The 72,089-nt window shown below is 36.9% G+C and overlaps 2 protein-coding genes across 3 annotated transcripts; both read right to left on the bottom strand.

Annotated features, from left to right (window-relative positions):
• Window positions 1–41,161: 41,161 nt before the first annotated feature.
• Window positions 41,162–48,443, bottom strand: LOC110940077 (abscisic acid 8'-hydroxylase 2). 2 transcript variants are annotated; one of them, XM_022181633.2, is made up of 7 exons: window positions 48,183–48,443; window positions 45,625–45,946; window positions 45,404–45,553; window positions 42,725–42,976; window positions 42,368–42,643; window positions 41,713–41,831; window positions 41,162–41,625 (listed from the first exon to the last, which is right to left on the bottom strand). In XM_022181633.2, exons 1-7 carry the CDS (start codon window positions 48,386–48,388, stop codon window positions 41,529–41,531), a joined length of 1,422 nt encoding a protein of 473 aa, XP_022037325.1. In that variant the 5' UTR covers window positions 48,389–48,443; the 3' UTR covers window positions 41,162–41,528. The 2 variants fall into 2 exon arrangements, with proteins under 2 accessions (XP_022037325.1, XP_022037326.1); XM_022181634.2 differs by having other exon boundaries at window positions 48,244–48,377.
• A 14,841-nt stretch (window positions 48,444–63,284) lies between these two features.
• LOC110942745 (neurofilament medium polypeptide-like) lies at window positions 63,285–64,382 on the bottom strand. Its single transcript, XM_022184510.1, has one exon. The coding sequence runs from the start codon at window positions 64,380–64,382 to the stop codon at window positions 63,285–63,287; it is 1,098 nt and encodes a 365-aa protein (XP_022040202.1).
• Between the last annotated feature and the right edge of the window lie 7,707 nt (window positions 64,383–72,089).

A 72,089-nucleotide genomic window follows, 5' to 3' on the forward strand; every position in this document is an offset into this window, starting at 1 on the left:
TAACTGGAGGTGGCCACGCTTTCAAGCGTATCATTTTCTTTTCAAAATTCAATCAACAATTTATCAACCATCAATATACAAAATTTAAACATCAAACATGACAAAATAAGTCTAAATCGCAAACTCGTGAACTTGTAAGTTGTGTAAAAATATGTAGTAACTTTCCAACATATTTAGTAGATCTTTCCATCTTTAAAAATAACATTAGTTTCTTGAAAACTTTATTTTTAAAGAATATGTAATCTCACAATCTTCTAGTCAATATTTACGAAAATATTTCTTTGTTAAATCTTTCGCCACACAAGTGTTTACACACTTGCTTTTTCACTAAAAAGCTTGGAAGTTTATGTAAGATCCGGGTGTAGGATCGTTGTTGAACCCGAATGAGTCAATCAGAAGAGTTGTTTCTCCAATTCAAAGGCGGAATCAATGAATTAGACGCTCAAACTAATTATAATGCTTCTTTGATTGATTTTAACAATGTTTACAACCTGAAAGCAAATCGGCAGCACTTCGTTACACTTTCAGAACCGTCGTACCGAATAAGCGAAACAGTGCACTATATATAGGATGAGAGGTTTCGCTTATATGGACACGTCCATATAAGCGGAACTACTTGCTTAACTTCTAACAATTTCATCTCGAACCTCGTGCACTGTATATTCTAACCTATCCTATTCTATTACATGATGCAAGACGAAGTCAATAGACGTAATGCACTAACAGACTCCCCCTCGGATATTGACGAAGTCTTTAGTGACCATTCTCTGTTATGCCACCTCTTCAGTCTTGATCATTTTGCCATCTCAATCAGATTGTAACAACGTAAGCATCCATCATTCTTTCTCTTTGAACAGCTTCTAACTTTGACTCTTTTACCAGGATCTCATCACTAGCTCTATCATCAATAGCTTTATCATCAGCATCTTCATTATCAGTAGGCTTCCCCTCTCATTAAGCTTCCGAGCTTTTTAGGGATCGACACCTAGCTTTTCAACTACAAGCTCTTCCTAACTTCCAGCTTGTCTTCAGACTCCCCCTCAGACTTTGCTTCCGGGATCGTAATCTAGTATCTTTCTTATCCTGCAATCAATCAAACACTATATAAGTAACAACATTTTAAAAACCATCAATCAAATTCCCTAATCCACTCCCCCTGTCAACAAACTTTATAGATATGGCAACATTAAAGAATCCAACTCCCTCACTGTTTATCATCCAAGTTCAAGTTAATGACCTTAGAGATATCACAAACTGTTTTTGAATTTTTGATTTTCAATATCAAGTTTCAAATTAACGAACTTGTTTTATTTTCAGAAACACAATCAGCTTACTTAGATTTTGAAACTCGGCATTTCAGATATCGGTTGTCGAAAATAAAGCAGAAATCAAAATTTTTTGTATTTTCTGAAAATATAAAGCAGTAAAGAAATATATACAAACATATTTACAAACAATATTTTTGTTTGAGTATGCGTCAGAGGATCATATCAGTTTTTGACAGGTCACAAGTACCGTTGAGCTTAGTTACACATTAAGAATTAAACAATTCACTTAGATTATCGATATACTGATCCACTTAAATTTTCATACAAATTTCAACTGATTCAGGATACGAATTAGATGTTTAAGACTTAAACTCATTCATGTGTCCCACCTCTTGAATATACTCCCGTATCCAAAATCCCAGATATTCAGTCTTACAGGTGAGTATACCACAAATGATATCTGTCAAGGGTTAATTGCGAGGGCCGTGAGAGCTCAGGTCGATACTTCCGTATACGCAGAGAGATGACGGCTTCGACTTTTTGGTGTGTCCCCTTTAGAGGATCTTTTAATTACAACAGCAGCGACTATCAATTTTATTGTTTCATCAGCTTGCTGAGGGCGATGCGGTGTTTCAAGCATTTGCGGAAAGTATTATTAGGGGACTAGGTCAGTACTTCCATACAGCAGAAGTCCCGGAATAATACTCCAGATATCACTGAGTATAAAGACCTAGTATCTCAGAATATGGGACCTTTCAAACGAGATTTCAGGGGTTACCTATATATCCAAGTAGTGTTCCCCACAAAATAAGCAAGTTTGAATTTAGGTTTATATCCCGAAAAAGTTTACTAAATGTATAAAAACCTATCGAGATATCATCAGTGAGACTGTTTAACGCTTATTAATTTAATACAAATCTTTACCATACCGTAACTGTCTACTGATGTACTATCATTTCCTCTTTTTACGCAAAACTCAAATTTTTGAATTTTATCATGTTTTTGGCTTTTTCAAATTTTCTAATGTTTTTGTATTTTCTGACAATTTTTCTCCCCCTAAAATGCAAAACCATTAAAAGAAATTTGACAACACGATACTGATAGCTTTGTCTCACCATCCATGTTCTGCTAATCATGCACTGAATTATACTAAAAGCAGTAATTACCCCCATGATTTACAACACATTGATTTTTACAGTTTGAAAACCATTTTTCAATCTGATGAATGTAATCATGTTTGTTCAGCCGTGCGGCGTATTCAATCAATATTTATTCAAACAAAACTAAAACAAACATATTTTTGGTTTTTAATTTTTCAAGTTTTTAGGGTTTTGAAAATATTGTTTATTTATGTACAAACAACACTCAAATTAAACTCCCTGTTCAACCTAACCAGGGTCCTGCAACCTCTTCCTGTGCCAGGCTGCTCCAACTATCATTCTCACAATCTTCAGCTTCGTTGAGCACCTGCACATTTCAACAATTTGATTATTTGAACAATTTGGCCCAGGTCTGTTGGACCTTAGGCATTTTAACACAATAATTTTCATTCAATTTTGGAAATTCTTTGTCATTTAAAACTTTTTCAGCTTTGATTTCAACTGTTTCATCTTTTACTGACAACACTTGTTTCTTAGCACTCCACACTTGACCTTTAGGAGTACCTCTTTTGTAAAAATTTTCTTCTTTTTGAACCTTTTGATTTTGAACAACATTTTTAGGTTTCCAAAACTCTTGAGGTTTTGTCATATCAACAGATATTCTCCAACTCTGTGTCGTTCTCAATCTGGGTGTGTGAGAATTCCAGGCCTGTATTGAAACGAACCTGTTCGGGTTTGATTTCCATTTTTGATTGGAAGCAAACTTGTTCGTATTGTATCTCCAAGTTTGTTTCGTATCAAATCTGGTTGACCTTGGTGTCACATTCTCAGATTTCTGTTTTTCAACATCAACAGGCTTTGGATTTGGACATTTTCGTGCAACATGTCCAATTTGGTCACACTTAAAACACACTTTCTTTGAAACATCCTTGGCCTGTTGTTGTTTCTTTTTCATAGCATCAAACTCCTCATTAGACTGTTGTCCAAATTTGAGTTTTTCCTCTTCTTTCAAGCTTTTCCCTTGAACAAAATTCATCTTTTGTTGCAAATTTTGTTGTTTACTTTGATTCCAATTTTGTTTCCTTTTATAACCCAAACCAGCCTTCATGTTTTTCTTCTTAGAACCAGGTTTGTTATAAAAAGATTTATGACCTTTACCAGCAAACTTTGGAATCTCAGACTTTTCAATCTCAACCATTTTGAAAATTTATCTACCTTTTCTGAAATCACATTCTGAATCGGGAATACAACATCTAAGAATAATTTGTCCGATCCAATCATGGTATAAACCAATCCCTTTGAATCATCATTCAATTTTTTCTTGGATTTTGTGTTTTTCAGATAACCATCATAAAGATTTCTTTCATCTTCATCCTGTGATTCAGACTTACCTTTTGTAGACTCATCTTTCAAAACACTATCAACCACCTTACTTACCACCTCTGAATCATCAGCATCATCAGATTTGGTGTAAGTCACATCGATACTTTCAGGTAATTGGTCAGCTATGTTCAAACCCTTTGCCACCTTTTCCTCATCATAAAAAGTATAATTGTTTCGCAATGGTGGTGGTACCTGATGAAATTCTGAACCAATACCCTTTTTGCAATTATTAGTATCTTTGTCATCTGGTGTGATGTTGAAAATGCGTTCGAGAATGTACGAAGAGTTATGATAACTTTGAACTTTTGTAACAATCTTTTCTTTTTCAGCCAAGACTTGTTTAAGATTAGCAATTTCATCAACACACTTGTTCAATTCAATTTGCTTTTCTTTAAACTTTCTTTCATACATTTCTTTGGTTGTTAAAGTTTCAGACAGTCTTTGATCAAAACTTTTGACTTGGCTCTTCAAAGTATCATAAGCTTCTTGTACTCTCTGACTCGACCATTTTAAAGAATCATATTGTTTTTGTAACTCTAGAAACTTAGATTCTTTCTCAACACAACCAACACATTTTGCGGAACATTTTTCTTTCAAAATCTTATTTTCTTCTTCAAGATCATGACATTTCTGTGTTAACTTCTCAACTTTTAATTTTAAACTTTCTTCTATTTCAATTCTTTCTTTACATTTAATTTTTAAAACATTTTCAAGTTTATTCATTTCATTATCTTTTGTTTTTATCAGTTCATCTTTATCAATATAAGCTCTACATGTTTCCATGCATTTCTTGCATTGTTCAATTGATTTTAAGATTTTAGAATCAGAATTTACCTCAGTGATTGACACCTCGGCGTGCTCAGCTGCCTCTGTCTGTTTCATCTCTTGTATCTTCTCGTTATCAGCACCATCATCACTGACAATCTTCACCTTCTCAATCTTTTCTACAATCTCTTTCAGCACCAATCCTTCTTTCTTCTTCTGTTCTTTCTCAACTTTTTGATCCTCTTCAACAGCAATCTTTGCGACAGTCTTCACTTCTTCAATCATCTTTTTCAATTCTTCTTCTTTTCTCTTCTTCATTTCTACCACCTTCGGTAGACTTGCTTCAAAAACCTCCTTTAACTTGTTCATCAAATCTGGCAGATAACCTTTATCAGAAAGCCTTCTTGTGTTAAAAGTACGCTCACTTGGAAACAAATTGGTTACAACATCAAAATCCACTTTTGACGGATCAACTACTGGATTACCCTGTGGATCCATGTAACACTCCAACTCTTCATTCCATCTATTGGCTCTTTGTGCTTCTTGAAGTGGTTCATTCAACTTGCTAATCTCCCATCTCGCACTGTCTCTTCGCCACCAGCTATCATGATCATCATTTGCAATAAATGCATATCCAACTGCATCTTTTTCTGGTAGAACCTCTTTGCTCCAATCATATCCTTCATCATCATATATAACTGCAAGAGCCCTTGATTTTTCTTCCGGCTGTTTCAATCTTGGTGGCTCAGACTTGTTCTGATGGTAAATCGCTTTCTTGTAGTAATCTTCGTTGAACGGGTTCTCAGAATCATCGGCAGCATACGCATTTCTGCACTCGCGCTTGAAGTGACATTTTTGTTTGCATTTGAAGCATGTCACTTTGGATTTATCAAATCCCAGTTTGGTAGTTGGTCCACCAATTGACTTTCTCCCTGTGATCTCCATGAACCTCTGTGCTCGACGAACCGCACTGGCCATACACCATCTTATGTCCATTAATTACATCTCCTCGGGGTCTAATTGATCATAATCTTCTTTCGTCAAATTGGTATTGCCAATCTTCCCTGCAACGAGGCATTCATACGATTCAAGTACAGATGCTAAGAAAACCATCTGTTGTTTCGCCGATTCTTCGCTGAAGTTCTGCCCATTCTTCAAATCAACTGCGATATTACACTGGAATAGATTCTTTGAAGCAGATTGGTCTGAGGTGTTTGAAGAAGATCCACTGTGAAAACCACTGTGAAGACTTTCATTGTTCACTGAGCTTGAACTTTCTGCAGAAAACGCTGTTTTTGGAGACCCAGCCTGCGGTATATTTCCTCTGTAGTAAAGCTCCACATTCTGCTGATAAGCTGGACTGTTGACTTTGGATCTTTTTAACTCCAATTCATGGCTTTCAAGCCTTTCAATTAGCAAATCCACTTTTAAATCATCTGGCTTTATTGTATTTTTCAGCACTAGAGCGAAGTATTTCCACTCTTGATCATTGGGCAATGAATCAAACAATTTATCCACCATCTCTTCTTCAGAGTATTTAATTTCATATCTGGCCAGCTCCATTTTCAGATGTCCAAATCTCTCGATCATTTTACAAACATATTCATTTTTCATACAACTGAATACATCAAATTCTTTACGCAACAATTTCTTTTTATTTTTGACAATTTCATTACTACCAACACACTTTTCTCTAACGCTTCCCACAATCTCTTTGAAGTTTTTTCTTGTTCAAGTAACGAGATAATATCCTCTCTCACTGACTGTTTGATCAACGTTATCATTTTATATTCAGCCACAACATTTTTTATATCTTTTTCAGTAAAATCTTTTTCATCTATTAACTCTCCTCCTTCTTTCTCTGGTGCTTTATATTCACTCACTAATTTTAACCAGCTTTCATGAGCGAAAGCTTTTACCCAACCTTCAAATCTGTTTTTCCACCAGTTATAATCTTCAACTTTCATTAGCTTTGGTGGCTTCTGCTGACTTCCGTACGTGTTTTCAAACTTCAAATTTTCCGAAATCTCTCTTGAATATTCTTTCAACTCAGATCTTCTATCTGTCGATTCGGAAGTGAAAGCGTTGTAGAATGTGTTGTAGAACTCTTCACCGTTGTTCGACATCTTTAATCACCTGAAAGCAAACAAACAAACTTAATCAGTTTAAACAATATCAAGTAATCTGAAATACACTGACACTTGATTGTCGTGAAATAATCTTGACGCGAAAATGTTCACTTTTAAGCGAAATATGACACACGGGTGCACTCAGATCGAACGTATAAGCGAAACCCAAAATGACTAATAAGCGAAACCCGCTGATGTCCAGATAAGCGAAAGCATGTAGTGAAAAATAAGCAGAACTGATTGGATCAATAAGCAAACACTGTTTTTGATCGAATAAGCGAAACTAGACTTGTTCGTATAAGCGAAAGTGTCACAATAAGCGAAACCAACAAGTCCGGATAAGCGAAACTATTAGTGACGTATAAGCAGAACTATCAATTATTCGTTCAAGCGAAAGTAAATTGTCCGTTCAAGCGGAACCTATGAGCGGAACTATGTAATTTCAAGCGGAACTATGTGTCTTTCAAGCGAAACCCTTTGAGATTTTGTTCACTGGAGCGGAACTATATGGATCTATAAGCGAAACCATACAAAGTCCAAATAAGCGGAACCATATCCGAAGGTCATTTTGTCCATTTTTAATCCAAATTTCAGCTTCAAACTTTCAAGGGTTTGTTATTATCCACTGATACACATCCTGTGAAAAATTTGGCCGATTTTAACCGTGGAAACTTGTTCAGATCGAAAAAGAAGGTGTAGAAGGCAGAAAACAGATCAAATTGAGCTAAACTCTTCCTTCTTAGCTCTGATACCACTTGTAGGATCGTTGTTGAACCCGAATGAGTCAATCAGAAGAGTTGTTTCTCCAATTCAAAGGCGGAATCAATGAATCAGACGCTCAAACTAATTATAATGCTTCTTTGATTGATTTTAACAATGTTTACAACCTGAAAGCAAATTGGCAGCACTTCGTTACACTTTCAGAACCGTCGTACCGAATAAGCGAAACAGTGCACTATATATAGGATGAGAGGTTTCGCTTATATGGTCAGTGTTCATATAAGCGGAACTACTTGCTTAACTTCTAACAATTTCATCTCGAACCTCGTGCACTGGATATCCTAACCTATCCTATTCTATTACATGATGCAAGACGAAGTCAATAGACGTAATGCACTAACACCGGGTTAAAAACAAGGCTTGCCTCTTACACTTGGTTCTTCGAAAATACCACTTGTACATCTTTAGATCTACTAGTTTAAAACCTTATTTTTACAAGAAAAATCACTTTTACACAAGTACATGTTTTGTTAGTGGAAGAGTTCATCATCTTGTAACTTTCACACTTAACAAACTACTAGTTCATGTTCCATGAACATGATCTAGCATGGTTAGATGATGATCTATCCCACTACTAGCATCAAACAATATAAAATAATCACAACTAAACAAGTTTCATAAGATTTACACCACTAGTTACTCTTTAACCAACTTATTTATCATTCTTTCAAGACTTCACGTTTTGATCTTGTGTGTTCTTGGATTTTAACCGTTAAATCTCTTATTAACCACTTTAAACAAGAACAAGAAGATGTTGGGAAGCACTTACTACTAGCTCGTGGCTAGGGAAGAATCAAAGCGTAAACAAGGTGGATAAAAGCAATGTAGAGAGGTTCTTGAGATTCCGAAAGCACCGGGTCTCCTTGTATGATCTCTAGCACCTTGGTGTGTATGTGAAATAGCAAGAACCAAACTTGATGATGGTGAGATGGTGGGTGTTGGTTTCGGCCGAACTCAAGGCAAGAGGGAGGGAGGGAGCAAATTTGTGAAGTGTGGAAATGTATGAGAATTCTTATCCCTTAGGCTTATTTATGGACCATCATTTACTAATAACCCTTAGGTAATGTGTAATCTTGATACTAGACAAGTTCAAATAAAATAATCAAGATGTAAGGAGTGTGCCCCCACATGGGGAACCGATCAATTGTGGGGGGGGGTTATAGTTGGATTTCAAATGTATGGTTAAGGATTAGTTATGTTTAGTTAGAGATTTAAATAGGTTATTGGTGTGTTATGTAATATAACGGGTGTTAGGGTGTTCGGGGACCCTAACTAGCTCAGAAAAGTGTAAACAATGTCATTGACAATATTTTTATGTTCCGGGTAAAGTCCGGTTGTTCGGTTGGATATTGATCCATTAAAGTGTCAAACAAAGCTTTAAGGTGCCTTTTATAGTGTTTTTAGTAACACAATCAATTCCCGTCACTTTGGAAAGTGTCTAGTATTATTTTCCCATGTTTTTGCACTTTACTAGTTAAATTAAATGCTGAATTTTGTAACAAAGTGCAGAATTTTGTAATTAAAGCATGTTTTAGGCACATCCGGTCACTATAACTATCACCTAGTGACGCAGTTTTACAATCATCACCTCCCTACACTCCCTACTAGTGTAGTAATCTATTCCCGGCTCATACTGGCCTCAGAGACAATGTCTGTCAGCATGTTTACTGGGTTATCCGTTCACTGTGCTAACTGCGCTTTGGTGCATCAAGTTTGTCACTATAGTTTTGTGTGTAATAAATGGAGTGACAATAATAATGTATGATGCATGTGTAGGTATGTAACAGAAATCAAGAAGTAGTTTAATCATAATGGCAAGCAAGCACAGTAATTAAGCATTAATTAAATATTAATTAACTTGTACGGATACCTGTTTTGGTGAGGGTTGTCACATTCTCCCCCCGTTAAGAAAATTTCATCCTCGAAATTTGTACTACCTTAACTCCTTATGGTTACGTCACACATGTATATATACGAATAATATCAAGGTAGATAATCTTCAAACCGAATCAATCCTTACCCACATGAGGTGAGTTCAAGAACATGTAATAACTTGAACCCTATGGTTAAAAAGTATGTGCTTTTAGCATTAGTTGTCAAGGTACAAGACGTACTTGTCGTATAGTCTAGTGCAAACCAGCTAGTAGGGGGTCCACAAAAGAGGAGTTTTGACTAATAAGATCCTCAAACTGTCGATCGCAATATGTAAACGAGTTTTCACAAACCATAGCATCCGCTATATGAATTCAAAACCAACAACTCAAATGAAATACTAAAATGATCTGTCAACTCCCGAGTAGATGAACGGTAAGTTTAGTGTGTTAAAAATTTTGAATTGCGAGAATACGCCGAGTGAAGAACAAGCGAATCTGGTGTATCCTTGCCTTAATTAGTAGTTGCATCAGAAATGTCTGAATGATGAGTCAAGCAAAAGTATATGTAGTCCTGTGTGAAACGGTTGACCCTGATTAGCACAAGCTACAAGTTTGTAATGACATCACAAGGTGTCGCAATGACATAATTCCATATTAGCGGTGACTGAACAAGTTCCTAAATTCAAGCGATTTTCCCTCTCTCTCTCCAAACCCATCTTGGAAACTCCAATCCCTACCAAAAATAACTACAATCACGGAAGAAGGTAACTTTAGAAATGATGGAGAGCACCGGATCAAATTAAAACACTTCTCCATCTCCACCATCTCTGAGTTCCTCATCACCATTCAAATATTGTTCTTATCATCTTCGTTTTCTTAACGATGTGTTTTAACAGCAAGCAAATTAATACAGTTGTGTTTTAGCAGCAAGCAGATTCATACAGTTGTGGTTTAGCATCCAGATTCATACATATGTGTTTTAACAGCAAGCAGATTCATACAGTTGTGTTTTAGCATTCAGATTCATACAGATGTGTTTTAACAGCAAACAGATTCATACAGATGTGTTTTAACAGCAAGCAGATTCATACAGATGTGTTTTAACAACAAGCAGATTCATACAGATGTGTTTTAACATCCAGATTCATACAGATGTGTTTTAACAGCAAGCAGATTCATACAAATGTGTTTTAACATCCAGATTCACACAGATGTGTTTTAACAGCAAGCAGATTCATACAGATGTGTTTTAACATCCAGATTCATACAGATGTGTTTTAACAGCAAGCAGATTCATACAGTTGTGTTTTAGCATTCAGATTCATACAGTTGTGTTTTAACAGCAAACAGATTCATACAGTTGTGTTTTAACAGCAAGCAGATTCATACACTTGTGTTTTAGCATTCAGATTCATACAGTTGTGTTTTAACAGCAATCAGATTCATACCCTGTGTTTTACCATCTTTATATTGTGGGATCTATAAAAAATATTGACTTTAGCCCTGTAAACTGTTAAAACACAGCACCAAGAACATGCTGATAAATTCCAGTAATCTTCTAAACAATGGAATATGCGATGTAATGTGACATAGAATTTTAGTTAATGAACACATTGAGTTCCAGATTTGAATTGGAAAATAATAAAAATTCCGAAAATCATGGAATTTTAGTTAATGAAGATACATTCCAAAAATAAAATTAAAAAGTGAAATTACATGATTGCCCTTCTACTTAAAATCCCTCAATGACACATGTCCAATTCTTATTCCTTCCTAGACTTTCTAGGAAAAATAGACTTTCCACCCAACTCCTACTCTAGATTATATATATATATATATATATATATATATATATATATATATATATATATATATATATATAGGGGAAGGTTCATTTGAGAAGAAATTTAATGTGAGAAGAAAAAGAAGAAAGGGTATAATGGTAAAACATTAAATAGTTTATAACTCCTCCCATTAATTATGTTATCTCTAATTAATAAAGCAAAAAACATTTTATCCTACACATTTTAAAATTTATCCTACATATATCTTACATTTACCGAAATTTACCCTACGCATATCTAAATTATCATACACATTTAAGAATTTATCCTACACATATACTAAAATTTATCCTACACATGTCGAAAATTGTCATTTACCCTAAATTATTTTATCTTGAAAGAGTATATTTAAAAGTGAGTTACAACTTTAATTAGTTAGCTAATTAATTACAATTAGAAATTTACCTATATGCCCTTATTAATAATATTAAATACACATATTAAATGAAGTAAAATTGAGCATTTCTATTGGTTCAAAACTTATTCTTTTTATTCTTACAAAATTTTTGTTCTCATTTGAACCCTCCACTATATATATATATATATATATATATATATTAACAAGGTACCATAAATGTGAAAGATATCGTGTCAACGTGAAGGACAACGTACCATACAAAACATGTTACCAAACATTTTTGACCATCCATATAATTTAAGTATATCAAATTATGCTTTTGTATAAATTTAGTAAAAGTAAACTAATTCATAAACATTTATTTTACCCATGACATATTTATTGATAAATGAGTTGTAAATATCAAATGTAATATCATGCCTCATGTGTTTGATTTATTAAAGAAATACTTTAATCGTTTTAATTAACAAAAGTATGACCATCCATAAGGGACATGGTACCAACGTAAATGACATAATACCAACATGAAGAACATAGTACCATAGGGAATGTGATAGCAACTGAAAGACATAGTATCAACGTAAAGGACAACGTACCATACAAAATATGGTTTGAACATTTTTTACCATCCATGTAATTTGAGTATACCGAATCAAGCTTTTGTATAAATTTAGTAAAAGTAAATTAATTCATAAACATTTATTCTACCACGACATATTTATTGATAAATGAGCTATAAATTTCAGATGTAATATTATGTATATTGTGTTTAGTTTATTAAGGGAATACTTTAATCGTTTTAAAAGTATACAACAAATAAATATAAAAGAGAAAATCACCTAAATAGCTATTAAATTTCAGATTTGAGAAAACATACATTTATGATTACAGCCAATTACCGTCCGCCAAATAAATTTCATTGGTTGTGACAGCTAAGGCTTAGCTCACGCATTTGGTGGCTTATCCCTCACTTTTGACAGCTCAGTTCGCACTTTTAGATGTCGGCTAAAGCATAACCCATACTTTTGCTACTATTTAAATTCAATGACTATTTTAAAAAATAAATGATTTATTTTACCATTTTGATATTGTTTTTCTTTTATTCTAGGTGAAATTACCTTATCACCCCATCCAAAACCCTAAACATATTTCAACATTCGCCTATAAAAACTAAACCTACAATCAGATTTGTAAATACCTCAACCCCAATAATTTTACTTTGTTCCTGCCGTTCTGGAGTTTTTGTTGAAAGATAGTGGGATAGAGGGATAAGGAGACAAGGTTCGGGGAAGGTGATGGAATGTGTGTCTTCGAACAAAATAATATATCGTTATTTTTTGTTTTGTTTCGAGACCACCCGTTCCAACATGTTCCTCTAACTATCTCCCCATCCCTTCTTGTCCTTAGACAACTGGTGCTAGTTTGTTGAAGAAGAAAACGGTGATTGATTTTATTGTTTAACAGATAATCACATAGAATACGATGAGTTATGTTTTTTTTCCTTTTTATTGTTTGATTTTAATTTCTTTGTATTAGTGTTTAATATTTTTTTTAGGTTCCATGAAAGGTAGTTCTCAACCATTATCTCTGACCTGTTTAGAATCCGGCGGACATCTGGTTGAGCTCCGGCAAGCCTCTGGCTGAAAGATATGATTATATGAACGATCATATATTTTGTGGGGCGTAGGTCATAAAATCGTGTTAGGTAGTAAGCAAACAACAACCAAAACCGGGAATATCGTAAAACAAAAGTGCGAATTTATACCGTCATGTTACGTCAAATGTAGGCTAAGAAAAAAATGCCATGGGATGACGTAAAACGTAGACAAACTTTAGTTGCATTTATAGTGAAAAACATTAATTCAAAGACAAAGCTTACACAACAAAAAAATGAAACATAGAAATAGTAATATGATGGACTAATAATGCAAACCACATTAAAGAAAAATCACTACAAGATTTTTTTTTATCGTTAATTGAATTTCATTCCAATCACCAAGGCAAGTTACATAAGGATAGCAGGTAGACGAGCAACAAACTGTGCTGCCATCCCTTCTGAATACAAAACCCTAATCTACTAAAAACAGAGCTTCGCCCCTGAAGGGTCGAAAAGTTGTTGTGGACCACATGCTGAACTCTAGCCAAGAACCGAACTGCCAGTCGATTCTCTATGTAAAAACTAAAAAACTCAAGGAAAAGAAGTAAAATCTTACGGATGACATTATAGTATTAAGTCATAAAAACGGTATATTTATGTATTGTAGCCAAGAACTACACAAAATGTTATATATAGTAATGTGTGTTTTTTGTATTATATATGGCTAATTTACAAGTTTATATGATTTTTAAAATACGTAAAGTCTGCCGTTTTTGCGTTTTACAACTCCGTTTTAGAATTTGTCGCTTTTGTGCGCCTCACGCTTTATTAAATCTAGCTTAAACCCTCACCACTTTGGTGGGAATAAACACCTTGTTCAACTTGACAAAGAAGCCATCGGCTCAGATAATGGTAGTTTTTTTAGAATGACAAAACACACCTCTCTAAAATTTACTCCTACAATCTACTTTATGCCTACTTTATAGGACTTGAACCCGTACCACTTTGATGAAAATAAACCAATGCCACCAAGCCAAGAGAACTTGGGCTCTAAATCTGGTAGCTAGGAATCATTTATGTCGGTATAAATTTGGGTATGGATCCATCCATTTAGGTTTTGGGTTTGGGCCTTAAAGTCGCATATTATTGAAGATCTTATCAGTTAATACTGAAAGCTATTGGAAAGTGTAGTATTAAACTTCAGGAACAGCATTTTAGATGTAAATGCAAGTTTTAACTTATAGTTATAAGAGGCACAACGTTTATTAAAATAGTGTGTTTCTAGATTCTTTTGTGTTATAGGAAATTAGCAGCTTATAATTGAAAATAAATTACTAAATAAACACGTAAATTAATCAAATCCATAATTCACTCGATTCTTTCAAATAAATAAAATAGAATCAATCAATGACCAAATTTAGGGAAAAAGTCGGTCAAAATCGGGCCTCGAGACAAGGGGATTTGGGTTCAAAAGTCTGGCAAACAGGATATAGACTTTGTAACAATGTGCGGCCTTTACGGGGCTGTAATTTCAAACAAATTAAAAGTTATACTCGTTTTAAGTTGTGATCTTTTATAGCCTAGTTTCGTTTATCCAAATGCTTCAAATTAGAAATATGTCAACCCTGGATAAGCTTCTTATCAATACCACTAAATTTCTACATTCAAGTATGTTGATATACACAGATATTTAGGATATTGATGTGACAATATTATTGGCTTATTTTTCCTGCTGACCATAAATTATTGTCTGGCCTACTGAATTACAGCATTAGAAGATGCTTTTCACACTTGATATTCGATCTTCTGGCTCTAGTCATCTAGTTTCGAATCATGGCTCGTGACTCTTGGGTCATGACAACTTACTTGACGCATTTCGCTTTGTAGGGACCGACATTTTTAAGATTTTATGCTGAATTGTGTAAATCCCTTTCAGTGTAACACCAAGCCCACGTAATTAAGTTTTACAAGTCATATAAGGCGACTCAAGTCGTTTTTAACATATTTTAACGTTTTGACTCTCTATCGCTATATTGTGTGTTTAACGAAAAAAACCTCATCGGCACGATTTATACGTCGATACAGTTCCCAAGTCTCTCTTTGTAGTTCACATGTTTGTTTTTGTGATGTTTTGGTAAGATGTTTCATAATTGAACCGGTTCTTGTATCCAACTATGCTTAATGAGTGTGGACCATGGGTGACCCCCTAATAGGAGGCAATGGATTCCCTACTGAGTTAGGTGAGGACCCAGTTTATGGACCAATCAGTTTCATCCATGTATAATTGGTGTCACTTCTTAATTTGTTTTTAATCACCCCTACATTGCTTGACCCCACATCCAACTCGATATCGGTTCATAAGGGCACTATTCTTAGAACCAGACCGCTCAGTCGAGTCGAACCGGGAACCACCTAACAGTCAACACCTTTCTTTAATTTGGCCAGATTGGTTGAACAGGCAAACCTATTGGACTGGACTTGAACCTCTCATCTTATTTACTAATTTATTTATTAGATCAAATCAAACTCCATAATTTGTTTATGTATATTTTGCTAACATTGCAAATCCACACAGACACTAAAGTTATTCATGAGTCGTTCGATTTTTATAAATAAGCCCGATTAGTGTGACAAGTCACCAGTGAACTTGTAAGGCAACTAATTCAATAGTCGGTTCAGTAAACAATGCTGAAGGGATGAGTTAGAGCTAAGGGTGTTCTTCGGGTTTTTTAATCGGGTTTCGGGTTTTCCGGGTCGGGTTTTCTGGGGTTTCAAAGCTAAATATTTAACCCGATAACTGAACCATTCTATGTTCGGGTTCTTCGGTGTTCGGATTAAATGCTTCGAGTTTAGAACGGGGCGGGTTAGATCGGGCTTCGGGTTAGAAAATGAACTAGTTAAACAGAAAAGCACAACCTTAATTAGTTATTACAAACACTATAATTTTGTAAAACAACTCTTGTATGTCGCTGAAAATGTAGGATATCGAAGATATAGAATGTATTATGTATGCTATGATTTAAAACTTTTAGACTTTAGAAATATGGATGAACTTCGTGATTTAAAATTTTTAGAAGAGAGTAATGTAAAATTTTTAGAAGATATGGTTGGCTACATCATGGAATAGGAGAGGATTATTAGGTCCTTTATAAGATATGACTATATCTATAAAATATACTAATTGTTATGAATCAGATATACATACATGATACACCTTAGGGGTTTTTCTCCCAATAACCGTTTTGGCTTCCCAATAACTGTTTGGCAGTTATATTGATTGTAAATATATATGTACTCTTTATTTAAATGTTGAATGAGATATACAGAGAATAAGAAATACATACTCAAAAGAGATTACATAGAATTTCGATTGTTTTCTATTACGTTATCAGCACCTTTGCTCACTTCTCTTGCACGAGAATCCACTTTGATATCCAACAATTTTTCTACAATTTCGATAATTGTCGTTCATCAAATCCGGAAGAAATATGTATATTACCTCCAGTAGAGCTATTATTGGTGATGAATGTCTGGTAAATAGCGGTAGTACTAACACTATTCTCAAAGATATTGAATTTTTCTCAGAGTTGTCTCCGGCAGAGACACCGATTGGTACTATATCTAGTGTCAGTAACTATAACAACCCTCCTAAAACATACTTGGACACCCCTAAATGTTAATGCACTTTAGGTGATAAGTGCATGTCTCCCATTTACTAGGGTCTTTATTGTACATTTGTTGAAAGATAGTCCCAAGTTTATCCTTGGACATTTTGTCCAAGTTTTAGCATAGGCCTTTGTCTGAGTTTTGTATAGGTCTAAGGTCAGAGTTTTGTTTCTGTAGCCTTTTGTCAGAGTTTTGTTTAGGACAAAAGGTCTGAGCTTTGTGTAGTTTGTATTGTCCGGGCTTTCTAGTTTGTCTTGAAAGTCCGGGTTTTGCCTATATATACCTTTATGTGGAATAGACAAGGCGGCGATTCTGTGTGAAATTCTGTGCACCTAACCCTAATCATTGTGTGTGTTTTTGTCTGGCGGCTGCTTTGTGTGAGTGACGTCATTCATCTTCCTCATCAAGAATACTCAGTGTATTCTTGATTTCTCTCACAAATCTTGCATACTAGTGTTTCATCTGCAGTGGTTAATCATCAGGTGGATTCCGCACACCTGTTGGTGGCTTTAGCTGAGTGAGATCTTGGATTAGGAGGCCTTACAAGTGGTATCAGAGCTATCTTCCAATCCAAATCTTTTGAGAATCTCATGGACATACTTTGTCTGATGCACGTACGTCCCGGTTTTTCCTTGACTCACTTGAAGACCTAAAAAGAATGATAACTTGCCCATCGCACTCATTTCAAATTTTGACTTCATCACCGCCTCAAACTCATGACACAATTCTTCATTTGAAGAACCAAAAATTATGTCATCAACGTAAATTTGCACAATCAGAAAATCTCCCCCTTTCTTCAAAATGAACAGTGTGGAGTCAATCGCACCACGCGAGAACCCATGCTCCAATAGATGCTTTGACAACGTCTCGTACCATGCTCGAGGGGCCTGATGGAGACCGTAGAGAGCCTTGTCCAACAAATAGTCCTTGTGTCCGAGTTTAAGACCGAGTTTTAGTAGTCAGACTTTTAGTAGTCCGACTTTTTTCTTGTGTCCAACTTTTAGGTATTAAGTTTGAGTCCTAATTTTATAGAATAGGTAGTCCGACTTTTTATTAGGTCCGAATTTATTGACTTTGTCCGAGTTTTTTAGATAGGTCCGAGTTTTATGTTAGTTTCTCTTTAGTCCGTTTTGTTTTGTTTTGTTGTTTTGCTTAGTCTGAGTTTTTAGGTGGTCAATTAGAGTCTGAATTTTCTAATAGTTATTAGAGTCCGAATTTTCTAACAGTTTTTAGGAGTCCGAATTTTTATAGTATTTTACTCTGTGTCCGAATTTTGTCTGAAGTTTAATTTCTAACAGTGTAGTGTCCGAGTTTTTCTGTTTGTGATTTATTTCAGGTTTTTGTGATCCGGGTTTCACACTCTGATTAAAGCTCAGACACTTCACTCCGTGTTTTCTCTCCGAGCTTGGATTTAGAAAATCTTTTCAGTAACACAGTTCTTGCGTGGAAGCCTACTGTTGTTTTCTGAAATGGCAAACAACAATCTAACTGCAATGGTGCAAAACCTCAAGCACAATGCTGAGGTAGGGAGTAATGACAAACCTCCTTTGTTGATAAACGAGCTTGATTTTCCTGAGTGGAAGGAGCGTTTCGAAAGGTATGTACGAGCAAAAGACATCAAAATCTGATTGTGTATCGTTAAATGATGTGGAGCTACTCCAGTACGTACATTGACAATTGATACGTATTTGGCACTCACTGACGACCAGAAGAAATTTTATGACTGTGAAGAGAAAGCTATGTCAATGATAACGATGGCAATGACACAATATATACTTCATACGTTCCGTAAGAGAAATAGCTCAAAGGAATTGTGGGATAGTATGATCCAGCGATATGAAGGAAACGAAATGTACAAGAAGCGACGTCTCGAACGTTTGAAGACTCAATTCGTTGTGTTCAAGGCTTTAAGAAATGAATCATTTGATGACACAGTGAACCGATTTTATCATCTGCTGAGCGAACTTGATAGAAGTCAAGAGGGTATCTACACTGAATTTGAGAAGGTTGAGAAGTTTTTGAATCGTCTCTCCAGAGAATGGAATATGTACACCGCTTTGATTAGAGAGGGTGTTCTCTATGAGGAGCTCTCATTGGAAGAAGCTGTTCAGAAACTGAGGGGTTATGCTTGGAATATGGAAGATCAAGCATCTGATTTCGAGAAGATCCAAGATCCTCAGTTATATAAGGCTTCAAAACCAACGGAGAAGGGTAGTAATGGTGGAGTTGGTGTTGCTTTGTATTCGGAGAATGAAGGTCCTGCAAGTGAACACACCTTTATAAGCAACAATGACAGTTCAGGTGGAACAACCAATTCCAATCAAGGGATGTACTCTTCTAGTGGAGCTCAGAAATCTCAAGGAACAAGTTTGAACATTCCAAAGATAGATGCAAGCTGTTTAAAGATGATTGAAGAAAACATGAGTCTGTTGGCGTCCTTCATGACAGCCTACGAGAACTTCTGTCTTGGAAAACTCGTTGAACCATCAAGTCTCGATGAGGACTTTGATCAGATAGATCAAGACGAAATGGAAGAACTTGATCTACAACTCAATATGGCACTGATAGTCCGTAGAGCGAAGAAGTTTCTGTTGAAGACGGGTAGGAAATTCATAGGAGGTCAGACAAAGACTCGAATGGGAGTCGACATGTCAAAGGTAAAATGTTACAACTGTGGTATCTACTGGCATTTCGCACGGGATTGTCGAAAGCCGAAAATGGAAAGATCTGATAGAGACAACAACTCCCGAGGAAATAATTCAAGACCTCACAACAATGCATCAACTGCTACCTCTAACTCAAGTGGTCGTTCAAGTGGGTCTGAAAATCCTACATCTTCGACAAACAATGTTATGGTGGCTCAACCTCTACAGAGTGTGACTGAGCCTTATGACTGGGGTTGTGCTTTGGAAGACATCTCAGGAGCTATTGTGTCACAAGCATTTATAGCTGAAATCGTGAACGAAGAAGTGTATAAAGAGGTTGTCGAAGAGACTAGGATTGAGGAGATTGCGGCTGTAGCTGAGGTTCTTGGGGAAGAGTTGGATTCGGGGAATGTTGCTGTGAATGAAGATTCCTCGATTGAAGAGACTCTTGAAAAGTCTAACAAGACAGAAGATGGAGAACAGGGAGAACGCTTTGAATTCAACATCTCCACAGCTGAAATGCAGCAATTTGCGGATGCAGAAGCTAAAAGATTGGAAGAAAACTCCGTAGAAAATGAGGCTTGTGCATTCATGGCTGGCATTGAGGTAAAATCATCTTCTATAGATAAGCGATGTGCTAGATGTGTTGAGTTTGTGACTAAGATTGATAGATATGCATTTCATAACACAAACTTAATTGCAGATTTAGAAAAATCCAGAGAACTCATTGCTGTTTTGTCTAATTCGGATAAAGAACACCGAATTAAGATAAAAGCGCTGAAAAATGATATCTCTGAATTTGAGAGACTTGTGGCTCAGGGAAATATTAGAAATCAGGAATTAAAATCTGAACTTGAACTGAATCAAAATTGTGTTTTGGAAAAGAACAAAATCATTTTGGAAAAAGACAATCTGATTTTAGATTTGCAACGAAAAATTGAAAAGTTCAGGGATTCATCCGAAGTGATGAATTTCTGTATTAATAGCCAACGTCTCAAAGAATCTGAGGAAGAAATGTTCGACATTGGTTATACTAAGGTGCCTCCACCGGTAAACCATAACTATACATCGATGCCAAGCATTGATCCTGAGTTGGCAAATTTTGTGCCAACGACCCCTCTGACGGTTGAACCGCAAAGTGAGTCAGAACCTGAGCCAGATGAAGTTACTGACTCAGATCAGTCGAAGATGAGTGGAGTTTCAAAGAAAAATGAGGTGAATATTGAAAATATTGAAAATTTGATAAGCAATAAGATTTTGGAAATGCTTAAGCAAGTTCAAAATGTGAACTCAAAACCAAAGTCACGTGGGAAATCTAAAAAGGCTTTGAAAAATATCCCTAAAACTGAGTTTGTGAGGATTTTGTCAAACAAGAAGTAAAGATCGAAACTGGTTCCAACTCTCAGTTTGTGAACCAAATTTTGAAAAATTCCACCAACTACTCATCATCTTCGACCACTCATAAGGAACGTCCAAAGAATGTTGCGAAAATTCGCAAATGCTACAAGTGTCGTGGGAAAGGACACTTAGCAGCAGACTGTCCAGAAGACAGGGGTAAATCTCTTGTTGATCCTGATCAAAAGAAACCTTTTGTTGAAAAGCCACAAAATGAAGCAGTTAATGTTGAAAAGAAAAATGGTAAAAATCAGAAGGTTGAGAAAAACAAGGTGATTAAACAAGAAGTAAAACCAGTTGTCAAACCAAATGTTAAATCACAACAAAATCAGGATCAAGAGGAGAAACTCGTTGTTATTAACCGTGGGGACAGATTGGAAAATACATCTCAAAGACATGATACTCGTGAGAAAACCCCTCACAGACGACAAAATCATGTTACCTTTCAAGTAGTTGAGAATGACCAACGCTCTGGAGGTTCGAACAACAACTATGTTAGACCTCATGCACAGAATAGATTCGTGAATGACCGAAATGCGTCACCCCCCCCCCCCCCCGATTTCCAAATCAAAGACCGCATTCGGATAATCATCCACGATCATTCTCAAGACACGAAGATGCTCCTAGATTTGGTAGGAATTTTGAGCCACCCAGGAATCAAAATTACAGTTACCAAAACTATGGAAGCCGAGGGTATGGAAACTCTGGTTATACCAACAGAACGTCAACTCCGTATAATCCACGATTTGCGGGGACTCATTCCAACAATTTCCGAAATGGAAATGGTGGACACAGAGGCGATGATGGTTATTTTAAAGAGTTTTCTTATGTTGACGAATCAGGACGACCCAAGACCATCATGGCTTGGGTCCCACACTCTAACTAAATTTTGTTGGGGAGTGTAGGAGCAGCTGAAGAGGGCTATCTATATTTGGTATATCGATAGTGGCTGTTCCAGACACATGACAGGAAATAAAGAGTTATTGAACAATTTTAAACAAATTCGTGGTGGTTATGTGAACTTTGCCGGTGAAAAGGGTGGATACATCACCGGTGAAGGCTCTGTGTCAAATGGAAAAATCACGCTGCATAAAGTGAACTACGTTGAAGAATTGAAGCATAACTTGATGTCGGTTTCTCAAATCTGTGATAACAAATACACGATGCTGTTCACTGATAAAGCTTGCTTCGTCTTGCGTCCGGGATTTGTTGTTTCTGAAGATTGGATCGTTATGAGGGCTCCAAGGGTGAATAACACATATGTCATGGACATGCGCCCGTTGGTTAACTCGTCTGCTCCAGTGACTTGTCTACTTTCAAAGGCGACTGAAGATCAATCGTATCTCTGGCATAGGAGAATGGGCCACGTGCATCCGCGAAAAATGAACCACTTAGTGAAAAACAACTTGGTGTTGGGGGTTCCTTTACGTAGTTTCAATATGCACAACAAATGTGAATCATGTGAAAAAGGAAAAATCAAACGAAAGCCTCATAAACCAAAAATAGTTAACTCAACCCAAAAACCACTTGAATTGCTTCACATGGATCTTTTCGGCCCGATCCATGTTGCTAGCATTGGTGGAATGTCTTATTGCTTAGTTGTCACTGACGATTTCTCTCGTTACTCATGGGTATTTTTCTTAAAAACAAAGGATCAAACCGCTGGTATTTTAAGAGACTTATTCAAACAACTTGAGAAAAATTATTCACTTCCTATTAAGAAAATCCGAAGTGACAACGGCACTGAGTTTAAAAATCATAATATGGATGAGTTATGTCGGGAAATGGGAATAATTCATCAGTTCAGCGCTCCATATGTTCCCCAATAGAATGGAGTTGCAGAACGGAAGAATCGTTCCCTGATTGAGGCGGCCCGCACTATGCTTTCTGAATCAAAATTGCCAATTTTCTTCTGGGCCGAGGCGGTAAACACTGCATGTTATGTGTTAAATCGTGTGCTTACTGTCAAAAGAGAAGATAAAACGTGTTATGAATTGCTTGAAAACAGGAACCGAACTTATCTTATCTGGTTTTCAACCTTTTGGGATTAAGTGTGTTATCAAACGCACCAAAGATACTCCTAAAATGGGGGAAGTTGGTGAAGTTGGGTTCTTTTGGGATATGCCAATGGAACTCCAAACAAACGCGTTTATAACATCAAGAAGCGAATAGTGGAGATCTTGTTTGATATAACTCCTTTGAGTTTCGATCCTCCTCCGTCCGAATTCGGTCCCAAAAGTGGTTATGATTATGATAAATTATTTGATTCGTTTGATCTTCCTGATGTTTCAGAAGAAGATTCGGAGGTTGTATACACACATCATGTGAACAAAGATGAAGTGGATGTGAGCTGGGGAGCAAGTATTCCTACTAATGTGTCTTCGAATGTTCCAGTCGCTGATTCTTCGACCGTAAATGATGTTGTTGCTGAGCAGATCCCCAATGCAGCTGCTCAAACTACAAGTGGAGATCTATACGTTGACTTTTCAGCATATCCCAATGTTGATGCGTCTTCTGGTAATGGTGAGGCTTCTAGTAGTAATGCAAATGCTGAGGGGGAGATTCAATCGAATTTGGGAAACAATCTTCAAGCTCCGGCGATCCCAGTTCCAAGAACAAATGTTCATCATCCTGTTGATAATATTATTGGGAATCCAAATGCAGGAGTGCAAACGCGAAGGAGTATTTCAGAGATGCAATGTCTGTTCTCTGCTATCAAGAAAGAAGAAATCTACAATCTTAGCCTGCATGAATGTTTTATCTCCCAGATAGAGCCGAAGAAATATCAAATGGCTCTGAAGGATAATTCTTGGTGTGAGGCGATGCAAGAAGAGTTAGCTCAGTTCGACAAGTTAATGGTATGGAATTTGGTCGATCTTCCAAAGGGCCAACATGCAATCAACACGAAATGGGTTTTCAAGTGCAAGAAAGACGATAAGGGTGTCGTTGTCAGAAACAAAGCACGGTTGGTTGTTCAAGGCTTCAATCAGGAGGAAGGGATTGATTATACCGAAGTTTATGCACCGGTGGCAAGACTGGAAGCTATTCGTTTGTTTCTAGCCTTTGCTGCACACATGCGTATCAAAGTCTATCAGTTGGATGTGAAAATCGCCTTTCTTTACGGGAAATTGCATGAAACTGTGTATGTGTCCCAACCACTGGGTTTTGAAGCTCCAGGGTTAGACAACAAGGTCTATTTGTTGGACAAGGCTCTCTACGGTCTCCATCAGGCCCCTCGAGCATGGTACGAGACGTTGTCAAAGCATCTATTGGAGCATGGGTTCTCGCGTGGTGCGATTGACTCCACACTGTTCATTTTGAAGAAAGGGGGAGATTTTCTGATTGTGCAAATTTACGTTGATGACATAATTTTTGGTTCTTCAAATGAAGAATTGTGTAGTGAGTTTAAGGCGGTGATGAAGTCAAAATTTGAAATGAGCGCGATGGGCGAGTTATCATTCTTTTTAGGTCTTCAAGTGAGTCAAGGAAAAACCGGGACGTACGTGCATCAGACAAAGTATGTCCACGAGATTCTCAAAAGATTTGGATTGGAAGATAGTTTACCCTATGACACGCGTCTACCGACATATCTCAAGCTTTCACCCGATGATGTGAAAGATCCTGAAGTGGATCCGACTCTATATCGAGCAATGATAGGTTCATTGTTGTATCTTACTGCTTCACGACCAGATATTATGTTCTCTGTTTGTTTGTGTGCTAGGTACCAATCAACTCCGAAGGAGTCTCATTTGAAAGCAGTCAAGCGTATTTTCAGATATCTGAAAGGGACGCCTAGGCTTGGATTGTGGTATCCAGCTGAAGGTGGTCTGGATTTGATGGCGTATGCTGACGCAGATTTCGGAGGGTGCCGGATGAATAGAAAGTCAACCTCCGGCGGCGCACAACTTCTTGGAAATCGTCTTGTCTCTTGGCAATGCAAAAAGCAAGTTGTCGTTTCTCTATCCACGTGCGAGGCTGAGTACATTGCTGCTTCAAGCTGTTGTGCTCAGGTTTTGTTAATTCAGCAGCAAATGAGGGACTACGGTTTGAATTTTACTCGAACTCCTATCCATGTCGATAACAACTCTGCCATTTCCATAACAAACAATCCAGCTAATCACTCACGCACTAAGCACATAGATGTTAGGCATCATTTTATTCGCGACTGTGCTGAGAAGGGTTTAATAGAAGTGGTTAGGGTAGACACCTTGGATAATCTTGCCGACCTGTTTACGAAAACATTTGATCGGGCTAGATTTGAAAATCTGGTCCGAATGATTGGCATGATCAACCCAGAGTAAAATGCTTTCAAAACTCGCATAGAAACTTTATTTTATCTTTTCTGTACAGTTCTTACCGCTTTCGAAAAATTGAAAAACTCCAAAAATATTTTACTTAGTTGTAGGATAAATTTCAGAAAAATACAAAAAACATATGAAAAATCTAAAATGAAGTCGTGTTGAGATATAAGGGAAATGATAGTACATCGGTTAGTCGTATCTGGTGCATGACTATGGCTATATATATATATATATATATATATATATATATATATATATATATATTAACCGTTAAATGTGACAGCTTCATTATACGTTGCTTCGGTAGGTTTTACGCGTAAATAAGAACCTGTCTTTGGTATATAAACATAATGAACTGCGTAACTCGTGTGGCGCATCTCTCGGATATATGGTCTTGGTACCGTAATTTCGTTTGATAGATTACCGAGGTTCTGAGATACGTGGTCTTTATGCTGTTTATCATCTGGGTATCATGGTTGTTTCTTTTACCGGAAAATAACGGGGACGCAAGTCTAGATCTTCCATGATACCATACATACGTGTAAATACCTTAATACATGATGCATTCGACCCAAATAAGTGATAAACAATCACATGTCCCACAAATCAATGCGGGAGTCAAGTTCGTCTCTTTGTATGTACGATGGTACTAAACTGTTCACGGACTTGCTCCTGTGCCCTTTGCATCTGAAATTCAAGTTCCTCCTCAATAAGTGATTCTATCACAAAGGACTTGTTTTCAATTCCAAATAAGTGAGTATCTCACATCAGCTTATACGTCAAAAACAGATGATAAATGGTATACTCACCAGTAAGATGATCTCTCGTGCATACCTTGATACGGGAGTATATTATGAGGTGGGTAAACATAGTTACTGTCAGCTATTAATACACTTAATTCCGTATCTCGAAAACAGTGTTCGAAAGCGTGCTAAAACTTAAGTGGACCACAATACCGTTGAACGTCTTGAACTGTCAACATCATTCTAAAAGATTAAAGCTAAAATGCTATGGTTCTTGTGTTGGGTACTGACAGTAAAACCGATATGATTCCTTTGCTCCGACTTCACAAAAAGATAATTAGTGTAAATATGTTCTTAGGTTTAACCTATTTAATTTAGTTCAAATTGAAAAAAAAACAAAAAAACACAAAAAACACAAAAAGATTTTGCTTTCTTGTTTCTATGTGCGAGTTATCTTATTAAGAATACTCTAGGGTTGTGAAAATTGTTTAAATAAGTTATTAAATATTGGTTGTTTAATATTTCAATTGTTTATTCTGGGGTATTGGAATTTATTTTTTGGGATCCAGGTTTGGGCCGATGTCTCCGGGGTCAAGTTTCTTAATCCGGGGTTAAGTGTTTCAGGTCTGGATCGTTCATCTCAAGATGGAAGATTTGAAGAAGCTGTGTGCGTCTGGATCGTTCATCACAAGATGGAAGATTTGGAAAAGCTGTGTGCGTCTGGATCGTGCATCTCAAGACTGGTGAAGCAGTGATTTCTGAAAAGAAAGTGACGGATGAGATTGCTAAGATTCTGGATCCAATTTGGCTTGCCAACCTGAGGGAAGCACATCTAAAGAAGCTTCGGCGCCTGCCCCTAAAATACAATGAAGAAGATCGTGTTCTAGCGGACCAGTTCATCAAGGTGGTTCAGTTCTGTGTGAAGAACAAGGTCTGGGCAGGAAGCAGCTTCTCGAAGAGAGTATGAAGATTTCAAGTCCAATGAAGACCATGCACTGATCAAGGGGGAGTTTGTTAATGCACTTTAGGTGATAAGTGCATGTCTCCCATTTATTAGGGTCTTTATTGTACATTTGTTGAAAGATAGTCCCAAGTTTATCCTTGGACATTTCGTCCAAGTTTTAGCATAGGCCTTTGTCTGAGATTTGTATAGGTCTAAGGTCAGAGTTTTGTTTGTTTAGGACAAAAGGTCTGAGCTTTGTGTAGTTTGTATTGTCTAGGCTTTCTAGTTCGTCTTGAAAGTCCGGGTTTTGCCTTGTATATATACCTTTATGTGGAATAGACAAGGCGGCGATTCTGTGTGAAATTCTGTGCACCTAATTGTGTGTGTTTTTGTCTGGCGGCTGCTTTGTGTGAGTGACGTCATTCATCTTCCTCATCAAGAATACTCAGTGTATTCTTGATTTCTCTCACAAATCTTGCATACTAGTGTTTCATCTGCAGTGGTTAATCATCAGGTGGATTCCGCACACCTGTTGGTGGCTTTAGCTGAGTGAGATCTTGGATTAGGAGGCCTTACACTAAATGTCCTAAAATATACCCCGTACGCGAGAAACGAGTCCGAAATACCCTTATACTTATAAAAATCAAGAAAAACATAGTTTAGGAGTCTCTCGCGGGGGGCGACCCCCTTGGCTAAAGCCTTCGCGGGCCGTGATTGGCTTGGATTGCCGGTCAAGGCATCCCGCCACATGGCAGGTGACTCAGCAGACCTATACATTGACTCGACCAAGCTATACTCGACACGTGCTCTCTCGCGGGCCGCGAGAGAGTTAGCTGATGTCTTCGCGGCTGCGAGCCGCCTTTGATCAGCCTATAAATAGTGGTCGACAAGCTCATTTGATTTTTGTTCAGAAATCGAATTCTCTCTCAACTTTCTGTAGGCAATTATTATACTCGGGCATAATACCCACTATAAAAGCGAAGCTCTGCCTCGTTGTAAGTACTATAACCCTGCTGTTACCCAACACGATCGATTTAGGGCTCAGTAACGCATGTCAAGGCTCTGCCTGGCCCAGTTGTTGGAATTCTGTCTCGAGTTGTACGGTTAATGTGATTTGGGTTATTTTACTAACACGTGTGCATTGTTTAATTTTAATAGATAATAACCAGGAGAATCACCAGGAAGCTATAGTAGCATCACCTAAGTCAACAATGTAAGTACATTCACTTTTTCTCACTATTTGAGAGTATATTTTTGTGAGTCAAAATGTTTTACCAAAACCTCAAATGTTTTCAAATACAATTACAGTGATTAAGTCTTTGTAATTCTACAATTGTTGCCAGTATTATGTGGTTTGTATACAGTACTTGATAACCTTCACAATTGGGCACAGGTATCCAATGTGTGATATGACCATAGTCACAGATGCGTCGAGTGACACGTACTGACCGAGTAATTGTGTAGATATAAACATTGTAATCACCCTTAATACTGTAATGTGTAAACAACTGATGCTTTGCAAAATGGAATGTACTTGACAGTATTTCTTGCTGATAAAATGTTTTAAAAATTTATTTCCGGAAACACAATTTGAAAGCCAATAGAAGCCAGCTGGAGAGCACTAAAGGCTTGGAAAAGTGGCTATAAAAGTTACCTAAATAAAAAGGAGTTTTTGTTCTCAATAATTAGGGTTTATCCCTACAAATGTATTGTCAAATGAACTTGGATTTTATCCCAACGATTTGTTATAAAAAGTTTGGTGATTTACTGTGATAAAAATATTTTCTAACTACGGTCCTGATGTCTCATTTCCGCTGCTAAATTAATAAACACCGATACCACTGATCTGGATCGCGCGGCACCCGCTCCCGGGGTAGGGGTCGGGGGTTGCGACAGAGAGTGGTATCAGAGCTACAGCCACTAGTTTAACCCAAAGAAGTGTTCTGCTGACACTTAAATTCTGTGTTAGGAAATAACTTATGTGATTACGTGTAAATATTGTTTTGTGTTATTTGACTACTTGTTAGTTTACAGTATGAGTGAACAAGGAACTTCGGACGCTTATCGTCATATAGCTAGTTCACCAAAAGATGAAGGAACATCATCTCAACCTAATCCCTCAGGATACTTAGCAGATACTGAGGAAGGGATATTTATTTTTAAGGCACAGTCTGAGGAACCCTTCACTACTAAAAAGAGAGGTTGGTTTAATAGAGGAGCACATGAGAGAAGAAAGAGAATGAAGAAGTTGCAACAATAGAGAGTGATACTTAGAGCTAATAGGGAAGCAAATGCACAGACTCAGGAAACAGTCAATAGGCCATCTTGGGAAGAGGAACTAGATAGACAGCTGGCCGATTTCCATATACTAGCCACTACAGCAGTAGATACTAACCTAAACCAAATAGCCGAACCGCCACTGTTACCTTTATTCCCAGACCAACAAATGCTAGAACCCGACCAGGAAGACCAGTTTCCAATTCCAGATGTAGATCCTTAAGAGATTCCCAGAATTCCCCCACTAAACCCCATAGCTCAGTACACTGACCTTAATCCTTTAGATCCCTTTTGGAACAGCGAATGGTGGATGCAGAGTGTGATACACAATCCATACCCTTATGGAAAACCTATCCCTCGACACCCTGATCCAGTACCAGCACCCATGCCACCTATGAGCCAGGAAAATTTGGAGGAACTTCGCTCATTTGGTGACGAATTAGTAGAATAAGGAGATAGAATTCGTCAAATAGGAGAGAAGCTTATGTGGAAACATGTCGAGCGCGATATACATGATTGGATACATAATACCTAGAAAATGCCTAGATATATGTGTAATTTTGTATTTTGATAAAAAAATATATATAGATAGACTAAAATAGATACGGATACATAGCTACTAGTATATCTGATTTCCAGTTGTAGTATGTAACCGATGCATATATATATAGAAAAGAGTAAAAGTCGCAATGATCGACGTTTTTGATCAAATTGTTTGTGTGATTGTATATAAATATTTGTACTAAATTTATTCTGTGATAATTAATACTTAATAATTGTTCACAATTCAGATGGACAACAAAGTAAATCAGGAAAACCAAAATAATGAGAATAACAGAAACCAAATAGATAACAGTGCCATCCAACATATAGTAGCACAAGGAATTATAGATGCTATGCCCTATATTATCAAGACTGTTAAAGAAGCAGAAAATAATAAATCTGCAAATGGAAGTAAACGCCAACACACTGAGCCAAGTCACAGTGTGAAAGATAATAACGGACCTATTATCCAAGCTCCAATTCCTAAAAGAAGAAGAACCGCTTCTTACGGTTGTTCTTATAAAGAATTCTTGGCCTGCAAACCAATAGAATTCTCAGGCAATGAAGGAGCCATTGCAGCCTTACGTTGGATAGAAAAGACAGAAGCAGTCATAAAAATAAGTAAATGCACAGATGAAGATAAGATTATATTTGCTTCTAATCTTTTAAAAAATGCAGCCTTAGAATGGTGGAATACGATTCTCCAGTCTAGGGGAAGTGACAGAGTTTATAATATGGAATGGACCAACTTTAAGGAAATGGTTGAAAGAAAATTTTGTCCTCCTTATTAAAAGGAACAAATCGCCAATAAGTTCCTAAATCTTAAAATGACTGGAATAGACTGCAAAGGTTACACTACCATATTCTTCGAATTAGGGGTGAGCAAAAGGAAAAACCCAACCCTACCCGACCATTACCCGACCTACCCGAGAACCGATCAAACATAAAATATAGAACCGATTCACTACCCTAAATATAGGGTCGGTTCCGGTCCATAGGTCCAATTCGGGTTTCACCATGAAAAGAACCGAGAACCGACCCGACCTGACCCGATTTTATATGAAAAATTGGAACCGATCTAAATACCTAGGTACTTGGGTTCGGGTCGGGTTGGGTATATTTTCGGTTCGGTTCTCGGTTATTTTCGGTCCGGACCTAAACTTGCTCACCCCTACTTCGAATATGCTAGGGTAGTGCCAACCTTAGCCTCACCTGAACCAGTGTTAATCTTCCGTTACATTTGGGGATTAATTAGTGAGATTAGAGACGTAGTCAAGGCAACTAGACCGCAAACCATAGAAGAAGCAGTAGAACTAGCAAATACCTTGACTGATGAATTGGTACGCATATATGAGGAAAACCAGAGAAAGAACCTAGCTCAAAAGCTTACCCAGGAATTTCACTACGGTAATTCCTATCGTAGAAAAGGAACAGGTTCTTCTGCACCCTACTGTAAGTTTTGTAAAAAGAAGCACTCAGGAAAGTGTGTTGTGTCCTGCAACTTTTGCAAGTACTCAGAACATAAGGAAGAAGATTGTAGGAGGAAGGCTAGTGTGCCAGGATATGCTACAATTGTGGAGAGACTGGTCACATCAAACCGAACTGTCCGAAACTAACACTAGCCACAACCAACAAGGCTAAGACAACTGAAGCTCCCAAGAAAAATGCCAGAGCGTTTGTTCTGACAGCTGAGGAAGCCAAGATGATTCCGGATGTGGTTGCCGGTACGTTCTTAGTTAATAATATATTTGCCAAAGTATTATTTGACTCTCGTATAAACCAAAGTTTTATCAATATTTCTTTCTACAAACTTCTCGACCAACCCTTAGCAAAACTTCAACAAGATTGTCTGGTAGAGACAGCAAACGGAGAATCCATTAAGATAAGTGAAATCTTGCAGGAAGCAAGAAAAAAAATCCTGAACCATCATTTCTTTGCTAACCTTTACCCAATGAATCTTGCCGGATTCGATGTTGTATTAGGAATGGATTGGTTGGTAGCCAATCGTGGCAATATTTTATGTGATCAAAAGTCAGTGCAAGTAAGTATACCAACAGGTGAAAAGTTCACAATTAAAGGAGATAAGCCAACCAGATCGACAAAATTCATCTCTGTTATGAAAGCTGCAAGTTATGAAAGGAAAGGAGGAGTAGTTGATTTTTGTAATCATTAATACTAAAGGAAAAGAATTAAAAGATATTCCCGTAATATCTAAATTCTCAGACGTTTTTCCAGAAGAACTACCTAGACTACTGCCTGATAGAGAGGTTGAATTTAGGATTCACCTAATACCAGGCACGGCACCAATTGCCAAAGTACCATATCGATTAGCACCAACGGAAATGCAGGAACTGAAGAAACAGTTGGACGAACTTCTTGACAAAGGTTTTATACAACCAAGTTCTTCACCGTGGGGAGCACCGGTGTTATTTGTTAAGAAGAAAGACGGATCGATGCGTATGTACATTGATTACCGAGACTTGAACAAGGTTACGTTCAAGAATCAGTACCCACTACCGAGAATCGATGATCTGTTCGATCAACTTCAAGGAGCTCGATTCTTTTCTAAGATCGACTTACGCTCAGGATATCATCAACTGAAAGTGTAGGAAGAGGACATTCCTAAAACTGCTTTCAGAACAAGTACGGTCATTATGAATTTACCGTTATGCCATTTGGTTTAACAAATGCCCCAGATGTATTTATGGACATGATGAACAGGATATGAAGCCATACCTGGATAAATTCATAATTGTCTTTATAGATGATATTCTAATTTACTTTAGGGGGTAAAGAGGAACATGCGGCGCATCTGCATACACTTCTAACATTGTTGAGAAAAGAGAAGCTTTATGCTAAATTCTCAAAATGTGAATTTTGGTTACAAGAAGTGCAATTCCTTGAACATCTGGTTAATCATGAAGGAATTCATGTGGATCCCACAAAGATCGAGGCGATTACTAAGTGGAAAGTCCCTGAGTCGCCAACGGAAGTAAGAAGTTTTCTTGGACTAGCAGGATATTATAGACAGTTTATCTGAGATTTATCTAGAATAGCCATTCCATTAACCAAACTGACCTTCAAATCAGTTAAGTTTGAATGGGGACCAAAACAGGAAGAAACTTTTAAGATTCTTAAGCAAAGGTTAACCAACGCACCCATACTCGCATTACTAGAAGGAACTGAAGACTTTATAGTCTATTGCGATGCGTCTAAGTTAGGATATGGATGTGTTAAGTTTGAATGGGGACCAAAACAGGAAGAAACTTTTAAGATTCTTAAGAAAAGGTTAACCAACGCACCCATACTCGCATTACTAGAAGGAACTGAAGACTTTATAGTCTATTGCGATGCGTCTAAGTTAGGATATGGATGTGTGTTGATGCAACGTCAAAAAGTTATAGCTTATGCCTCTAGACAACTTAAGAAACATGAAGAGAATTATACAACCCATGATCTAGAGTTAGGTGGCATAGTTTTTGCCCTTAATATTTGGAGACACTATTTATATGGAAATAAATTCGTTGTCTTCACCGATCATGAGAGTTTAAGGTACATTTTTGGGCAAAAAGAATTAAATATGAGACAGAGACGCTGGATGGAAATTCTTAGCGATTATGATTGTGATATTCAGTACCATGCTGGGAAAGCTAATGTAGTAGCTGATGCTTTAAGTCGAAAGTATCATAAAAAGCCGAGACTAGTACGTTCTCTCAGATTAAATCTACAAGTAGATTTAAATAATCAAATTAGAAAGGTACATGAAACAGCAATCAAGGACGATGCTGAAGGTTTAAAAGGAACGATTAAGGAATTAGAAAAAGGAACAGATGGAATTTGGAAATTCCATAAGAAAAGGATGTGGATACCTAAACAAGGAAACCTACGCCACAGGATTCTAGAAGAAGCTCATAAGTCTAAATATACGATACATCCCGGAAGTGATAAGATGTATCAAGATCTAAGAAAGAATTTCTGGTGGATAAGAATGAAAAAGGATATAGCAAACTATGTTGCTAAATGTTAACTTGTTCACAAGTTAAAGCTGAACATCAGAAACCCTCAGGATTATTGCAACAGTTAGAGATACCAATATGGAAATGGGAATTGATAACAATCGACTTTGTTACCAAATTACCCAAGACAAGAAAAGGAAATAATACAATCTGGGTGATTGTTGACAGACTGACCAAATCTGCTCATTTCTTACCAATGAAGGAAACTTTCAGTATGGAACAATTAGCCAACTATATGTAAATGAAATAGTTTCATTATATGGAATTCCGTTATCTATCGTATTTGATAGAGATGGCCGTTTTACTTCTCATTTTTGGACAAGTTTCCAAAAATCAATGGGAACCAGGTTAAATCTAAGCACGGCTTATCATCTACAGACGGACGGACAAAGCGAAAGGACAATTCAGACGATGGAAGATATGCTTAGAGCCTGTGTAATTGATTTTGGAGGAAAATGGGATGATCATTTACCATTAATAGAATTTTTCTAGAATAACAGCTATCATACAAGTATTAATGCCGCACCACTTGAAGCACTTTATGGACGAAAGTGCAAAAGTCCAGTCTGTTGGGCAGAGATTGGAGAAAAGCAACTATCTGGACCAGAAATAGTGCAAGAAACAACCGATAAGATAATTCAAGTCAAGGAAAGACTAAAAGCAGCACGAGATCATCAAAAGAGTTATGCATATAACAGAAGAAACCCTTTAGAATTTCAAGTAGGAGATAAAGTATTATTAAGAGTTTCTCCATGGAAAGGAGTAGTCAGATTCGTTAAAAGAGGAAAGCTAAGCCCCAGGTATGTTGGACCTTTTGAGATTATTATAAGAATAGGACCCGTAGCCTATCAGCTACAACTGCCAGAGGAAATGGCAGGAATACATGATGTGTTTCATGTATGTAATCTCAAAAAGTGTTTAGCAGACAAATCATTAGTGATACCTCTTAAGGACATAAAGGTAAATGAGAAAAATAAGTTTATCAAGAAACCCATTCAGATTGAAGATAGAAAGATCAAGAATCTCAAACACAAGAGACTAGTTCTGGTCAAAGTAAAATGGGATTCCAAGAGAGGACCAGAATACACTTGGGAACTCGAATCAGAAATGCAAAGGAAATACCCACACCTGTTCCAGTAGACCTCAAGGACGAGATCTAAAACAAGGTGGAGAGGATATAACAACCCTCCTAAAACATACTTGGACACCCTTAAATGTCCTAAAATATACCCCGTACGCGAGAAACGAGCCCGAAATACCCTTATACTTATAAAAATCAAGAAAAACAAAGTTTAGGAGTCTCTCGCGGGGCGCGACCTTCTTGGCTAAAGCCTTCGCGGACCGCGACTGGCTTAGATTGCCGGTCAAGGCATCCCGCCACGTGGCAGGTGACTCAGCAGACTTATACATTGACTCGACCAAGCTATACTCGACACGTGCTCTCTCGCGGGCCGCGAGAGAGTTAGCTGATGTCTTCGCGGGCCGCGAGCCGCATTTGATCAACCTATAAATAGTGGTCAACAGGCTCATTTGATTTTTGTTCAGAAATCAAATTCACTCTCAACTTTCTGTAGGCAATTATTATACTCGGGCATAATACCCACTATAAAAGCGAAGCTCTGTCTCGTTGTAAGTACTATAACCCTACTGTTACCCTACACGATTGATTTAGGGCTGCGTAACGCATGTCAAGGCTCTGCCTGACTCAGTCGTTGGAGTTCTATCTCGTGTTACACCCGATTGATCTAGGATTCCGTAATGCATGTCAAGGCTTTACCTGACTCAGTCATTGGAATTCTGTCTCGAGTTGTACGGTTAATGTGATTTGGGTTATTTTACTAACACATGTGCATTGTTTAATTTTAATAGATAATAACCAGGAGAATCACCAGGAGGGCATAGTAGTATCACCTAAGTCAACAATGTAAGTCCATTCACTTTTTCTCACTATTTGAGAGTACTTTTTTTTGAGTCAAAATGTTTTACCAAAACCTCAAATGTTTTCAAATACAATTACAGTGATTAAGTATCTGTAATTCTACAATTGCTGCCAGTATTATTGGGTTTGTATACAGTACTTGATAACCTTCACAAATGGGCACAGGTATCCGATGTGTGATATGACCATAATCACAGATCCGTCGAGTGACACGTACTGACCGAGTAATTGTGTAGATATAAAAATTGTAATCGCCCTTAATACTGTAATGTGTAAACAACTGATGCTTTGCAAAATGGAATGTACTTGCCAGTATTTCTTGCTGATTAAATGTTTTAAAAACACGTTTCGGGTACCACAATGTGAAAACCAATAGAAGCCAGCTGGAAAGCAGTAAAGACTTGGAAAAGTGGCTATAAAAGTTACCTAAATAAAAAGGAGTTTTTGTTCTCAATAATTAGGGTTTATCCCTACAAGTGTATTGTCAAATGAACTTGGGTTTTATGCCAATGATTTGTTATAAAATGTTTGGTATTTTACTCTGATAAAAATATTTCCTAACTACGGTCCTGATGTCTCATTTCTGCTGCTAAATTAATAAACACCGATACCACTGATCTGGATGTCGCGGCACCCGCTCCCGGGATAGGAGTCGGGGTTTGCGATAGTAACCTTATCGAAGGCTTCGACAGAGCACACATAACATTATCTTCAGGTACCCAATTAACTATTGATAATGCATTATTTTCTAGTAAATCCAGAATAAATTTACTTAGCTTTAAAGATATTCGAAAAAACGGTTACCACCTAAAAACAATATCGGAAAATAATATTGAATATCTTCAAATTACTTCAAACAAAAATGGCCATGAAACCATTGTTGAACAATAGAAGCCTTATCCTCTGGATTATATTGTACTAATATCAATCCTATCGAATCATACATGGTGAGTAACCAAAAGCTATTAGATAAAGACACATTCAATATATGGCATGACCGTCTAGGTCACCCTAGTAGCATAATGATGAGACGAATAATCAAAAGTGCAACCGGGCACCCTCTTAAAAACTTAAAAGTTTTGCTACCACAGGATTTATCATGTGCAGCATGCTCTTTGGGCAAACTTATAACTCGCCCCTCACGAACTAAATTGATACAGGATACCCCATCATTTTTAGAAAGAATCCAAGGGGATATTTGTTGGCCTATTCATCCTTCGTGTGGACTATTCCACTATTTCTTGGTCTTAATAGACGCATCCTCAAGGTGGTCACATGTGAGCCATTTAGCTACTCGAAATGTAGCATTTGCCCGACTTTTAGCTCAAATCATACACTTGAGAGCCAATTTCCCCAAAAATCAACTTAAAAACATCCGAATGGATAATGCGGGAGAGTTCACATCTTAAGCGTTTAAGGATTATTATATGTCAATCGGGATCAATGTTGAACATTCAGTACCTCATGTTCACACACAAAACGGTTTAGCTGATTCTTTGATTAAACGCTTACAAATAATCGCTAGACCACTCTTAGTGAGATGTAAACTACCATTTTCTGCATGGGGCCATGCTATTTTGCATGCCGCTGCACTGATTAGATTATGACCAACTGCTGATCACGAATACTCTCCATTGCAACTGGTCTCCGGACGAGAACCAAGTTTGTCCCACCTTAGAATTTTTGGTTGCGCGGTATACGTACCAATACCGCCACCACAACGTACTACAATGGGACCCCAAAGAAGACTGGGTATCTATATTGGTTTTAACTCCCCGTCCATAATTAAATATTTAACACCAATGACGGGAGACATGTTTACAGCACGGTATGCTAACTGTTATTTTGATGAAACAATGTTCCCAGACTTAGGGGGGATAAGAACAAAGAAAGACTTGTAATACAAGAAATAACGTGGAATGCATCATCGTTATCAAATCTCGACCCCCAAAGTGGTCAATGTGAATATGAAGTCCAAAAGATTATACATTTTCAAAGAATAGCAAATGAATTACCAAATGCATTCACGGACACAAATAGAGTGACAAAGTCACATATACCAGCATCAAATGCTCCTGCTCGAATTAAAGTAGTCCCGAAAGCGATTACTATACAACGAAAATGTGGGAGACCAATCGGTTCCAAAGATAAGAACCCACGGAAATGAAAAGAGCACAATAACGCAGGTGGTGAAAACTCTCAAAAGATTATAAATGAAACCCCGGTAGAGGTAAATGTCCCGGAAGAGACAACTATGATTCCAGAGGAAAATGAAGTTTCAGAAGAAACACCAGTACCGAACGAAAATGAGATCTCTATTAATTATGTACAAGATAGTACAATGTGGAACCGGAATAAAACACGTGTTGATGATATATTCGCATATGCTATAACAACGGATGTAATGAATGAAAATGATTACGTACCTAAAACTTTAGAAGAGTGCATGCACAGAAATGATTGGCCAAGATGGCAAGAAGCCATAAATGCCGAATTAAATTCGCTCGAAAGCGACATGTTTTCGGACTGTAGTCCGAACACCTATAGACGTCAAACTAGTAGGTTATAAATGGGTATTTGCAATAAAGAGAAATGAAAAGAATGAGATTGTACGATATAAGGCTCGACTAGTAGCACAAGGGTTTTCCCAAATCCTAGGAGTTGATTATGAGGAAACGTATTCCCATGTAGTGGATGCGATAACCCTTAGTTAGGTTCCTAATCGGCTTCACAATCTCTGAAGGACTTCATGTGAGACTAATGGATGTCGTCACCGCATACTTATACGGAACACTTGAAAATGACATCTAGATGAAAATCCCTAAAGGATTAAAATTGCCTGAAGCATTAAAATCAACACCTCGAGATATGTGTTCCATAAAGCTCCAAAGATCTTTATTTGGTCTCAAACAATCAAGTCGTATGTGGTACAATCGACTTAGTGAATATCTCGAAAAAGAAGGATACAAGTCTGATGTAATCAGTCCATGTGTCTTTATAAAATGATCACTCTCAAATTTCACTATAATACCAGTCTATGTTGATGATATCAACATCATCGGATCTCCTGAAGAGATAGAAAAAGCTGCTCAGTTGTTAAAGAAGGAATTTGAAATGAAAGATCTTGGTATGACAAAATTATGCATCGGACTACTATTTGAGTGTCTGTGCAATGGCACATTTGTCCATCAATCAAACTACATCCAGAAGATGTTAGTACGTTTCAACATGGATAAAGCACATCGGTTTAGCGTACCTATGGTTGTTCGACCGCTGGATCCACACAAGGATCCTTATCGCCCTCAAGAAGAAGGCGAAGAAGTACTTGGTCCGGAATTACCGTACTTAAGCGCGATCGGTGCCCTTATGTATCTTGCAAATAACACAAGACCTGACATTGCATTTGCAATTCATGTACTGGCGAGATACAGTTCGAATCCAACACGTAGACACTGGAATGGTGTAAAACACATATTTTGGTATATTTGTGGGACACAAGACTTAGGTCTTTTCTATCAGAAAGTTTAAAAGTCCCAGCTTGTTGGGTATGCTGATGCCGGATATCTATCAGATCCTCACAAAGCAAAATCTCAGACAAGTTATATATTCACATACGGTGGCACAACAATTTCTTGGAAGTCAACTATGCAAACACTTACAACAACATCATCGAATCATGCCGAATTGATAGCACTATATGATACTGGTCGAGAACGCGTCTGGTTGAGATCAATGATTAATCACATACAAGAAGCATGCGGATTATAACAGATCAAGAAGGAGCCGACGATTATTTATGAAGACAATGCTGCTTGCATAGCTCAGATCAGAGAAGGTTACATCAAGATTGATCGAACAAAGCACATTTCACCAAAGTTCTTCTCAACATATGACTGGCAGAAAGAAAGGGAAATTGATGTTCGCAAGATCAAGTCAAGTGAAAATTTAGCTGACCTGTTCACAAAATCTTTACCTAGAAGCAGTTTCGAGCAGTTATCACATAAGATTGGGTTTCGTAGGTTAAAAGACGTTAGCTAAATTGAGGGGGGGGGGGCATTATACACACTGTAATCTTTTCCTTGACTATGTTTTGTTCCATTGGGTTTTCTTAGTAAGGTTTTTAACGAGGCAACATAACTGGTTTGCAGTATCAGCTTATCTCATAGGTCCTGAAGTATCGTTTTAACATCCTCCTGAAGCATGTTGTTAACAGTGTATAATGAACAAGTAATGTATATCTGAGGGGGAGTGTTATGAATCAGATATACATACATAATACACCTTATGGGTTTTTCTCCCAATAACCGTTTTGGCTTCCGAATAACTGTTTGGCAGTTATATCGATTGTAAATATATATGTACTCTTTATTTAAATGTTGAATAAGATATACAGAGAATAAGAAATACATACTCAAAAGAGATTACATAGAATTTCGATTGTTTTCTATTACTAATTGTTTTAAAGCTATTTCGGGTTTTTCGGGTTAAACCGATTACCCATTATTCAACCCGTTAACCAATCCATAAAACTATATTCGCGTTCGGGTTTACAGTTATTCGGTTACAGGGTTTTTTCAGGTTTCGTCTACTTCGGGTTCGATTGACTTTGCTTTCGGGTTGGGTTTCAGGTTTCGGTTAAAAAAGACAGCCTTAGTTAGAGCAAATACAATGACGACGAGTTTTGTATTTTGATCTTCCTAGAATAGTTTATCTATTTGTCATGTGATGCGATAAGAGAACGTTTAATTATTTATTTAATTAAACTTTGTTTTTCGAGTTTCATCTCTAATCATACTATACACGTATGTTGTTTATTCTTAAAAACCATAAATAAAATATCATAGTTAAAAACCATAGATAAAATATCATACGATTTTTGTCACATGTGATAGATTCATAGAATTGGTCGCCATCGCCAGCTAATCTCATCCTTCACTAAATTGTGCACGAACAAGGACGAACGTGGCAATCTTGTGGGCACTTCTTTCTTTCTTTCTACAACTCCACAATGCACCCCACAAGATTTACTATTTGTCTTCAGATCATACGTACGGATGGTTCTCATAATAAATCATTTGTCTTTATCTTTCCTAAAAACATTATTCTTTTATTCTTCGTGTTTTCGCCATCATATATAACTAATCCACATGAAATTGGTTTCTATAGAAAAATTGGTTTCAAGATTCATGGTAAGATAAGGTTTTACGTAGTATCTTTTTACTAATTCCAAGTAATATTTTTGATAATCTAATGAAGGTGAAAGGTCAATATACTTCGTTAGAAGACGGCTATTGTGAAAATAACCAGATATCATGAGTTTCGACTCATAGACCATCTGTTATACCACTTATTTATATTTGTGACACCTTAACGTTACATCATCATCCTAGTCTATCTTTCTCTGCATCTTTAAGACCATGTTATACCCATCTTTCAACATATTTTTTTAATCACACCACATAATAACATTATAAAATATACATGATATATGCGGCACCGCCCATACCATGGGTGGCGTGGTGTTCCCTACGACACCGGGCTTCCATCTCAGCCCCAACGGGGTGTGTGAGAAGTATAAAATGTGCTCTTACACGATTGAAAGTAATTCATATGCCTAAAGTTTTACAAAAGATTTTACACAATCACATGGTCCATACAAATTTGATCTAAAAAGAATACGATGTAAGAAATGATTCCCAAAAAGAGGAGGTTACACATGTTTCATGAATGATTTTTATATAAACTTTTATTTTGTATCTTTCCTAATTCACAGGTGACATCAACAGTTGGTCCTGCCGTAGTGACCACAATGGGCCCCCTCATCAATTGTCTCTGCCTATTTTACCTTCTTTTTTTTTAGTAATTACACTTTTTTACAAATATGTGCATCATAAATAAAAGTGTAACTTAATAGGGTACAACTTTTGACCCCATGAAAACAACACCTTAATCTTCAACATTGTTAATCCTTCTTAACAGGGTAGACTTTGATCGGTAAGCCGTCTCGGGGTACGGGAAACGGCCCGTATTGTATCCCCTCTTCTCCTATCACTTCCCATCTACAATAACATAGCATAAATGATAAATGTTAAAATTTAATGTAACACGTTAAAAAGTGACACATGACATGCTCGATATATAGTTACCTGAAAGTGGTGGTGAGGTGATGAACGAAGATGAGCATCTCGAGCTTAGCCAGTTCGCTTCCTGGACACGAGTGGGCACCGTTCCCGAATGGCATATATGTGTTGGGCTGAGGTGCAACCTACATAGAATCATCTCAGTTGGTCAGAGCCATACGTAATCAACCACAATTCATAGAGACCCAGACCCAGATGCAGAATCAGAATCAAATTCAGACTCAGACCAAGATAAGATCGATACAAAATAAGATAAAGGAGTGGTCCATATTTGAATGTTGATGTGCGTAATGTAGGAAGAGACACATGTAACATGTATGGTGAGTCAAGACAAAATCTTTCTAGAAAGGGGTAAGAAAGAAGAGCTCAAAGCACCACCTTACACGCACTTGCATGCAATGAATTAACACGTATAGCTAGCTACCACAACGCCATGTCATTGATATATGTAACATATAAACAAATAAACGAATGTATCTAGTAAAATCCCACTCATATGGTAAGGTCTGTTGAGGATAGAATAGGGGCAAACATTTCCTCTATCCTAGGAGATAGAAAGTGAACATCAACAAAACAAAAATAATACCAACAAAGAAGTAGATATACGTAATACGTAATCTAATTATTAGAGGTTTTAATTATAACTTTTATAGTAAATTACCTCGAATCTTGATGGATCAAATTTGTTGGGGTTAGGGAAGAAGTGAGATGAGTAATGGATACTTCTGAAGAGTGGAAGGACCTTCCAACCTTTTGGTATCAAATATCCTTCCATTTCTACATCTTCTACTGCTTCTCTGTAAGTAAACGAAAGTATACTCGCAGCCCTCAAAGTCTCTTGTATTACACGGGTAGTTAATGGCATTCGCCTTGTATCGTCCCATGTAATCCTACGTTTGGCTTCAAGTCTTTTGCACCGTATTTCCTCTTGTTCCCTCTGAACAAGAACACATAAATTATTTGGTTGTGTACAATATGTTATAAACAATTTAAAAAATAGTAATGAAAGATGGTGTACCTTGACAGCATGGAGGAGATGTGGATTGTCATGGAGATATTTGAGGAGCCATGTAAGAGCAGTTGCAGTGGTATCATGAGCTGCAAATATCACCCCTATTATGTTATCAGCTATCTGTGATTCACTCAGTTTCATCTTCCCTTCTACTTCATTTGACAACATGAATGTCCCTAACAATCCTTCACCAGTCTCCCCACTCTCCCTTCTCTTCTCTATCACCCTCCTTAGTTTCTCATGTAGAGCCTTTCTTGCCTGCAAATTCAAGTACACATCACCCCAAATTAGTTAATACATACATATGGACAAAATGAACACATATATTTATGTGTGTGTCATGTGCTTATAGACACAAGAGTATTGTTCACTTTTATTTTATTTTTTTTGTTAAACTCTTTAGGTTAAAAGTACCAAATAAAAGGTTTAATCCATAGTATAATTGTTTTGAGTAAATTACACAAATAGCTCTAATGCATTTACCAAAATTACAAATTTATATAAGGATGGATAGTACGTCCTTCCTTTTGGAGAGATACGCTGGTCGATGTTTACCGTGGCCATTGTTGTTCAGGGTCACTAAACCTTAACCTAAATTGGGGAAGAGACATCGATGTGAGGTTATGGTCAGAAAAAGACGGAGTGTTGGTGGTTGTTGACGGCAGTGCAATCAAATGTGGTGAGGGAAGGTCTCATCACAAGGATTTAGAGAGGGTGGGTTATAAATATGAAAAGTAAAAGGGGTTCTTTAGCTTATAACTATTTAGTGTATATTAGTTAAACTCATTCTTGTATGCTTAAATATAAGTGTGTGTATGCAGTAAAACCTCTATAAAGTAATACTCAATAAATTAATAACCTTAATAAAATTAATAATTTGTCCAATCCCAACTTGGAACCAGTACAAAAGATAATAATTTTTTGATATCCCAATGTATATATATTGGTTCCAACGAAACTATAAAATTAATAACTACTAAAAGATGTTTTTATAATTTATTTTTTGGTACCATGAATTAACTTTTTGTATTAAAAAACAATGAACTTGACAAATTCAATTAATTTGTGAATGTACACACATAAATTAATTTTGTTGACCGTTCAAATTTTTTTTGTGAAAGTACATTGGACTTGGAAATTTAAAGGTCATACGTATCGCTTTAAATTAATAAATTAATAAGTTATTAATTTATCGATATAATAATATCTCGTTAAGTTAGTACAATATCACGGTTCCAACATTATTAATTTATAGAGGTTTTATTGTATTTATGTATCAAAATATCAAGTGAAATGTCTATTTAAAAGAACTATTTTAAGAATTGCATCCAAATATAGGTTTGTTTTCATATTCCTAATAACTTAATATATTTTATAATAAAAATGTCTTCATATACTGATACATACATTTTTATTATCACAATAAGACCATGTGTAGTGGTAAGTTTGTATAATGCCCTTACCATGGGGCATTATTCGACACGTGGCATCCTAGTCAGCGTTGGGACATTATAGCAAAAGTGGTGTAGTGGGGCATTATACCAATAACCCCCATTCAATCAATTGAAAAAAAAAATAATAATAAAATAAATAAATAAAGCAAACAGCTGGTCAAACAATAGAGACATACCATTGGCCACATGCCCCTTCAAGTCAAAGATGCAGAGTTCATGAGCGTTTTATTTAAAACGCCATTCAACATTTTTTTCAAAATTTTTTTAAATATAACGCCCCATGTAATAGTGCGTTGGGCGTTTTCGGGCGTTTTTTTTTTGAATCTTTTAAAAAAAAACGCCCACTACACATGGTTTTACCCATTCAGTAACATTCTCAATATTGAAATATGTCTAGACAAAAACATTCTGGTTTTACCCATTCAGTTAACTAGACCTCATGGGTTTCTGACAGATTATCTGTAAAAGGGATCAAATCTGGGAATATAAAAGTAGGTAAAAGATCAAATACAAATAATCTTAACATACTAAACATACAAATTGAAGGAAAACCCAAAAAGACAAGGTGGCATTTTTGTAATTACCACCAACTATCAAAGTTACAACCAAAAATACCTAAAAAAACACAATTTTTTTTTAACATTTTTTATTAAAAAATCGCTACATTTCGTTAGCAAAAAAAAAATTTTTTTTTTTTCTTTTTTTGCTGCTACTAAAATAGCGATTTTTTAATAAAAAATGTTAAAAAAATAAAATAAAATAATTTGTGTGTTTTTTTTTATTTTTTTAGATTTTTTAGGTTTTTTGGGGGTTTAGTTTTTAGCATTTTAGCTTGGGGGGGGGGGGTTAGGTTTTTTTTAGGTTTTTGGGGGTGGGGGGTGGGGGGGGGGGTTAGGTTTTTTTAGGTTTTTGGGGGTTGGGGGGGGGGGTTAGGTTTTTTTTTAGGTTTTTGGGGGTGTGGGGGGGGGGGGTAGGTTTTTTTTAGGTTTTTGGGGGGTGGGGGGGGGGTGGGGGGTTTAGGTTTTTTTTGGGGGTGGGGGGAGTGGTTAGGTTTTTTTAGAGGTATTTGTAGAGTAACTTTGATAGTTATTGATAATTACAAAAATGCCACCTTGTCTTTTTGAGTTTTCCTTCAATTTGTATGTTTAGTATGTTAAGATTATTTGTACAAGAACTTTACCTTATAAAAGTAATTAAACAACTTGCTATTTTTAGAAAGATATATATATACCTTCATTGCTTTATTAAATGGAGTGGCAGGAAGATCCAAAGGCATGGAGTTGTACCCTTTTTCCAAACATTGATACAAACCCTTTATTCCTTCAATCTCTGACTCCAACTTCTTCCCAAAAACTGATAACATTGCCACTTCAAAAGCATACTATAAAAAAAAAATAGTGATCAGTTTATAAGTCAAACATAATATTCTAAGTAGCCAGCAAATGAACACACCTTTTTCATCTCAGGTAAAGTGTTGATGGTGTGATTATGTTCCCAAGTGGGAAGAAGCCTGAGAACGATGTCTTCGATTTGGGAAACCGAACCTTTGATCTTAGAAGGAAGAAACGACGACTGGATCAGTTTCTTGAGATGGGTATGGTATGGACCTTGGTGAAAGAAAACGGCTTCTGGGCCGATCATCTTTTCTTTGCTTAGAGGATATGTTGGTTTAAACATATGTGATTCACTCACCAACACCATCTTTGCTAATTTAGGACTTGATATCATCACACAAGGGCACCCCAATATGTGTGTTTTGAATATTTTCCCATACCTACATGTAACAAATTCACAACATGATCAATATCATTTGAATGTTTTAGAAAATGTCTAAAAAACAAAAAGGTCTGGTACATTATCATACACTACAAAGGGGTCTTTATACCACATTCTGTTGCTAAATAAGGTGCTACTATTTTGGAAAACTTTTATGATGCCAATGTATGCCTTTTAAGTTTTAACTACTTTTCGACTTGGTAGTTTTAAGGAAAAACGTACTAACCTATATTGTAATCGATGGATTTCTATATTACGTAACCAATTTGAAGTAAAGAAATATTAAAGCCGTATGATATATTTGTACCTTTTGATTTAATCGTGACGTATAAAATGATTGTGTAACTGCTTCTAACTCCTATTATATTTACTAATTAAGTATCGTGTATAAGTGAATTATGATTATAATGTATTTCTTAATATAAAATTGATTATATAAAATTGATTATGTATTAAGTGTGATATGGTAGGGTTGTCAAATCTGTTGGTTTTGATTTTTTTCTTTTAATATTTTTTACATATTTGAAACTTATCTTATTATACCTTCTAGAACCTATGGTACACACTGAAACTTATATAATTATACCTTCTAAACAAGTAAGAAAAATGGAAACTAGAACCTATGGTTAACAACTAATTTTCATATATATTATTGAATAAACTGCCAAAATGGTCCCTGAGGTTTGGTCACTTTTGCTACTTTAGTCCAAAACTTAAACCTTTTAAATCTGGGTCCCTGTGGTTTGAATTTTGTTGCCATTTTCATTCAAAAGCAAAATCTGGTCAGATTTTTCAGTTAACATCCAGATATTTCAGTGACCAAAACATGTTGAAAATGACCAACACCGTATTGAGAATGATCAATACCCGTGCAAAAAAGCTGGATGGTAACTGAAAATATGGCCACGCTTTGTTTTTGGATGAAATAGCAACAAATTTGAAACCACAGGGACTCATATTCAAAAGATTTGAATTTTGAACTAAAGTGTTAAAGGTGACCAAACCTCCTTAGGGACCATTTTGACAGTTTAGTCTATTTTGTTAGGTGCAGTACAAAAAGTTTTCCAAATAAGTTTTCCAAATATTTCATATTTTACTGCACATGAAAAAAAATGTCAATAAGAGTATTTCAGGTTAAATTAAAAACGTATAGTGACGGTAAAAGATTGCGATAAAAGATTTGACTTTTTTGACCAAAAAGCGTCGATAATAACTATGATTTTTATTACTCTTTATGTCACTAAAGATACAAACCTAGACACATTTTTACCGAATTGACACTTTTTATGTAATGGTGTTTGGTAGTTTGATGGTTAAAGAAATCGGCAGAATATATCTATGTATGTTTTATGAACGAGAATGGTATTAGGTGATAATCTCCGACTATTTTGATACCGATTTACGATTTTAGGACATGTGTTATACCAGTGAGAGAGGGGTGTGTGGAGCCTATATGGGTCGGTGAACACCGCACCTCTCCCTCATCCCACAAAAAATGAATGATACGTGTGATCCTCACCCCTCTCACTGCTCACTACTCTCTCTCAATTAAAAAAATTTAGAAAAAAAGATGAAAGATGAATGATGGGTAATGAGTATAACATAAGTTGAGTGGTAAAGGAGTGAATAACGAAGGAAATGGTGATGTGGCGGTAAGGAATGGTGATAGATAATGAGTGCTTGGTATAACGGATGACCTTATATTTTTACTCGATCAAATCATATTATATTAATTAATATATTACTATATAATATTATATTTAATAAATGCAATTTTAAAATATATTTAAAAATATCGAATGGCCAAAAATGAATTAAATTTTTTGATACTTTTTAAGACACTTATTTAATGCAAATATAGGATGGGATTTTTTGGGTAAAGAGTATAAGATGGGATTTGAAGTAAGAGAAATTCAATCCATCATTTTTAACCACGTAAAATCAAGAATAATACCCACATGAAAACCAAAAAAAACTGATAGGTCATGAATATAGGGTATCCAATGAATGATACACTTATATGGTTCATATCTTTACAATGGGATATGTATAACCGGTTAAACCATCTGGTACATCTGGTTAAACCGTCCGATACACTTGGTTAAACTGTTTCTGAGTCAAATCGAGTATGGTATAAAAACCAGATTTTAAAACATCGAATAAAAGGCGAATTACCGAATCAGAAACCGAAACCGAAACCAAAAACATTGAAAATGAAGTAAATAACACTAAACCTTTTTTCTCGGTTGGAGAAGAATGAATTTGGGTTTTCAGTGAAGAGCTTGAGAGTTTCACCTATGTAAGGCCAACCCATTGAGCCTGGCGGTAGCCGGAGTCTCCCTGGTGATGTGCGGTGGTAGCTCCGCCGTATGAGATCATATGCAAGTACCAACAAGAAAAGGAAGACTAGAATAGGAAGAATAGAGAGTGATGAAAGCATGGTGGCAAGAGAGTTTTAAGGAGGAGAAAATGGAAGTTAGTTTGATGAAGTTGGGATGGAATAGTTAGCATTATATAGAGGAAGGGGGATGGTTTGCGGTGGGGTAGGGTAAGGAGGAATGATTCATACCATACCAAAGTTTGTATTAAAATATTCAACATTTTCAAATCCCTATTTTCTACTTTATTTTTCTTCTTGTGGTGGTTGTCTTTACGAAAATGAAATGGATTACGAGAAAAGTATTATATCTTTAAGTTTTCAATCCATATTTCCTATTGTTTCACACTCCAGTTTAGTAGATATTGTGGATATTGTCACGTTAGTGTCAAGATCAGATTTCATTACACTTTCTATTAAATCATTTTTATTTTTAAATACAAACAAATTAAACCAAAACTAGTATTAAGCCCCCATGTTGCGGTGGGGATGTAAAATCATGACAAATAGCACCAAGGCGACAACACCGCTAGCAGCCACCAACACTGAAGTTACGACGTGTTAATGAGGAGAAATTAGACCGAAACATAAAACATAGTAAATAATAACTAGGTCGATTTAGGACCTGTTCGTCACTACGAACCTATTAACGGGAAAAAATAGACGACCATAAAAACGTTGAACCACACACGCACGTTGCGTAATGCTAACTCGCAAAATTTAGAACGAATCTTAAAACAAAACGTAAAAATGTTGAACCACACATGAACGTTGCGTCATGTTAACTCGCAAAATTTAGAACAAAACGTAAAACGATTTTTTGCGAAATATGAAAGTATAGGGTACCAAAGTTGAAAGTAAAAAAGTTCTTATGTTAAATTAACAAAGATAAAAAGCTTTGGGGTTAAAAGTAAAAAACCAAAATTGTTTTAGGTTAAAAGTGTAATTATATCAAATTTTTTTGAAAATCTCCCTAAGCATAGAGTACAACTACTCTATGCATCAACATGTTGAAAAATTATAATGGATAAATAATAGTTTATGTTTTAAATTGTAAATACAAAAAGAATGTCCTGACAAGTTGGTCTAGTGGTTAGTCACTTGGTTTCTCTTCTTGAGATCCCAAGTTCAACTCCCACTAGCATCACTTTGAAGGACATTGGTGGTGGCTATGAAGTTTAGAACTAGGCCTCTCTGGAGGTCGCCAGTTCGAAACCGAGCTAAACCGGGTTTTACCATAGTGGGCCTTTGGGCGGGCGGGTTTTCCCCTGAACTGGTGGCTTGGTGACTCAAGTATGCATCCAACTTTGACCGTTAATGAGGAGAGGATGCATTTGCTCGATTGAGTACATCCCAGAATACTTATCCGGTGATTTAGTTGGCTGTTCAAAAAAATGTAACTTAAATAAACGATTTACATTTAATTTTTTTTGAACGGCCAACAAACACAATCTCGAGCACTATCGGGGCACCCACTGGACAAACGGAGTACTCCGAGAGTAACCCGAGTCCACCACTAATTCCGGGGAAAACCCGGTAACTCACCCGCCCACAGGCACGAAAGTGAAATTACCGGTAAAACCCGTTTGGCTCAAGGATCCAACCCAGGTTCCCTGGGTCTATTATCATTGCCCACCAGTGCCTCACTCTGCACCAAGTGGGAGTCGAACCTGCATTTCTCAAGAGAAATACAAGCCCTCCACCACCAGAGAAATACAAACGATTTACATTAATAACTAAAATTATTACATAATAATAATTAGTAATAAAAGTTTTTTCTAATCAATGATAAATTTGTTTGCACACTTAAGCGAATTTAGGGATAAAGTCACATGACCCACTAAGGCTATGGGATATGGGGGTCATGGATTGGAACATTATTTCCACATAGGACCATTAATTAAATGGTACACCATCCCCCTCATTGATTGATGGTGGTTCCCATGGATTAAACCACGATTACCACGACCCTCTCATTTGATAATTTTAAGACAAAAATAAATTAAAAAAATAAAATGGATAGTGGTTTGGGTCATGACCACACCCTTAGGGTAGTGGTTTTGAATGGTTAATTAAAGATAGATGACATGGTGCCTATGTGGAGGGTCATGGTGATCATAAGGGTCATGACCACACCTTATAGCCTAAGTAAATTCGCTTTAACAAACAACTTTGTCTGTACTGTCGACCAATTAAACAAATTCGCCTGAACTGCTCAAGTTCGCCTAATCTCAGTAAAGTTGTTTGAATTGCAGATCAATAAAGTAAATTAGCCCGCAATATCGAATCTGACTTTTGAACATGTTTTTGATGAAATTCAATTAATCAAACTGAAATTCATCATCCCAAGCATGAATCTATCATCAATTGACTTTCAGTCTTCTCCAATTTCATCAAGAATCACCAAATTTCTTCAAAATCTTTAAATAACCATAATTTAACATCTCATGTCAAAATTTGTGGAATTAAACACCGAATCAAGAGTTATAGTGAATCGAATAGGCGGTTAGGTCTTCCGAATCATTAACCACAATTTGACACCATTTGATAGTCCCTAGGAACCTTTCGGATCGATACAACTCATCAAGAACAACACTCTTGATTCATAATACGTGGAGATGGGATGTGTCAATCAAATACAAAATCAAACAATACGATAGATGTAGATGTAGAAGAATTTCATTAATCATCAAATATTCTTCATACATATACACATACATACATTGTATAAGTACCATGTCAACCCTAGATGAGCTCCCATAGGTTGGAGACTCACACACAACATTTTCACTATTGTGTGTCTCTAGCTCACCTACAAATGAACTAAATAAATGGATGTTTGGTAACTTCTGAATGGTTAAGTGCTGAACTAGTAAGAGGTGTGAACCATTAAGTGTTGAACCCGTAAGAGGTCTGAATCATTAAGAGTCAGTATAATGTTTAACCGTTCAGAGATAAATGTCTGACTAATTCAGATTACAGGTCTTAACCATTTGGACTTAGTATAATCCTTAACCATTCAGAGGCAAATGTCTGACCCATTCAGACATCTGCTTGCGAAACAAACAGTCTGAACCATTATGTGTTGAACCAGAGTTCTGAATCAATAAGAGCCCCATTAAGAGCTAAACAAACAACCCCTAAGTCCTAATTATAGGCTAAGTGAGTCTAAACCACCTTAGGCGACTTTATCATTAAACCCGAAAATTTGTCTGTAAGTGTTTAGGTGAATTTACCAAAGTCGCCTAACAACAAATTCGCTTCTCTCATCAGCAAATTCGCTTTCCACCTAAGTTTCATACAGACTATAGAAATTGATACAGAATTGCATAGCTACACTCACGACTTATGCAACTAACAGATCCCCCTTGACTGTTGCCATCAATTCTAACAAACAGTGATAATCATTAGTCATAATCTATATCAATAGCGTGTGTGGCGTCAGACTGATTCATTAAAAAAATAACATCCTTAAGTATGATACAAGAAAAAACTCTATTGCGAATACAAATCATTTTTAATGAGATTTATACCAGATCGCGGTACCAATGTTGTTTGGCGGATATCGGTCTGGATTGCCACAGTAAAGAAGAAAAATCAATTATATTTGACACTTTCGATTTTAAAAAAACTTTTATCAAAACATAGAAAAATAAACATGTTGCAATGATGTATTTGTTCAAATAGCTCGTGGCTCGGAGCTCGCTCGGATTTAGCTCGGTAAAAGCTCGCTCGATATGGCTCTGCTTGAAAGTGAGCCGAGCCGGCTCGGCTCGGTTAGAAAGTGAGCCTAGCTTGGCTCGGCTCGTAACGACCCAAGTTGGCTCGGTTTAGCTCGCTTGGTAGCTCGGCTCGGGTTAGCCCGAATTATTTTACTTATAATATATTTTATTTTTATATACATCTAATATATTACAAAAAAATGATTATTATTACATGTATTTAGGCTTGTAGTTTGATATCTATAACATATTTATAGGTTGATTGCCATGCTAATGAATAAATATTGTATTCACTTGAAATATAAAACTTATTTTGCGTTGTTGAACGTGATTTTGACTTGTAATGTATTAGGTTGAACTTATTTTAAATATGTTCTTTTGAAGTATTGAATAATATTTTAGAATATTGAATTTTGAGAGCTACGTATTAACTTTTATTTTTAAAATCGAGCCAAACCAAGCCGAGCCGAGCTAGCTCGGTTTAAAACCAAGCCGAGCCCGATCTTAGATTTTCAGCTCGGTTTCAAATCCAAACCGAGCCGAGCTAGCTCGGTTTATAATCAAGCCGAGCCCGAGCTTGCCCTAGCTCGGCTCGGTTCAGCTCAAGAACATCCCTAATTTGAAATACCATAACAATTTCTTTATAAAAAGAACAAATAAACCACGTTTAAATAAAATAAACACGTCATAATGATGTATTTGAAATACTATGAATTTAAAAAAAAAAAAAATAAACCATTGGTTTCAGTAATAAACAAATAAAATAGTATTCATGTACGTTGCGAAGAGAATTTGGTTGTTACTGGTTTGCTTCATTACATATCAATACGGTACCGACACAAATATGCTCCTTTAAAAAATAACTCGACGTGTAGAAAAAATTGATATAAAAAACTTTATTAAATTTAAGGGGTAGAGGCTGTAATATAACTTGTTAAAAGAAAAGGGAAAATAGCTTTATTATAGTTGAGGGATCATGTGATAAATTTATTAAAGCTTAAGACGTGTAATATAAAATTATATATAAAAACACAAAAACTATTCTATAGCTTTATGGCGTGTTTTAATATAAACTAGTAATAGACCCGGGCACATTGTGGCGCTAAAACCGTCAGAGAGTTAACATTCTTAAAACTTTATAAAATAAAATCAAAACCTTTACGTAAATAGTAAACTCAACCCACGCCCCAGTGGACATCATACTTATGAGGAAAGTTTATAAACTAAACACTATTTTATTCCCCTAGTTTGTATTAAACTTATATGCCATATATATATATATATATATATATATATATATATATATAGGGGACCGCTAGAATGAGAACCACCTCGAGTTGTAAGAACCGCGAGAACCACACCGTACGGGGCGAGGTGGACCAATTTTCTTTCAAAAACGTAGATGCATGTATTATAAACACATTCGTAAAAAAAAAATTTTAAAAAAAAAATGCCGTGCTGGTAGTTTTTTACACCACAAGTTTGTGGTTTACGAGTTCCGTATACGGAACTCGTAAACCACAAACTTGTGGTGTAAAAAACTACACGCACGGCATTTTTTTTTAATTTTTTTTTTACGAATGTGTTTATAATACATGCATCTACGTATTTGAAAAAAAAATTTGGTCCACCTCACCCCGTATCAAGTAGTTCTCGCGGTTCTTACAACTCGAGGTGGTTCTCATTCTAGCGGCCCCCTATATATATATATATATATATATATATATATATATATATATATATATATAGTGTGCATTCGGTGTGATATATTTTTATTGATATTTTAAGCCCATTTTACACATTAGTCAAGTTTTAAATTTATAAAACACGATATTCTACTAACACTAAACACACACATGGGCAAGTGCACCCATCGTGAACGTAGTATAGTGTTGGTAAGATACCGAGGTCGTCCAAGGACACAAGAGCTTTTAGTACCAGTTTATCCTCAACGTCTAATCAATCTAAATTTTTGAGAAAAGGTTTTAAACATGAAAAATAAAATGCAGAAATAAAAATAAAATAAAAACAGATAGACAAGATAAATCACTTGGATCTGACTCGCCTTTGGAGTATCCTTTGATGATTTTTGCACTTTTGGACTTTTTAAGTGATTATCTTAGTTATAGTAGTAGGCCCCTCTTTTGAAGGTGACGTTACCCTCAACCCAGTGGTTTAAGTCAGCAAGGATACAATCCCAAAGGATCAGAATATTGAAAGATAATAAATTAAGTTATTAATGCGAAAAGTGGTTGGCCCCTCTTTTGATGGTGACGTTACCCTCGGCTAAGTGGTTTGAGTCAGCAGGGATACAATCCCAAGTAGCCGGTTTAATGTATTAATAGTAGTTTACATATGAGGGGATCAAGCCATTCGCACCCCGCCATCCAATTCTAGTGGGTATTGAAGGAGGTCCTAGTAGGCTTGACCCAGGTCCTTGCAGGATCTATACATTGAACAAGGCAAGAACCTTACTAAACCATTCCCTTAACCCCTGACCAGGTAGCCAACATATCTCTATATAGACCGTAGAGATATGAACGGTGTAAATCTTTTACTTTATATAGATAGTAAAGTAATGCTAAGACACCACAAACAAATAATAAAGAAAATTCACCTTCAACATAAGAAACTAGTTATTAAAGTCATTAATACAAAACCAAATAAAAGTGTCGAAAGATTAAAAATCAAAAGTAATACATAAAATACTTGTCTTCACCAAGTGATGTAAGAGGCTTAGCCAAACATGGCCTTTGATAAGAAAGAACTCTTACGATCAATCTTGGATCCCGAGACTACTACACACTCTAAAGGTGGATGATGAATGATGGTGGTGGGTGTTGGTGGAGTGGTGGCAAAGTGGGAGAGTGGTGGTTTGCCAAGGGATGCCTTCGAAGTGAGCCGAGCACCGCTATTTATTGCCTGAACAGAAGCCCGGCCACGGCCCCGTGTCCAGCGGACACGCCCCCGTGGCCATCCTTTTCTCTTCCTTCATTAATTGCATTTGTCAGGATAGGGCTCCACATGGCCCGTGGTCGCTGGGCACGGCCCCGTGGGCAGAAGCGTATCTGTACTACCAAGATTTTGCAAGATTGTGCGTATCTTAGCGTTGACCACGCCCCGTGCTGAGCTTAGCACGCCCCCGTGGTGGGCGTAGAAGCTTCCACAACTTTGTCCTTTCAGCAGATACCTGACCACGCCCCCGTGTCCAGTGGGCACGGCACGTGGTCAGTCTTCTGTTTCTTGTTTTTGCTCTTGGGGATGCTGTCGAGGGGTCGGGCATGTCACATTTGTTCCTTTTCCTTGTATTTATGTTAGTTTTTGCTGCATATTTGTTCATTTTGCTCGTTTAAGCTCATTTGGTCCTTTAAATTCAAAATGAAGACAAAAACATGCTTTTTCCAACATTAGTACTAAAAAATGGTTAGTTTTATGCCTCATTTGATGTAATTTATATGTTGCATTTTGCACACATCAAATACCCCCACACTTGAATCTTTGCTTGTCCTCAAGTAAAACACTTTAATATGTGGCTTACACACCCAAATGGAATGGGTCAGAGAGAAGTTTTAGGCTTGTCTTGAGTGCCGGGAATCCAAGATCTTCATTGGATTTTATTTTTATTCTATTTACAATCCTATTCGTTATGATTTATTTAGAACGTTTCATAAGGAAATTACTTATTTGGGCATAACATGCCTCTTTAAAATTCCATTTATATACAACTTCACATACCTCACAGGAGATCACTCAAGACTCCGCCAAAGATGTATTTTTGTGAAACACTCGAGACAGGCATGGAACTTACTTCTACCATATGCTTGCCAAGCAATCAATCCTCCTCCTTTTTAACTATAAACCTTCGTAAATATCAAGAGAAGTTGGGAATGGGTTAGGCATGGGCTAAGGGTAGGTGGTTTTGGATAGTGGTTAGTAAAAAGGGCTAAAAGCGTAAAAAGCGTCGGTTGTCGTAAAACTTTTTGTTTTTGTGACTTTTATTCAAACTACGCATTTTCAAATAAAGTTTCTTTGAGGAACTTGTTTGTTTATTGCTAGACTTTCATTTTTTTTTTGATAAATAAATGTCACAAGATAACCGAGCTTTCTACTAAAATAAATGGGTTAAAAAGAAAAAGGTTTTGGTGGGTAAAGGACGTTTGTTTTCTGCGTTTAGAAATGAAAAGGTTTAGGCTCAAAGAGGTTAACTAGGGGGATTTTGGGTAGGTGATAAGGAAACTGAAAAATAATGGTGTTGAAAGGAAAAGGGGTTAGTCCTAATGCCTCCATCATTTACTTACTTGGGTTTAAGTTGGTAAGGACCGGGAATGTATTGTTGTGGCAAGTTCTAGGGTCGTAAGAACCAAGCGGTTATTCACACAAGAAACGAAAAATGAGCATTTAGTTTAAAGATATATGCTTGTATGCTCAATAAAGGCTCAAAAATCACTTGTTGTGGGAATGAGTTTATAATGTGATCAAGTATATATAATCAAATTTTAATTAGATTTGTCATGCCTTTTCACAATTTTCTTATGTTGATTCTTTTTATCACGACGCTATCGGTTGTAAATTTGTAAAAGGAAAAATTACACGTTTTGTCCTTTATCTTTATACGACTTTTCAGGTGGTGTCCTTTTTAACGAATGTTGACAGGCGGTGTCCTTTACTAGGTATTTTGTTGCAAGTTTAGTCCTTTACACCTAACCCAGTTAAAAAACCCTGTTAATTGTTGACAGACGGTGTCCTTTACTAGGTATTTTGTTGCAAGTTTTGTCCTTTACCTAGGTATTTTGTTGCAAGTTTAGTCCTTTACACCCAACAATTAACAGGGTTTTTTAACTGGGTTGGGTGTAAAGGACTAAACTTGCAGCAAAATACCTAGTAAAGGACACCGCCTGTCAACTTTCGTTAAAAAGGACACCGCCTGAAAAGTGGTATAAAGATAAAGGACAAAACTTGTAATTTTTCCTTTGTAAAAATTTATCCTTTTTAGAACTTGTTATTCCCAAATTAAACCAAGACAAGTAAAATAAATGAAAATTTTTGAAAAAATTTGGGATGATTAGCGGTTCCAATAGAGTTTTGTGTAAGGCTTGTTATTAGGACTTGTAAGATTCAAGGTTTTAGCATCCCCCCACACTTAAATTATACATTGTCCTTAATTTGTCCCAAAAATAAGTTTTTCGGTAGATTAAAATGTTTAAAAATGGGTTGAAAACAAGATTTTATGTTACTGGGTAGCTGAACACGGGGTGTGGTGGGCTGAGCACGGCCCCGTGGTCAGACTACCAGTAACAAAAAGTTACAGAAGGTTGACCACGGGGCGTGCCCAGTGATCACGGCACGTGGTCAGTTACCTGTTAAAAAAATTTCGTGCAGAACCCTGGGTACGGGGGCGTGTTGGGTGGCTACGGCCCCGTGCTGCACATGTTGAAATGATGGAAAAGTTGACGGAAGGCTCTGTTTTCATGCATGGGGTGCGGTTTTAACGTCCATTTGGCAATATCCACCTTTTCGAGTGTGATTTATTCCTGAAAAGTAAGACTAAACTAGAAAACATAAAAGTTAAACTAATCTAAAACTAAGGATAGTTCCGCGGAATGCCTCCGTGGTGCGCCACGTTTATAAGGGTCCTTGGCTAGACCCACCTTATCGGGTGATTCTGGCTCATCTTCAATTAGGGGGTCGTCATTGCCAATTGGATATTTCATTGATTGTTCAAGATCGACATACCTTTTATAGCCCCTAATTGAATGGGTAGGTTGTTTTGCTTCCAGTAGATCAAAGCTTGATGGGTTTTCACAAAAGGTTGTCCCAACACAAGTGGAGCATCATCAAGAATGACGAAGTCGGTTGGGACTACCGTTTGATTTGTTTGCACTAACACATCCTCAACTACTCCCATTGATTTTATTATTTTCCGATTAGAAAGAAAAATGGGTATTTGAAGTGGAGAAAAATCACTAATACTTAACTTTTCGAAAATGTAATTTGGCATTATATTAACACAAAGATCTTTATCGATTGTAATATTACTAATAAAGGAATTTTGAAAGACACATGGAACTGGTGTAATGTTAATTTCAAAAGGATCATCTTTTATTAGCGTACTTTGATCATTTGTTAACTTAATGCTTACCATTTCGTCAATTTTAGTGTTAGTGTTTAACTCTTTTAAAAACTTAGCATGAGTAGGCACTAAACGGTTTTCGAAAGAAGGTGTTAAGAGATTAGTTTCTTGAAAATTAGACTCTTTTTGAAGATTAGCATTTTCGGACTTACCTTTTTCGTTGTTTGGTTCATGCGTCGGTTTTTCATTTACTTGTTCTTCCATTTTTACCTCTTCTACTATTACCTCTTTAGTACAAACTACCTCTTCCCTTGCGCGGGATTCCTCTTCCCTTGCGCGGGATTCTTTTATGTAGCGTTTGATAGTTTTGAGGTGTTCTATTATTCTTTCGGCTACGGGTATGATAGTTGGTGGTTCGTCAAAGTGAGCGGGACAACTATCCCAAAAACTTGAGTTCGGAAGTTCGATCCTTGGTCCTTCATAATACTCGTATGAGGTGGATGGTTCACACCATTGTTCCTCATAGTGACTATATGATGGAGATGATTCATACCTTGGTCCCTCATAATACTCATATGAGGTAGGTGGTTCACACCATGGTTCCTCATAGTGAGTATATGATGGAGATGATTCATACCTTGGTTCTTCAAGATATGAGTATGAGGGAGAAGGTTCATACCTTGGCTCTTCATAGTATGTGTATGAAGTGGTGGGCTCGTACCTAGGCTCCTCATGGTATGTATACGAAGTGGATGGTTCGAAGAGGTCACAATATTGTACCGGGTGAGGATTGCCGCAAATGGTACAATACTCTTCTTCATAATCATCCTCTTCATAGTGGTAGTTGTAACCTCCTGAGTATTGATCCATAAGAATCACTCAGCAGACCACAAAAGAGTCTCGGGACCAGAAAACGAAAATAAAAACGGAAACAGAGGCTCAACATGGCCCAGTGTTCAGTGAGCACGGCCCGTGTTCAGATCCTGTATATGGGCGTTTTGAAAAATGCAACTGGTTTGGTTCAGCACGAGGGCGTGTTCAGTGAGCATGACCCCGTGTTCAGACTCTGTATCTGGGTGTTTTGTCAATTTTATGCAGCACGTGGGCGTGTTCAGTGAGCACGGCCCCATGTCCAGACTACTGTAATGCAAAAATTTCCTAAAAATGTAAAAATGTGCGCACAGTTTTAAAAAGGTTTTTGAAAAATGATTAGGCCGTCGATTTTAAGCTTTCTTAAAATCTTTGTGTCCCTGGCAACGGCGCCAAAAACTTGGTGTACATTCGGTGTGATATATTTTTATTGATATTTTAAGCCCATTTTACACATTAGTCAAGTTTTAAATTTATAAAACACGATATTCTACTAACACTAAACACACATGTGCACCCATCGTGAGCGTAGTATAGCGTTGGTAAGATACCGAGGTCGTCCAAGGACACAAGAGCTTTTAGTACCGGTTTATCCTCAACGTCTAATCAATCTAAATTTTTGAGAAAAGGTTTTAAACATGAAAAATAAAAACTAAAAATGCAGAAATAAAAATAAAATAAAAACAGATAGACAAGATGAATCACTTGGATCCGACTCGCCTTTTAAGTATCATTTGATAATTTTTGCACTTTCGGACTTTTTAAGAGATTATCTTAGTTATAGTAGTAGGCCCCTCTTTTGAAGGTGACGTTACCCTCAACCCAGTGGTTTGAGTCAGTAAGGATACAATCCCAAAGGGTCGGAATATTGAAAGATAATTAAATAAGTTATTAATGCGAAATGTGGTAGGCCCTTCTTTTGAAGGTGACTTTACCCTCGGCTAAGTGGTTTGAGTCAGCAGGGATACAATCCCAAGTAGCCGGTTTAATGTATTAATAGTAGTTTACATATGAGGGGATCAAGCCATTCGCACACCCGCCATCTAATACCAGTGGGTATTGAAGGAGGTCATAGTAGGCTTGACCCAGTTCCTTGCAGGATCTATACACTGAACAAGGCAAGAACCTTACTAAACCATTCCCTTAACCCCCGACCAGGTAGCCAACATATCATTATATACGCCGTAGAGATATGAACGGTGTAAATCTTTTACTTTATATAGACAGTAAAGTAATGCCAAGACACCACGAACAAATGATAAAGAAAATTCACCTTCACCATAAGAAACTAGTTATTAAAGTCATTAATACAAAACCAAATAAAATGTGCCGAAAGATTAAAAATCAAAAGTAATACATAAAAGACTTGTCTTCACCAAGTGATGTAAGAGGCTTAGCCAAACATGGCCTTTGATAAGTAAGAACTCTTACGATCAGTCTTGGATCCCGAGCCTACTACACACTCTAAAGGTGGATGATGGATGATGGTGGTGGGTGTTAGTGGTGTAGTGGTGGTGGAGTGGTGGCAAAGTGGGAGAATAGTGGTTTGCCATGGGATGCCTTCGAAGTGAACCAATCCCCGCTATTTATAGCCTGAACAGAAGCCCGACCACGGCCCCGTGTCCAGTGGACACGCCCCCGTGGCCATCCTTTTCTCTTCCTTCATTAATTGCATTTTCCAGCATAGGGCTCCACACGGCCAGCGGTCGCTGGGCACGGCCCCGTGGGCAGAAGCGTATCTGTACTAACAAGATTTTGCAAGATTCTATGTATCTTAGCATTTACCACGCCCCGTGCTGAGCTGGGCACGCCCCCGTGGTGGGCGTAGAAGCTTCCACAGCTTTGTCCTTTCAGCAGATACCTGACCACGCCCCCGTGTCCAGTGGGCACGACCCGTGGTCAGTCTTCTGTTTTTTGTTTTTGCTCTTGGGGATGCTGCCGAGGGGTCGGGCATGTCACGTTTATTCCTTTTCCTTGTATTTATGTTAGTTTTTGCTGCATATTTGTTCCTTTTGCTTGTTTAAGCTCATTTGGTCCTGTAAATTCAAAAGTTAGACAAAAACATGTTTTTTCCAACATTAGTACTAAAAAAATGTTAGTTTTATACGTCATTTGATGTAATTTATATGTTGCATTTTGCATACATCAATATATATATATATATAGAGAGAGAGAGAGAGGGGGGGGGAAACATGATATATATATATATATATATATATATATATATATATATATAATTCAAAAGTTAGACAAAAACATGCTTTTTCCAACATAAGTACTAAAAAAAGGTTAGTTTTATGCGTCATTTGATGTAATTTATATGTTGCATTTTGCATACATCAATATATATATATATATATATATATATATATAGAGAGAGAGAGAGAGAGAGGGGGGGACATGATCAGGAGAAAACGGTGAGAAAGGATCTTGGTCGAACACGTGGCAGGGGGCGCTAAATATGCAGGGGCATGATTGTCATTGTCCACGTTCCCTTCAATAAATGGCGTTATAATTCCGTTTCAAACAAAATTCCAACAAATGTGGCGTTTTGTTCTTTATGCTTGTTTCAATGTCGTTTTTTTTCAAAGCAATATTTTGAAATGATGTTTATGTTTCAATGACATTCTTCCTATATTCAATATTTGGCGTTTTCATTATTAATGTTAATTTTCGTTTGGGTTACGTATATCTGATTAGTTGTGAATATTGGCGTTAATTTGTAAACCTAAGTTCTTACTATTGTTAATTATTCAACTTATGGCGTTTCTATTAACATGTTTTAAGAAGACATTAAAATCAGTTCTTCTTATTGTTTATTATTCAACTAATGGTTTTTTCACTATGACATTTTATTAAGAATCAAGTAGATGCAATAGTCTAAACCAAATACATTAGTCAACATGAAAATTATAAAATGAAAGTAATTCATGGCGTTTAAGTTAATCTACATATTCCTCCATCCTTTGTTCTATTCTCCTCTACCCTGTTTTATACAATTCAGTAATTCTTGCTACCCATAATTCCAATAATTTATTTAAAGATTTGACCAGTTTTCTTCTGTTTTCATTTTGGCTATGCAACATGATTTTTGCAACGTATTTGATCCTGATGTCATTTAGTTGTTTTTGTTGTAGGTCATTTGGGACATTTTCTTTAGCGAGACCACATTCCCAACCAGCCAACTACCCCATATACGTTTCCATATGCCTCATTGCAAAAATCCCACAGTCGATCCCGTTAGACTCTGTCCTCCAATCCATCTTTTGTCTGAGAATAGGCGTCGTCTTCATGATCTTAGCCATTGGGTGTTTTTTGAATAAGCAAGTAGTTTGCAAAAGCATCTTGCTGCAATTTCACATTTTTGCATATTTTAGTATGACGTTTTATCAACATAGTATCTACATACATAGTTTTTAAGATACTTACCAACTTTCCCACCCATCCATCTTACTTTTTCTTGATGCTGAGTGTATCCCCTCCTGCGTTGTTATCCAATACATCAACTCTGATGTGTTTTAGATTGAAGCAGACAACATAGAAATGTCTTTGCCATATTATTGGCATGAAGACCAGATCATATTCATTTATCTTTCTATCTTTCTGGTCTTCTTTGAAACGGGCGAGTTTCAAAACCAATTCCATGTGGTTGTTGAATTCTTAGTATCGATAACTTGTTGTCTTTGTATACGCGGGCGTATTCTGTAATTTTGAGGAACCACATTTTTAACAACAAAACAAAGTCATAATATAATTGCATCAATTAAATATAGCAAAAGAGTTACCAGCATTATTTGTGTGCAAAATAATCTTGAGGGTGATTCTGGAGCCTTGTATCTTTCTTCATAGTTCAGGATATGCCCCCACTTTGAATAATGTTGATATGTGCATAGAATCCTGGTCTCATACTCTCAGAAATCACCCTTGAGAGTTCTGACACTCCTTCAATCTTGAACACGGTACTCCTAGAAACAAGAAACAACATATGGAGTTTTAGTTATGCAAACCCATTTTACTATAAGGCATAGCGTTTTGGGTGTTTAGACGAGTATGCATGTATATTTTTAACATAACAAATACAAAGTTTTGCGTTTTATGAGAAAGAAATGTACATACATCCAGTCACCACATCCAGTGAATATGTATGTGGAAATTTCATTTTCTTGTGTCTCCCGTGATGCATATATAACCACTTGCCTCCTAACATAAGGTGACAAACATGCCCTACTCTTCTTTGACTCTCTCTTCTCCTTTTTTCCACAATCTATTCCTTTTTATTTTCACCATCTTCATCATCTTATTCATCTTCTTCATCATCACCATGCAGCTTCTTTGGGTTTAAAATGGTGTTATCTTGCATCAACTTTATGATGTCTGGCGTTTTGTCCTCATCACCCTTCTCCTGCACATCCGCCCTGTTCGGCGTTTTGGTTGGTGATGTGTCAGTGGCGTTTGCATCTTGGGGTTTCTGGGGTGTCTTTTCTTCTTCAAAAGCTTGCATGAGGTTCTTCCTACCTCCAGATGGTGGCTGCTGACATCGCGTTTCATCAACCACTGCACCTTGCTGGTCAACACTTTTTTTCACCATCTCCCCTTCAGTTTTTTCTTGTTGAGAAATGAATGCGTCACTGAACTGTGTCTCAGTCACAGGTACGTTTGGCGTTTTGTCATGGATTGCCTCAGTTGTTTTTTCGAGTTCAGTGATGAACCCCTGACTGTATTGTGTTTCTGTTGGGGGGATTTTTGGCATAGCATCAAATACAGGCATTCGCGGGGTCTCCTCAGTAGGGTGCAGGTGGTTTTTTATAGCTTTAAGCATTTCTTCCACCATCTTTGGACAATCTACATCTTCTTTTAGTTCAATCATTTGTTCTCGGTCTTGTCTCGGCAGTTCTAAAACCTCAACAATATTCCTTTTAATTATCTTTTCCCCATTATATCTAAAAATATGATATTCAATTGTTTTAAAATCACAATCCCAACTTTTAATATCATTTTCGTTTATATCTTCATCTGTACTTTCTTCAGCTGACAATATAATATACTCATCACCACCCTCAGATTCCATTTCATCTTCATTTTGAGCATCATCATTTATGGGGGGTGGCGTAACAGTTGAGGGTTTGGCTTTTTGATCTCCAGCCATCTCCCCTTCCCCTTCATGTTCCTCTTCTGATTCTCCTTCCCCTTCTCCTTCCCATTCCCTTTCACCTTCAGCTTCCCTTTCAACCTCATCTTCATGTTCACTTTCTTCTCTCTCATCAGCCTCTTCCTTGGCGTTTTCATCAACAAAATGTTGGCACTTCCTTGGTGTTTTGTTCTCTAGCCATCTCACCTTCCCCTTCTCCTTCCACTTCCCTTTCACCTTCAGCTTCCTTTTCAACCTCATCTTCATTTTCACCTTATTCTCTCTCATCAGCCACTTCCTTGGTGTTTTCATCAACAAATGTTGGCACTTCCTTGGCGTTTTTTTCTCTAGCTATCTCCCATTCTCCTTCTCCTTCCACTTCCCCTTCTCCTTCCACTTCAATTTCACCTTCAACTTTCCTTTCAACCTCATCTTCATTTTCACCTTCTTTTCTCTCATCTGCCACTTCCTTGGCGTTTTCATCAACAAATGTTGACATGTTCTTTAACAATGTCAGACATTGTGAGTATTTTATGTGTACCAAGAGGCTGTTTGGATGTTCAATCTTTGACAAATTAAACAATGTCCTCATTTTATTGTAACAGTCTTCTAATTCTTTGTATGCCCCATTCAACTTCTCAACTGTAAGGACTTGCACGAAATTGTCCTAAAACGATCCGTAAGTAGAAACCCGGACCCCTAAAACCCTAATCCTTGTGAAAAACCAAGAAATTTAATTTTATTGGTCGCTCGCGGGCCGCGTAAGAATTAAGCTAAGCATATGCGGGCCACGACAGCTTTTTGATGATCCGGATAAACTTTAGGCCAGGTGTCAGACATGTGGCAAGCCTACACGTGACACGCTAGCCCTAGCCGTAGCTAGGGAGGCCCTCGCGGGCCGCGTAAGACTCCCTTCAGGTTTACGCGGGCCCGCGAGAGACTAAAAAATCAGCTATATAACGAGCAGTGCATGGCCTTTTCATCTGTGTTCGTAAAACTTCTATAAAGACGAAATATACTGCTCAATTTCATAGATTAACGTAGGGAAACGCTGCTATGATTACAGGATAATAACTCAATCACTGCTACGATACAATGTCCGATCGATTGAAACTGATCCGATGGATGTTTAAGTGCTGCCCGAATCCGGGCTATACTTTGTCATTTGTCGTGAGGGTTTTGATTTCGTGAGCTTATCGTAAATTATGTATTAAATTACTAACCTAGTTTCGTGTGCATTGTTATTTAACTAGGTTACGAGGCTAAATCAGTAGGCAAAATTCTGTCCAACTAAACTTGCAATGTTAGTCATTCTCTTTTTATCAAATTGCTTTACAAAACCCTAAATGTTTTCTAGTTATACTTTACAGTGATTAAGTCTTTGCTAATCTTTAATTACTAGCAGTATGTGGGGGTTTTGTGCACATTACTACTAATAATTTATTACGTTAGGTGGGCGAGCCTAATTTTGTGATATGTCCACGGTCATAGATACAGTCGAGTGACAACTGAACCAGCTAATTAATAGATAGGGGCAAATGTGAAAACTCTTAATGCTGTAAATGATAACAATGTGTCGTTTTATTTGAATGACTCGCTAGTATTTCCCCGCAGATAAAATCTTTTCAAACATGTTTCAGGTGATTTACTGTGAATCAGGGAAAAGTGCCGCGTAGCACTACAGCTTGAAGAAAGTGGCTCAGTAAATAAATAAACATGTTTTTCTTTGTAATCGGGGAATTTCCCAGTGAAATTCCTTTATTGTAAATTACGGGGTTTGTCCCTAAATTTCAAATAAAATAAATGGGTATTTTCAGTTTTAACCTATCCTGTTAAAATTTCCGTGGCCAAAATTAAATACCAATACCACGGGTTTTCTGTCCCGCGGCATCCGAACCAGGAAACTGGGTCGGGGGTCGTGACAGAAAATGGTGGTATCAGAGCCACTGATTTAAGCGAATTAAGTATTTAGAAATACTTAATTCTTCAAATTGCCATTTTGTGATTTTGTGAAAATTTAATTTAACAAAAAGATTTTTAACTTGAATTTTTGTATGTTTCTTCATGTGTGCTAACAACATAAATGAACTGTCGGAGGCACTCCGAAACTTTACTATCCATACCACCGATATGGATGTCATAGGAACTCAATCCGGCTATCAAGCAGATACTGAGGAGCCAATAATGTTCCAGGCCCAACCGCAGGAGAAACCAAAGCCCAAAAAGAGGAGGAGAATCTTGGACTGGAAACGTGGACGGAGGATGAAGCCAGCTGCCCAGAAGGTGAAAAAGACTGAGGATCCGAAAAACAAAGGGAAAGGAAAGGAGATAGGGAAAAGCTCGGGGGAGGCCCAGGAGATGCCGCATTGGGAGGAACTTGATCGCAAACTTGCAAATTGTGACCTCATTAGACCTACCGATGAAAACCTTTTCAATTTCCCTGCCCAATCTGAACTTCCAATTAATTTGGAACCTGCTATCCCAGATCCTATTGTCAATCCCCAACCTGTTACTGGCCAGCTGGAGGAATGGTGAACGAGCGACTGGCATTTTCAGAATTTTATGAATAACCCCAATGTTTATTTTCCCCAGTTTGACCCTGAACCTGCACCATTCCCACCCATGAGCACAGAAAACGTTGCTGAATTACGCCACTATGGCGAGGAGCTGGTGGATGTGGGAAACCGAATTCGGGACGTGGGGGAAAGGATCACGTGGAAATACGACGAGAGGGAGCATCGTCTCTAAGAAGCCAGCTAACTGTGGTGGTGGAATGTTTGTATAATATTAATATGTAGAAAAAAATATATATGTATAATAATAATAATAATAATAATAATAATAATAATAATAATATAACAATATATAATAGTAACTAAAATAAAACATTGTAAGTATGTGGTGTGTTGTCACACCCCTAATTTCCACGTGTCACCGGTGGGCCCGGTGGGGAGTATAGTGACGTAGTTGGTATCATCATAGACAAACAACACAATATAAATAAATGCACAGCGGAAGCAAAGATAGATTCATTTCAACTTTAATAAAGTGTAATATCATATATCACTAATAGTTGAAACGGATCCACAGGCGGATCAAAATAAAATAAGATAATGTTCAACAGATTTATTGTCATCCAAGCTTGCGAAACTTATTGTGGACGCTCTAGAAGACAGCCAGCCTATTACGTGTAGTACCTGCACTTAACCTTTTGGGAAAAATACGTCAGTTTACACTGGTAAATACAATTTAACTGACTCATTTCGAAAACTTTGGAAATTGATTTGAATGCCCAAGGCACAAAACATTTTTATAACTTGGGATAATTATTTATAATAATCTTGTAAGGGATTTACATGTTACTTATGCGTTCAGTAGCCCGATCCGTAGACCAGGTTAAAGATTAATAGACACACCACAATATAGAGTTATACACTAACGGGTGTACGCCTACACCCCGTGCTCAGGTCGTGGCTATCTCGTAAGATAATGCCGAGGATATCCGGGACATGGTCATTAACCCCCCAAAGGCTTTAAGCAATAAAACACATTCAAAACAAGGCATCTCAATAAATTTAACCTCTATTCGATTAAAGAATTCAATGCCGGACCAAGCGGTATATTATATACCGTACCCCAAGCCCGTATAGGGAAAATAAGTTAAAAGTATTTACCTGAGCTAGATATAAATTCAATCCCAGCCGTATACCACCAAGCAAGTACAGATAGCTTTTACTGGGCTCCTAAATCTGGAACGAAGGTTTTTAATAACCTATTAGATTCCTAACGGGTCTTTAATTAAGCCTAAGCTTAGACCGGTTAGTTTTAAAGGATGTTACGGTTCAAGCGCACGATTAAGCGAAGACCGGATAGAACGTGATTTAGACCCGACAAGTTTGAATACTTGTATAATATGGGTATGCTAAATACATTCTGGATTTTGAGACAAAAATGATAATGTTTGACCCTTTTCGGTCAATTTATGCAAACTAGTTACATAAACCGAACCGAACGCTAAAAGAGCGTTACGGGTAACCATAAGAGTCATATGCAAGTTCCCTGAGATAATATGCCTTAAATATGTTATAATATCAGCAAGTTATGTTCTATTATGCCCCGAATGAATTTAAACTCAATTTATGCCTTATAAGGGCATTTTGGTCATTTAAAAGATTATAAAAGAGTTAAATTTGTAATCTGAGTTACAGGTCTGATTTATACAGTAAATACACTTAATTTGACATGTTATAACAGTAGGGTATGACCCATATATGAAAACTTATCATTTAAAATTGAACTATGCACCTTAGGGGTATTTTGGTAACTTCACAAGGGCTAAAAGTGTCAAAACTGAAAACCTGAGTTCAAAAACTTGTACTTACTGTTATTATATAAAAATATGCTAAATACATCAGTAGGTATAACCCTTATACGCTTAATATGGTTATAGTACACATTATGCGTTAAAAACGCTTAAAAAGGCGATTTAGAGCCGTTTCCGGGTTTTCAAAAGAAAGCTGATATTTTTATATTTCCAGAATGCTCAAAATAATTTATTTAACAAATAAAATCAGTAGAAAAAGGTTTGGGGTCAAAAAGATTTATAAAACTCATTTTATGGCCAAAAAGGTCAAAAACCGGTATTAACCGAATTAAACTTAGAGACCTATGATACGATCAGCCAAAAATTAAATAAAAATCTTCAAAAATCCCAAAATATTATATAACATCAGTTGGTAAAAAGTTTGGTATCAAAAAGTGGGCTTAAACAGGTTATACGCTAATTACGCCGTTTATATGACATAAAGCTTTCAATTTACGATATTGAGCATAACTCTAAATCTGGACCTCCAACTGATATCAAATTTTCGGTGCAAGTTTATAAATCAGTAATAAAGGTTTCTACTCTTTCACTTTTCCAAAAATCACGTTTTATAGCAAAAAGGGCAAAATAGTCATATTTAAGCATAAACCGGTAACATGCATATGAATCGGACAAGAGTTGAATCAAGTCTTAAAATTTCAGAGAGTTGCACATAAATAAAAATGGTCCAAAATAAGCTCTAAGGCAGATCTCAAACATGCATGCACGGATCCGAATCGAGAGTCAAAGAAAAAGTCATTTTATAAGACTTTCGGTTCCGATCCGGGTTTATACTAAAAATTGTCAAGTTGATCATGATAAAACATATTCTTACATTCATTACAAAGTTATTTTAATGATCAAACTGATTGCATGTAATCTACATTACTATTTATGCTAGATTTTGCAAAAACACGTTCTGTTGACTTTTTAAGAACAACTTTGACTCGACAATAATCATGCTTAGAGTGGGAATCTGAAAATACCCTTTTGAGGGTTTGTTACCCACATAAATACCTACTTGTAGGTACTTTCAATTCGAGAAATGACTGAGCCATTTTCGTTTAATCGAAAAGTCAAACTAAATTTACGACGGATTGACTTTCGGTTGAATAACTAAGCTAGAACGAATTAGAGAAGGGTATGAACACTTACAAGAGTCCTAATGACAAGAAGGAAGCCCTATGAACCCTTGATGATGACCAGAGAGCTCCAGAATTGTTCTTGTGAATTTTTGAGAATGCAAGTCTTGGATGATCACAACTACAAGACCCCTTTTATGGAACTTTGATCTCATAAGGAGCTGCCACAATAGTCTATAAATGATCTATGATGGTTACAAGTGCCCCTAAATGCATGCAAGTCCATTGGTGAGGCTTTAGAGTGGGTAACAGCTGGTTACAACTCGGAATCAGGCCCTTAACTGCAATAACCTGATTTCTGTCGCTGGGCAGGCCTCGCGTCACGCCTAGGGCCCTAGGTGTGACACCTAGCCCCATCTGATCCTCAAATCTCTTTTAATGTTGAAGTTTTGGTCCTTGGTCCTTTGTTACGAGGTTTTGGCTATCAATCATGCTCATTAGACCCTCAAACTTGATTTTTATGGTCCTTGGGACATTTACAAACATGGTAAAGTCCTCGGTTTTCTTTGCGCTCACCCGAAAAGTCACGAAATTCGACGTTGACGCTTTTAACCCTTCATGTACGGTTTTGGTCATAACTTTCTCATACGATAACGAAACTTCATGAAATTTTTACCACATATTCTAGTGAGTATATTTTAGCATTACAAAGCTTCGGGTTTGCCAAAAGATCACTCAGAGGTATAAATTCAACATGTTGACACGTTTAGCCCCTGTAGTTTGCAATTCCTCACTTTCTTGCATTTTCCGCTTCGTATGATCTATGATTTATCCGTTTGAGATTATAAACATCATGTAGGGTTATTTTAGAGTCTATTTATCCATTGTTGACACTTTGGACCCTTGTATTCACATAGTTTCACTGTTTGTCAACTTTAGTCCCTCTAAAGTATGTTTTCACATATTCAAAGCCCATGACACGTGTCAGTACATTATTGGACGTAAATTTTCGAGGTGTTACATCCTCACCCTCTTAAAAGAAATCTCGACCTCGAGATTTGCTAAAATGCTGGAAGTACCTTTTGTCACATAACGGACTTAACTTCTATAGCATATATGGAGTCTCTCCAAGCTCCCAATTTGACCTCTATATAATAGGTTCATGTATCCTTTTTGAGGTTTCTTATCCTGTCGATCCGCATTCGATACAGGTTTATCATTATATCACAAGTCTGCCAACCGTTATGTGATAGTGCTTCTTGACTTATTGGCGAAACATGTCCTTTAATCCTTAGGGTGTAATACATTGCGAGCTCCACCAAGCTCCTTAAATAGGTTTTAGCTTATAAGCTATTTGATCTTGCTACATTTGATTCCTTCGAATGATTTTTATATACAATCAGAGCTTGACTAGCCTGATAATTAACAATTTGGCACACCCTTCCAGAGTGATATCTTTGTTGAACCTTATTCCTTAACAAGGACTTAGGAGAGTTGCTATTCTCATTGATCTTTGCCAAAACTGGCAATCTTACAGATGATCATGGATTTGTATGATCCTATTCGTTATTTCCAAGGCGATTTTCAGATCCTGATGATTGGACTTACCAATCTTCTGTCTAACAATAGATGTTTAGCATTCCATCTATACAAGGTCTTCAAAAGAGCAGCCTTGATACTTATATATCAATTATTATAGGAAAGCTTTATTTAAGGTGAGATGGTTATTCCTACCATTGCTTAAACAAATCTTAAGGAATTAGTTAATACTTGTCGTTAGTAGAACAAATCGACGATCCTGGGCAGCTGGTGAAAATTCTTAATTGTTGCCTAATTTGGAATATAGGGTTAGGCTACATGAATTCTTTATTTCAAAACTTATTTAATTAGAGTCTTGATTTTTTCCAATAACAGCACTAGCCGTCTTGAAGATTTCATAATGATACAGCCCTAAATGGGATATAAATCCTAATTCTACCTACCCTTCAGGGGTAAACAGGGTAATCTTAGGAAAAGATAATCAAGATACAATGAGGTTACAGAGATTTCCAAATCTCAGGCTCCAGTTTATCCATCATTGCTTGAGTCAAATAAATGACACATTCATGTTATAAGTCCACGAATTCCTTAATCGGGAACATTTGCATGAAAACTTCCATTCTGGATATCTTCGTTGAATACCGTTAGCTGACTTTAGTACCATATGACCATCGGAATATCTTTGTGGTCCCATGCATTAAACCTCCATACTGATCAGGCATGGAAGCAATCTATGGAACATATTAAGATACATCAATCCTCATATGGCGCTTTTATCATAATGTCTGGTATTCGAAATCGATAGAGATCAAAGAGATATCATCTATGTATGCTGACGCACTTCCTTTAAAGAGAGGATATTTCTAAAATTCTACGGTTAAAGGTTTCTAACAGGAGCAGAAGAAATGGTTCTTGCGTTTTCGCTTGTAAGTTTTACCTTACACTTAATATCTGGGGTTCTTACGGTAAAATTTCTAAAAGTTTGCTAAG

The sequence above is a fragment of the Helianthus annuus genome, chromosome 5 (assembly GCF_002127325.2).
Source record: "Helianthus annuus cultivar XRQ/B chromosome 5, HanXRQr2.0-SUNRISE, whole genome shotgun sequence".
Lineage (NCBI taxonomy): Eukaryota > Viridiplantae > Streptophyta > Magnoliopsida > Asterales > Asteraceae > Helianthus > Helianthus annuus.

Bases quoted from the DNA above. Each gene is read 5' to 3' on its own strand.
- LOC110940077 (XM_022181633.2), bottom strand. From the start codon at position 48,388: ATGCTTTCATCACTCTCTATTCTTCCTATTCTAGTCTTCCTTTTCTTG. The intron at 45,947-48,182 runs GTTTAGTGTTAT...TGTTACATGTAG, and splicing joins TTCTCCAACCGAGAAAAAAG to GTATGGGAAAATATTCAAAA. The intron at 42,644-42,724 runs GTACACCATCTT...GTTCTTGTTCAG, and splicing joins ATCTCCTCCATGCTGTCAAG to AGGGAACAAGAGGAAATACG.
- LOC110942745 (XM_022184510.1), bottom strand. From the start codon at position 64,382: ATGAAGATGAGGTTGAAAAGGAAGCTGAAGGTGAAAGGGAAGTGGAAG.